Here is a 60,948-nt window from a genome sequence, read left to right as displayed (position 1 = left end):
TATGGATTATCAATTACAGATTTATAGTATATTTTTACTAGCCTGATAGGGTTGTACACAAATTAGTCCAGACCGAACCGGATCAGACTGGAGATTCCGATCCGGTCCTCGGTCCTTCGATTATCAGATTTCGGTCCATCAGTCGGTCCGGTCCAAACTCAGGAAATTTCGATCCGAACCGGTTGTACCGGAATTGAATTTCTATTATTTTAGTAAAAAAAAATTTATATGTTAAAAAAAATTATAAAGTAGAAAGTTATAAACTTTTAGGATTATTGTTATTAAAATTGATAATTTTTAATGTATATAATTTATAAATATATTTAAATAAAATAAAAAAGTTTTTTTTTTTTTGGAAAAAAAATTCTGAAGCAAGAGGTTCGGGACCGAACTGGATCAGAATTTTTCCAGTCTGATCCCGGTCCAAGATAATCCTGGATTCTAGTCCACCGGTCTAGCTGATTCCGGTGCACACCCCTAGCCTTTTATGCACGCTATGCGTGCGAAGTCGTTTATGAAGGTAAATTATTGCATACTTACATCTGGCTCTTTCTATATAAGTTTTATGTATATGCGTGTGAAATCGTTATTGGAATTAAATTAGTTGCGTAATTACATCTAGTATTATTCAATAGAAAAATTATTTACAAAATTTACCGAGGAAAAAAATATTCACAATGTAACAATATAATAACAAAGATAGTAAATGAAATCTCTGGTGTTTCAACTATAGAATTTGCCTTCATAGAACTTGGTTAACCACATGCACTCTTCAGCACAGTCGACCTGCAGCATGTAGCTAACAGTATAAGAATGATTAGGATTGAACTCTTGCATTGTTGGAGGTAAGATCCAAGCGAAGGTTTTGTATCCAGGTTTTGAGAATAATATTTCCATGACTTGTTTGCGTCCATTTGGCTGCTAGAAACGCAAATAATTGTGCATTTATTTTCAAGGGTGAGATATGGGTTTCAAAATTACGCAATGTATTCAAATGCAATGCGAGCTAGTTTGTAACATATGGAGAACCTATTGGATTATCAATTTTATGTCCGTAGATGGGCATCCCAAAATGAGTTGTGCAAGATCATGAAGCATTGTGATTTTTAAAGTACCACTTCTATCACATATTGTTAGTCGAACTAACAATCTGTTAATAAAATTAGATAAAAGTTTATCAGGTTAAATAAATAATGGTTGTTTGATGATCGTGATCATATGAGAGTGAAAATTATACCTTGGAGTGGTTATAATATTGGTAATATCGCAAGACTCACATGTGGGAACTCCTTAGAAAATGCTAACCTTTTTGAGACAATAATGACATGCTTCATATATGATATTGTCAACATGCTCAAGACGACACACATTGGCAATAACTCGACAATATTGTACATGCAAGACAATTGAAAGTTATTTATTTATGTATAGTGTTGTATTTCATGTTTTGATGATGCCAAATACTTAGGTTAATTTTACTATATAGTTTTATTTTGCGAAAAATATAAAAAACCAAAAATAATGTAATGTTCAAATTTGCATATATATCTTGTGGAAAAAATTAATTATTTAATTTAAGTCAAGATATTTAATTTATACACTTTGAATTTTTATCATATGGTATGTTTAATATTCTAGTAACTTAGAATCTTTGGATAAAAGATTCTTTAAGTTATTAGATATTTTGTGTTGTTGGAATTGTTTGAAAAACAGATGGAAAATAGCATGGAGGAAAGCGTGGAGATGATCCTTGAATATCTCCAACAAAATTCCATGGCGTGGCAAAAATTATGGAGCTGATTCCTTGAAGCTCTCCAACCAACTCGCCACTAACAGCTAGTCCAAGGAGGTTTATTTCCGTTGCAAAAAGAGTAAATGAAGTACAGCGAAAATCAGGCCATGATCCCCATTATTTGACTCACATCATTTGAGGAGAACATGGAGCACAACATGTCCAGATGAAGGAAGTACTTTAGCAGCTATTTAAGGAAGGAATTATTCAAAGAAAAGCTTGAGAACTTTCAAGCAAAAAAAGTCTATCATTATTTAGAAAGTTTTTCCTGTAATTTCTTCTTTATTCACCATACTCATTATTGTAATATTCATAGTGTGTGGGTAACATAAAATTGAGAGAATATCTTTGTATTCAAGATAAAGAGAGAGAGAAGAGAGAAGACTTCGAGTGAAGTTAAGAGAGAAAAGTCACGTGTTCAGGGGGAACAAGGTGACTAGGGAACAAGTTCTTAGAGGAACAAGTTCCTAGAGGAACATAGAAGGTCCAATATTAGGTTGTACAAAAGAGAGTCTTTTGGCCTAGTATATTAAAGAGAGTTGGAGTCAAAATCCCTCGTGGTCAAGGTTTTTCTTCCTATTGGGCCTAGGAAGTTTTCCTTGTGAAAATCTCGTGTGCTTGTCTCTTTCTAATTTTGAGTTTGTTTTAATTCCGCATTACAAATTGAAAATTTCTCCTCAACTACAATTCACCCCCCCTCCTTCTAGTAGTTGATCTAGTGTTCATACTAGAATAACAATTAGTATCATAGCCTAGTACCTCCAGGATCAGCTAACACTGAGGAGATTGTACCTGGAACAATGAACACAATAGGAGAAAAGCTTGATGAAGGGTATTCAACTCAACGCCCACCCATGTTTAATGGCATGCATTATCCATACTAGAAGAATCGTATGGAGATATTTATTAAAGCTGAAGATTACCAGAACTGTCTCCCATCCACAATGTTTTCCACCAGAACTGTCTCCCATCCACAATGTTTAATGCGCAGGAAGAAGATATCACACATTGAGGTGCATCAAGATGCAAACCTCCACACAATTCGGAGTTTAACTCCTACTGTTTACTCGCTTGCAAGCTTTTATAGGACATCTCCTCACACATATTACACATACTCCTCTTCACTACGCAAAACGGATTCGGATGCACTAATAACAAATACACTTTACTGTCCTCACACTTTACGAATGCAAAACGGATTTCGGTGTGAAGACAGTAAAGTGTGTTTGTTATTAGTGCATCCGAATCCGTTTTGCGTAGTGAAGAGGAGTACGTGTAATATGTGTGAGGACATGTCTTATAAAAGCTTGCAAGCGAGTAAACAGTAGAGTTAAACTCCGAATTGTGTGGAGGTTTGCATCTTAATGCCCCTCAATGTGTGATCTCTTCTTCCTTCGCACCAATGTAAACCATTTTAAACTTGTGTTCGTATTTATATGTTTACAATGAACATGTGAACATTTGAAGTGTGTAACCTTATGATAATAGTGTATTTTCTCAAAATATTGATTTGCCTAAGAACCTTTGGAGTGTGATTACTCCTTATTTTCAGCCACCATCATTAGTTCTGGATTGATTTGTATACCAGCGTAAGCTGATTTTTGTTCTATGAACCTGTCCTTGTAGGAGCAGACTCTTGTGCAGGAACTAGCAAGCTAAGGTAGGTGGGAAGCTCTACAGAAATGATATCTCTGCAATCATAACAGACCAAAGCTTGAACATGATCATGTTTTGAAACTTAAACTTTTCTTTTGGTTAAGAATGTTTTGATGTACATTATGATACTACTATGGGCCTGTAATAACTAAACTATATTTTGTATGATGTATGTTTTTCTTAACTCAGCTCGTAGAGTCAACTCAACCATATTAATGGGTTGACTCAAGTAGGTGACAACCTCCGTACCATTTTTATTGTGATTTGCTTTCACTAACGCTATTAAGTACAATTTTTAATCGATTTAAAAGAAAGCTAGAACGTGGGCTGTTACATTATTACATTATCATAAATCACCTACAATTACTATGGCAAGTCAAAATAACTAAACTATATTTTGTTAAATTTATAATTCACAACCATACTTCCCCATGTATTTGTACTGAAAGTTCATAGTAGCCTTAACACCATACGCTTAGTATTGTCATTATATAACTTTAATTACCATGCTCTCTATTATCTAGATATTTATTTTTCTTTCCCAATATCCATTTATATAATCTTACTCATCCAATAGAAGAAATTATGTTCCAAACTCTTTTACTTGACCCCTTTGCGGATATGATCTTTTATTACATAAGTATTGTAAATTATATCTCTCTAATTGATATTTCTCCAAACCACCACCAAGATTGGATCCTTTATTTCACTGATACGACATTCATATCTCAAATCCTACACATCCTCTGAACTCACAAACCTCTCGTAACAACTCCTTTAACTCATAAATTAATATTTGACCTTTGAAATTCACATCCAAATTTACTATTCGCTAATTCTATCTAATCTACGTCCACCACATAACATCTTCATTCTTAGTTAGAATCTCCCAACAATTACTTCATCCTTCAATTATGACATCACAAATATTCATTCTTATATAACCAAGCTCCATATTATTTTAGGAGATATCTTCGGGTGATACCATTCAGACTTGTTTATACGTCGTAAGTAAATCTTGGGATATTTATCTACTTCTAATAATATCCTCAAAGCGAAAATTGTATTTCTTAAACAAACAGAACTTCACGAGTACCCATCTCATAGCAAACTCATTCAAACTTAGATTCCAAACTCCATATAACATAATTCATCCATGATATTCTGTAAAGATATAACTTCTTTCACTAGACTTACATGTTTCCATACTTAAATCCGAAAATAATGTTCATTAAATTGACCCAAATTTGAGAGACTTTTTCCTATGAGAACTGTTTGGGCCCAAACATGAGCCCTTTGTAATCACACCTAGATCCGCCCCTCCAGCATGGAAGCCTCTCAGTGGGGCCCACCAGCCTCAAATTCCGTGCCTACATGGCAGGGAATTTCCTCACACTTTTCAACGCCTATAAATGCAGGGCAGATCCCCATTTATTAAGGTACGCAATCCTAGACAGCACACTTGGCAACCATTAATTAATATACATACTGACTTGATCGCCGGAGGGGCGATCCCGGATCCACCCCCGGGGTAGTCTAACCTTCGCTTTGTGCAGGTCTCCGAGCAAGCGGGCCTTCATCAACCCTAATCTCGATCATTCCCACCTAATACAAGTTTTTACCCGAAACAGGTTGGCGCCGTCTGTGGGGAATCGAACTAAAAGTCATGGCCATCACTCGGAGAAACCAAAGGAGCCAGAGGGCTCCCGCTCCCTCTGACCGCTCGAGAGCGCCATCTCCTGAAGTGGCGGACGAGACAGCCGGGGACCCCCGTCTCGCTCCAATGCTCTCGGCTCGAAATCAGCATGTCCTCGAGGAAATCAACCCTCGAGAGGCGGCGAGTGCTGTGAATCTTAGGATGCCTCGAGATAGGACTGCTCCAACTCCGGGAGGTCCTCAACTCCCCGAACACACCAGTCCTCATCCGGTCACCCAACAAGACCTTCAGCAACTAGCTGATCGTCTTAGCGACAACTTCGAACGGGGCCTCCGAGCTCTGATGCTCAATTTCCAGGTAGGAGGAGAAGGAACTTCAAACAGGACCCCTCCACCTCCAGGAACTCGACCAATCATAGGTCATCAAGCGGACAATCAAGATCAACCGCAGGTTATTGCCCTCGATCCCCCGGGATCATCACGGGTGTCTCGACGAGCAGCTCAGGCCGCCCCCGGGAAAAGGGATGCCCGACATGTCATCAACGAACGTTACAGGAGGATCGACAACCGCGACGCCAGGGATATCTTAAATGAAAAAAGGGGTCAGTCCAAGGCAAAAGACGCCAACCCCCACCCTAACCGGAGCAGAGGGAACCTCGAGAGAGGGAACCTGAGAAGGAACCTCGAGAGAGGGAACCTCGGGAGAAGGAACCTCAAGAGAGGGAACCTCGAGAGAAAGAGCCTCGAGGGCAGGAGAAACACGGAAAGGAACCTCAGGAGCATGAGCCTCGACAAGAGAAAGAGCCTCGCGCCGGTGGGCCATAGGCAACGGTCGTCGAGCTCCGAGTCCAGTCATGGATCAAGCCTTCAGATGGGGAACCTGGGATTCACCACGCCATTCAACGAGAATATTATGAGAGCGTTTACCCCTCGAAAGGTCAAGGTTCCCCCGATTGACCATTATGACGGGACAACTGACCCCATCGACCATCTAGCCGCCTTCAAAGCACAAATGAGCGTCCAGACCAGCAGTGAGGCCGCATGGTGCAAATTCTTTCCCACCACCTTGAAAGGCTTGGCCTAACTTGGTTCACCGAGCTGCCTTACGGGAGTATATCGAGCTTCACCGCCCTCGAAACGGCGTTCAAGCAGAACTTCATCGCGGGAAGGAGGCATCGGAAAACCAGCATTCATCTCATGTCGATCAGACAGCGGAGGAGGAGGACTTAGCAGAGTACATCAAGAGGTTCAACGCGGAGTCCCTCAAGGTATCTGACCTACAGGATAGCGTGGCCTTCACCGCTCTTATGTCAGGGCTATACCCTTCGAGTAGGTTCAAGCTGAAACTGGCCGAGAGTGAAGCCTCCTCGTTCTCAGAAGCCATGAACCTGGCCCAGAAATTTATACAAGCCTCCGATATCTGTAAAACTCATGAGGAGCCAAGCTCCGGGAAAAGAAAGCATGAATACACCCCACGGGCAGACAATCCCAGAGATACCCCTCGAAAAGAAAAGACAAGAAGCCTCGGTTGGAGAATCATTGGAACGACCCTCGATACAACCTGAACCAAAGGAAATCTACCTAGACATCAAAGGGAAGTACCCCTGCCGAAGCCTCACCCAATTCGAACATCTGTCAACAAGCAGACAAGAAACTTGGTGTGAATTCCATCACGATTGTGGCCACACCACAGAGAGTGTCGAGAGCTCAAAAGAGCCTTGGACAAATTAGCTGACGAAGGAAAGCTGAATCGATATCTCAAGGATCCTAAGGAAAGAAAAGTCGAACCCCGGGCGGAAAAACAAGCTCGAAGCGACGAGACGGCAGGATACATCAATGTCATTGCAGGTGGATTTGCTTCAGGAGGCTTAACCAGCCGCTCTCGAAGAAGCACCTCTACACCTTAAAACACGGAAGTGATGCAAACTCTACTGCCACATGCCCGACCATGACCTTCAAAGACAGTCGCCGGCCAATACAAACCCCGCATGACGACCCGCTGGTTGTCGAGATGAAGATTGCCAACCTTCGGGTAGGCCGTGTTTTGATTGATAGCGGAAGTTCCGCGGATATTATCACTATGGATTGTTTAAGAAAGCTGAAATACGAGGAAAAAGATCTTAGTCCCATCGATCAGCTGCTGGTGGGTTTTGGAGGTCAATCAGTTCATCCTCTAGGCTCGGTCAAGCTACCGACTCGGATGGGGGAAAAGAAGGCAGGACGAAATGTCATCGTCGATTACCTTGTGGTCGACACTAGTCTCCCTTATAATGTGATCATTGGATGACCCAGTATCAATTGCTTTTGCAATTCGAAGGGGACGATGGGAAAGTCGCTCAGTTATTCGGCGATCAGAAGTCTGCCCGTGAATGCTACGTCAATAGCCTGAAAAGCAAGACAGAAGGACCCACTCGAAAGAGGAAAAACCCCGAGCCAGAAGAACCCCTCCCTGTCATGGGGCTCTATGTGGCTGATAACCCAAAACGGTATGAGCGACCTCGCCCCGCAGATCGAGATGAAGAGGTGCACATAGACAAGGAGCAGGGTCGCACAGTTCGAATAGGGAAACAGGTCCCCGAAGAGACAGGGCCCGAATCCTAGAGGTCATAAAGGAATTTCAGGACGTCTTTGCTTATTCCGTCGATGAGATGCCTGGCATCGACCCCAGCCTCATGGTACATCGACTCAATATCCAGGAGGGGCATCGACCAGTCAAGCAGAAGCTCAGGCACCAGGGAGCCGAGAGAAGTGCAGCAGCCTCCGAGGAGGTCCAGAAATTTTGGCCGCAAGATTCATTCGAGAATGCCAATATACTGAATGGCTGGCCAACGTGGTCTTAGTCCGGAAGCAGAATGGAGCTTGGAGGATGTGTGTCGATTTCACAGACCTGAACAAGGCCTGTCCTAAAGACGACTTCCCCCTCCCTAAGATCGACAGGCTCGTCGATTCGACAGCCGGTCACGCATTATTTAGCTTCATGGATGCCAATGCAGGATACCATCAGATTCCCATGGCTGAGGAGGACCAAGTCCACACGGCCTTCACTACAAGTTCGGGGGTCTATTGCTATAAAGTCATGCCTTTCGGCCTCAAGAATGCTGGGGCCACCTATCAACGCTTTGTAAACAAGATGTTCGAGAAATAAATCGGTCGTAACGTCGAAGTATATGTCGACGATATGATCGTGAAAAGTAGGAAAGAAGAGGATCACGTATCTGACCTGAGGGAAACACTCTCAACTCTCCGCGCCCATAACATGAAATTAAATCCGAAGAAATGTGTCTTCGGCGTGAAAGGGGGAAATGCCTGGGTTTCCTTGTCGACGAACGAGGGATCGAGGCTAATCCCGATAAAATTCGGGCCATCATCGAAATGAAAAGCCCTCGAACTGTCAAGGAAGTCCAGCGCCTAACCGGTTGCATGGCGGCCTTGGGACGTTTTCTATCTAGGTCAGCAGACAAAAGCCTCCACTTTTTTCAAGCTTTAAAACAAGCAACGTTCGAATGGGGTAGTGCAGCAGAAGAAGCATTCCAACAACTCAAGAATCATCTCGCAAGCCTTCCCAAGCTAGTTTCACCTTTACCAGGAGAAACACTTTTCGTCTATCTCGCAGTATCGGACCACGCTGTAAGTGCGGTCCTCGTGGCCGAACGAGAGAAAACCCAGCACCGGTGTACTTCGTAAGTCACGCTTTTCGAGGCGCGGAATCGAAGTATCCCCCAATTGAGAAAATGATCTTCGCTCTAGTTCTAGCCACCCGAAAACTCAAGCCCTACTTCCAGGCTCACCCTGTCCGAGTACTTACAAGCCAGCCCATGCGGAAGGTAATGGAAGGGAAAAATCAGTCCAGCAGAATTACGGATTGGGTCACCCAATTATCGACTATGGTATCGAGTTCGACCCCCGGCGCGCCATCAAAGCCCAGGCCCTTGCCGACTTTATTGCAGAATGTCCCCTCGACCAGAGACTGTCGAAGAAGGATCTTGGAGTCTCTTTGTCGATGGGTCTTCATCAAAGGTGGGATGCGGGGCTGGACTCTTGATCCTTGACCCCCAGTCCAACAGGACCGAGTACACCGTCAAGTTCGACTTCACTGCTTCGAACAATGAGGCCGAATACGAAGCGCTACTCTTGGGCATTCAATTATGTAAAGCGGTCGGCGCTCGAGAACTCAAAACCCACTCCGATTCTCAATTGATAGTAGGGCAGGTAACTGGGGAATATGAGGCTAAGGAGGATAGCATGCGCATGTATTTGCGGAAAGTAAAAAGGAAATCGCCAGTTTATCTCAATCTCAATAACTCATACCTCGATCGGAGAACCAGCAAGCGACGCCTGTCAAGGCTAGCTAGTTCAGCAGAAGACCTCTCGCCTCGGCCTATAATGTGGGAAATTCTGAGGGCACCCAGTATCAACAAGGCAGTGAATACCCTCGATAGGAGCCCTACTTGGATGGACAACATCATAGCTTTTATTCGAGATGGCAACCTCCCTGACAATGAACTCGAGGCCGAGCGTATACGACGACGAGCAAGATGGTTTGTATATCACGAGGGCCAGTTGTACAAAAAATCGTTCACCCACCCGCTTCTTCGTTGTCTCACCCCCGGAGAAGGAGACTACATCCTTCGAGAGACACATAGAGGATCGTGTGGAAGTCATCAAGGAGCACGGACCATCACTGCGAAAGCATTGCGAGCAGGGTATTACTGGCCTACCATGAGGGAAGACGCCTCGACCATGGTCAGAAAATGCAAAGAATGCCAGATGCACGCTAACTTACCCCATCAAGCTGCAAGTACCCTCACTACTATCCAGGCCCCATTGCCCTTCGACATGTGGGGCATGGACCTCCTAGGACCATTTCCACCCGCATCCGGCAAGCGAAGGTTCCTTCTAGTAGCAGTGGATTATTTCACTAAATGGGTCGAAGCAGCACCTCTGGCTTCGATTACTGACAAGCAAGTTCAGCAATTCATCTGGCAGCACTTAATCACAAGGTTTGGAGTCCCTCGAGTACTCATATCAGACAACGGCCGCCAATTCAATAGCGGTCCTACACGCGACTATTGTTCTAGGTTCGGGATTGAGACCAGATTCTCTGCCGTTAGTCGACCACAGACTAATGGGCAGGCCGAGGCGGCCAACAAAGTGGTCCTAAAGGGGCTCAAAACAATGCTCGAAGGGGCCAAAGGTTCATGGATAGATGACCTCCCAGGAATTCTATGGTCCAGCAGAACCATCGTTCGAGAAGCAACCGGCCACTCACCCTTTAACCTGGTCTACGGCAGCGAGGCTGTTCTACCTGTCGAGTTGGGCATCCCTTCCCCCCGTATCACATTCTACGACCAAGAAAGCAATAACGAGCGGAAAAGGCTTTCCCTCGACCTCCTCCCAGAAACACGAGGGACATCCCTCCTTCGTGCTATTTCCTACAAACTTAAGCTCACCCGATTATTCAAGCCGCGTCAAGAAGCGGCCTTTTCAGTCAATGACTGGGTGCTCCGGAAATTTGAGTCCACGGGGCGACAACCTAGTCTGGGAAAGTTACAACCCAACTGGGAGGGACCATACCGTGTGACCTCGATAGTGCGCCCTGACACCTACCGACTCGAAGATCAAGAGGGCCGACCGCTACCTCGACCATGGAACGCAGATAATCTCCGAAGGTTCTATGTTTAAATTGGTTTGTCCCTCGAGTGTGGGGGCATACCACATGCTGATCATCTTGTAAAGGCACTGAAACATGTGTCCAGTTATTTTGTAAGGCACTAAAGTATGCCAATGTAAAAATCGCCTATTCTTAGGCATCATCAATAAAGTCGATCTTTTTAAGCAAAAACTAATATTCTCGAGTGGCCTAAGCAACCTCGATCGAAGTCCCTAATATTCTCGAGTTGCCTTGGGCTCATTGGCCCGTGAAGCAACCTCGATCGAAGTCTCTAATATTCTCGAGTTTCCTTGGGCTCATTGGCCCGTGAAGCAACCTCGATCGAAGTCCTAATATTCTCGAGTTGCCTTGGGCTCATTGGCCCGTGAAAGCAACCTCGATCGAAGTCTCTAATATTCTCGAGTTGCCTTGGGCTCATTGCCCCCTGAAGCAATCTCAATCGAAGTCCCTAATATTCTCGAGTTGCCTTGGGCTCATTGGCCCGTGAAGCAACCTCGATCGAAGTCTCTAATATTCTCGAGTTGCCTTGGGCTCATTGGCCCCTGAAGCAATCTCGATCGAAGTCCCTAATATTTTCGAGTTGCCTTGGGCTCATTGGCCCGTGAAGCAACCTCGATCGAAGTCTCTAATATTCTCGAGTTGCCTTAGGCTCATTGACCCCTGACGCAACCTCGATCGAAGTCTCTAATATTCTCGAGTTGCCTTGGGCTCATTGGCCCGTGAAGCAACCTCGATCGAAGTCTCTAATATTCTCGAGTTGCCTTGGGCTCATTGGCCCGTGAAAGCAACCTCGATCGAAGTCTCTAATATTCTCGAGTTGCCTTGGGCTCATTGGCCCCTGAAGCAATCTCGATCGAAGTCCCTAATATTCTCGAGTTGCCTTGGGCTCATTGGCCCGTGAAGCAACCTCGATCGAAGTCTCTAATATTCTCGAGTTGCCTTGGGCTCATTGGCCCTGAAGCAATCTCGATCGAAGTCCCTAATATTCTCGAGTTGCCTTGGGCTCATTGGCCCGTGAAGCAACCTCGATCGAAGTCTCTAATATTCTCGAGTTGCCTTAGGCTCATTGACCCCTGACGCAACCTCGATCGAAGTCTCTAATATTCTCGAGTTGCCTTGGGCTCATTGGCCCGTGAAGCAACCTCGATCGAAGTCTCTAATATTCTCGAGTTGGCTGGGCTCATTGGCCCCTGAAGCAACCTCGATCGAAGTCTCTAATATTCTCGAGTTGCCTTGGGCTCATTGGCCCTGAAGCAACCTCGATCGAAGTCCTATATTCTCGAGTTGTCTGGGGCTCATTGGCCCTGAAGCAACCTCGATCGAAGTCTCTAATATTCTCGAGTTGCCTTGGGCTCATTGGCCCTGAAGCAACCTCGATCGAAGTCTCTAATATTCTCGAGTTGCCTAGGGCTCATTGGCCCTGAAGCAACCTCGATCGAAGTCTCTAATATTCTCGAGTTGCCTTGGGCTCATTGGCCCTGAAGCAACCTCGATCGAAGTCTCTAATATTCTCGAGTTGCCTTGGGCTCATTGGCCCTGGCAACTCGAGTAAGGCTGTAAAATATTTATGTAAAACATCGACAATTTCTAGAAAAAGCAAGTAAAAACTCGAAGGACAAACCGATAAGAAACAGAAGTATTATTCCATTAATCATAAGTACAAGCCATCGAAGGCATTACAATGCAAGCCCAAAAGAAAAACTAGATCAAACAAGAAAGCCTAAGGGTACAATGTTAACCCTAGTAGGAGACATAAAAAGAAAAAGCCAAGGGAGAAGGAAGAGAAAAAGGAGGAAGGCTCGAAGCAGGCCACGGCTCATCCCTCGAGATTAGCCGGGTGAGGATTTTTCCTCACCCGACCCTTCTTCCTGAGAGAGTGCCTTGACACCCTCCTCTACCTCACTCCAAGAAAGGCTGGGGCAAGCTTCTCGAGAACCAGCCGACCTTGCGAAGCGCCTCGGCCTGGCCAATCTCGGAAGCCTGCAGGGAGGCGTCCTCGAGGAAGGTCCTTCCCTCCTCAGACTTTTTCCAGTCAAGGACGACGGCCTCCCGGCACTCTCGAGCTTTGGCGATGGCCTCCTCGGCGCTCTTCCGAGATCTCTCGACCTTCTCCTCGGCCCTCTTGCAGTCCTTGGCCGCGGCCCTCTGCCTCTTGCTAGCAGAGTCCCTCTGCTTGAGGGCGATGTCGCGCTCCTGCTCCAGCTCGGCCTTCTTCTCCTCGAAGGCCCTCAAAGAATTGGCCATCGACTCTCGAGCCTCGGAGAGATGCATCTCCGACAGGCGCAGCCGGTTGACGAGAGTATGCCTCTCGTCCCAGGACATTTCCCCCGAGGCCGTCCCAGGGGCCAGCCCAGGGGTAGACCTCCGAGCTAAGGACAGCACCCTAATCGACAGCTGGCAAGGAATAGAAGAAAAGAGTCAGAATTAAAACAAAAGGATGTTGAAATTAGAAGAAAAAGGTTTGCAAAAAGTGTCGTACCTCGGTTAAGGTGGCCTTGACGGCTTCGACCTCTTGCCCGCCAGGCGACAGGCACGCCTTCTCGTCCAGCTCCGTCACCAGATGCTCCGAAACCTTGTCGAAGCGGGCAGCCATCTCAGCCCTCGAGAGAGCCGAGAAGGGTAGTCTCATGGACTCCTCGAGGAAGGGTTTCTTCTTCCAGGACGCCGCGACAACGGCCACGCTCGAGGGAGCTAGAGCAGAGGGAGCAGGAGGATCCTTAGCCTTGATTGAAGTAGGTTCCTCGACTTCTCTCTATCGGCTCCACCTTAGGAGTCGAAAGGAGTACTTTTTCTCCCCCTCGAGGGACGGATCCACCTCCTTTTTTACCACGGGAGATCCCGTGGCGGCCCCCGAGGAGGAAGAAGACCCAAGGCCAGCCTTCGCCAGCCTTCGACGTTTGGCTGCCCGAAGTGCCTCGGCCGTTATCATTGGTGAAGACATCTTGACGCAAAGGCTTGAAAGGAGGAGAGAATCAAATCTTAGAGGGAGAGAGAGAAATGAGAATGGAATTGTGATACCCCTTAGGACTAATTGTCCGTACTTATAGGCGGTATTGGTTGCAAGTCCCAGAAAGTAGCATTAATTATCTCCATTTAATGGGCTCCCACGTGGCAGAGCCCAAAAAGGATGCGCATGATCCCCATGCATACACTAGCTGACTACCTTCAGCATTCAGCCACGAGAGCACTCAAGCATCGAGTGACATCCCACTTCGAGCAACACAAGTCAAAGACAAGCAAAAGAAAAGCAAAAGATGAGCGAAAATGAGCATTCATTTCTACAAAAGGCCGAATACATCCTAAAAACCACAAGGGTCTAGCTAAAAATGAATATTTATTTCTACCAAAAGATTTCTACCAAAAGAGATAAACTTAAGGTGCCTCGCAGGGCGTAACTAATGACGAAAGGTTAACATAAATCTAGTCAGAGCTGCTCGAAGAACCACTCTCGGAAGTCTCGGAGACCGCTTCGTCCTCCTCAGAGGAACTCTCGTTCGAGTCCGCTTGGGCATTCGAGCTCTCTGGGACCACCTCCTCTGGTGCCTCGAGCTCCGCAGAAGCCTGAGGGTTCCCAGCATGGTGGGACTCCTCACCCAGAGCCTCGGCAGCATTAGCAGCAACGTTCACCTCGAGCACAGGGCTGGCCTCCTGGCCCTCGTGAAAGGCCTCGTCGACGGAGATGTTGTACTCCGCTTCGACCGGAGACCAGCTAGCTCGAGGATACACCTTCCTAAAGGCAGCCTCGAGCCTCTCGACGCCTCCCGAGTGGCCACCTCCGATGCTTCCAGGCCCATGTCCGCCGCAAATTCGAGACCAGACCTCGAGTTCTTCCATTCCTCGATTATCTCATCCCGTTTACGCTGGACACTGTCCCTTTGGCTCGTTAAGTCCCTGACCCTGTTCTCAAGGGTGGTTTTCTCGACAGCCCAAGCGGCCCTCTCGTCCTCGAGAGTCTTGTTTAAGGCCTCGATCTCCTTAGCCTGCTCCTCGCACAGCCCCGACTTCTCCTTCAGACCCTCTCGAAGCTTGCGGTGGCCGGCGGTGTATCGATGACTCATCACCGTCATGCGGATCGAGTGCTGAAAAGAATGCACCAAGTTAGAAAAGAAAGGATAAGGACCAGAAGAATAAAAGACTAGTCCCAGGAGAAATTCCAACTTACATCAACCCAGGACGAGTGAAGTTGCTCGACTTCCTCCTCCTTCGACAGACCTCGAATCAGCGTCAGATCAGGCCTCGAAACAAGCCTCTTGGCCAACGAGTCGAAGAGGTCGGCCTTCTCAAGGGTCGACTTCTGAGTGAAGTCACGAAGGTCATCTTCGGCCTCCACCACCTTTCTTCTTAGCAAGGGGAGGTATTCCCCTTGAGCCAAGGAGTCTCCAGACTCCGTGGTCGCAGCCGATTTACCCTTGGACCTCGAAGCCTCCCTTGCAGCTCGAGGGGTGCTCCCTACCTCAACAACCCTTCTCTCGGCCTCCTCACGAGGCGCGATAATGGCAGACCTCGTCGGAGGCGGACCTTCAACCTCTTCGAAGGATCCTGAAAAAAGGAGGAGTGAGACAAAGCAAGCATACTAAACAAGATATAGCTTCTGCATCTTAAGCTGCATCTTAGCTTAAGTAAAAGTTACCTTTGGGGCTCGAGGGACTTTAATCTCGCCTTTCGACAGCTTCATCTTAAGCTGCTCTTGAACCCGTTGGTTGGCGGTTAGGCGCTTCTGCATCTCCTCGTCGTTCTTGGCGAGCTATGACTGCCAAAGCAAAGGAAACGATTAGTACATTAAAACAACTGGTAGGTCGAGGGCCTTAAGCATACAAAGTCCCTACCCGGAGGATAGGCCGGGCTTAAACCCATTGCCGACAAGAAGTGCTCATTGCTTAAGTCATCCACAGCAGGGTTCCAGTACTGAGGCACCTGTTTCTTGTCCCCTCTATCGAGGATGGTAAGACACTGGCAATAAATGGCTACCCGAGCCTCCTCCTTCGACATGGGAGGCACTGACCTGTTCATCCACAGATTGGGTCCCTCAACCAAAGGAACCACTGGGAAATCCCACGGCTCAGCTCGATACACGTATAAAAACTCAGTACGAAAGTGCTGCTGATTCGATGGCATAGTACCCACAACTTTGTAGGGAAAGCGGACCTGGAAGCTCCACCAGCCCTCTCCATTCGAACGAGGAGACATGACGACCAATTTCATCATATTCCTCCATAATACCAAGGAAGGCTGGGTACCCATCATTTTCCAGATAGCTAGGAAACCAACCATCGAGCCCACACTGTTGGGCATCAGTTGGCACAAGGCCAGCCCACAAGAATCCAAAACCTCGATTATAAAGGGATCTATGGGAAACCTCAGCCCCACCTCGAGATGGGCTTTGTACACCGCTATACAACCTGTGGGAGGAGTGCAGACCGTCTCTACAGGCTCCGGGATATAAAGAGCGTAGGGGTGTTTGATGAAGTATGAGCTTTCGAGAAAGCGTAGTTTTCCGACAAAAAGTCCATAAACGGCCCTCGATTGTGGAAGCGGGCTATTCCCTTGGGCAGGTTGTCCTCCTCGTCCTGCCGCTGGTGCTCGCGGTGAGGGAATTACTCTCGTTACTTACTTCCATCACCCGAACAACCTGGTTATCGAGGAGATCATCTAAGTAACTCCTAACGGCTCGGGATCGAGCAATTGTAACAAGGTGGGGAGGATTATCTAGCTCCCCCTCCCCACTAAGAGCACGGATAACCCGTCACTCGAATATGATAGGGCGACAGGGACCTGAGCGGGGTCCATGCACTCGAAAGCCACGGACACCATAGGGACCCCCCGATGAATACCCCGTCGAACAAAGGTTCTAGGAGGGGAGGAGGGGTCCCCGAGCTAGAAGAAGCTCTCCCCAGGTCCATCGATGGGGGACTCCATGAAGAGCGGTCCATAAGGACAATAAAGAGAAAAAGAAAGAGATCGTACCTTGTTTAAAGACACACCCTCGAAATCCGTCCGAGGAAAGGCTATCGATCTTCAGGGCTCTCGAGATCGTAAAGAAGGAAAGAAGGCAAGATTCTCAAAAGGATCAGCGCAACGCAAATGAGACAAAAATCAAAGTACCTGTCTTCACTTATATAGACCGCCTGAAAAGGACGGTTTATCTTCCGACAGACTCCAAAGCACCTCAAGACGCCACGTCAATGGGCCTCCCCAAAAGCCCAAGTGAGTGCTCAGCATCCTGGACTGGCACCACCTAGTTCCTCTGAAGCTTGGGTAGGGACCTAGCTCGACCCAACGTAAGCACGTTCGGAGTCTCTCACAACCCGTCCGCCGGAGCTCTAACTCCCTGGGCCAGTTGCGCCCAGACGGAGGAGCCTACCTTAGGCCCATCACCCTGATCGAGTGAGGGATATCTCGAACGGCTTCATCATCGAGATCGACGCCCGTCAAGCGCCACGGTGTCATACCCCTCCAGTGAACCAGGGACGCCTGGGTAATCTCGAGCGAGGCTACTTCCTCAGTGTTGTCCGGGGCTCATCAGCCCCACAAACACGAGCGAAGACTCAGAACTCCTTCAAGTTATACAAACCCGGTCGATAGCTTCGAACGAAGTCTGAACCTCCTCGAGTTGCCTGGGGCTTATCAGCCTCATAAAACCTTGAGCGAGGTCCTTAAGGTCCCTCGAGTTGCCTGGGGCTCATTGGCCCCTGGAGCAACCTCGAGCGAGAACCTTGAACCCCTCGAGTTGCCTGGGGCTTACCGGCCTCATGAAACCTCGAGCGAGGTCCATAAGGTCCCTCGAGTTGCCTAGGGCTCATTGGCCCCTGGAGTAACCTCGAGCGAGAACCATAAACCTCCTCGAGTTGCCTGGGGCCTACCGGCCTCATGAAACCTCGAGCGAGGTCCTTAAGGTCCCTCGAGTTGCCTAGGGCTCATTGGCCCCTGGAGCAACCTCGAGCGAGAACCATAAACTTCCTCGAGTTGCCTGGGGCTTACCGACCTCGTGTAACCTTGAGCGAGGTCCGTAAGGTCCCTCGAGCTGCCTGGGGCTCATTGGCCCCTGGAGCAACCTCGAGCGAGAACCTTGAACCCCCTCGAGTTGCCTGGGGCTTATCAACCTCGTAACCTTGAGCGAGGTCCTTAAGGTCCCTCGAGTTGCATAGGGCTCATTGGGTTCCGCGAAACACACGATGGCGACTGAGGCCCCACCATGTATTTCGCGTGGGGCTAATGTTTGGGCCCAAACATGGGCCCTCTGTAATCACGCCTAGATCCGCCCCTCCAGCATGGAAGCCTCTCAGTGGGGCCCACCAGCCTAAAATTCCGTGCCTACATGGCAGGGAATTTCCTCACACTTTTCAACGCCTATAAATGCAGGGCAGATCCCCATTTATTAAGGTACGCAATCCTAGACAGCACACTTGGCAACCATTAATTAATATACATACCGACTTGATCGTCGGAGGGGCGATCGCGGATCCACCCCGGGGTAGTCTAACCTTCGCTTTGTGCAGGTCTCCGAGCAAGCGGGCCTTCATCAACCCTAATCTCGATCATTCCCACCTAATACAAGTTTTTACCCGAAACAAGAACCTCTTCATAAAAATTTAAGTAGGAGTAAAGATCCTCCCCGTCATTAATAAAACTAGAAAATTCTGATTTATAATTTCACGAGTCCATATCTGTTCATAACTCCAAGTCATAATTTTCAAAGTTCATGATCATATATAATCAAAATCTCAAACAACAATAAAGAGTTTTTCATACTTTAAGAATTTCATATAAAACTTATATCAAAAATATTTTCACAATTGCCTTAAACCTGAAATTTTAACTCAACATCCTTGATCAAAATTCCTTTCTTTTTCTCTGAAACTTTCAAATATAAATATAGTTTAAATCGAAAGCGAGTTCATAAAGATATCGAGTCGACGTCCCGACTTAGTTCGTAAAGCGAAGTACTTGTTGTAAAACCACTTATATAGTTAGATATACTAAAGATCCTTTGACAAAGGAAAAAACAAGGTCGTTACTAATCTCCTAAGGTCAAACGAAACCTAACTAAATCACTGATTGCGTTGGAAGAAGCACGAGAAAAATCAAAGTATCGATATAGTACAGATTGTTGCTTCATATTCGCCGAAAAGTTGAGTTGGCAATTTGACAAGAACAACAAATATAGGGACAAAACGATTTTGTTTGGGGTTTTATTTGGCAAAATAATTTTTGGTTTTCACAATATATAATTTGGATCTTTTGAAAAGCTTTAATTCTCATAGCTACACTTTCATATAAAAGATCAACTTACTAAGCATAAGAAACTTATTATAAATTCGATGTGGAAACAAGTAGGTTTAATAATATCACACATCTATATTATTGAAGGATTCAACTAACTCCAATCAGTTCTTCATAAAAATATCACTCTGTAAAACTCATCACATATATAGCTTTCGCTCATAGCTTAAAACCAAATATGTAGTTAACAACTCTTGTAAACACACAAATAACACTTTGACTAATTTTGTATTTATATAAAAGGCTTATTAAGCTCAGCACATGAAATCACATAAAACACGAATATAGATTCAAAGATGGAAGGACATGTGTGTACCTTGAAACAATTCCCAATAATTCGACATTCTGGATAACCAACTATAGCTCGAACTTCATAATTTATCTCCATATACATACTCCAACAACGACCTCAAAACAATAACAACAATGATAACCATCCTCACAACAATTTAGATAAACAAATTGAATTACTCATACTTTCTAAGCTCTTCCATGAACTAACCACCACAACCCTTATATACAACCCATTATACTAATCCAACTCACAACATCAATTCTATCTCTAATTAACATCATTCTGATTTCAGAGAGTATTATCAAACAACATAATTTATAAAAATTAGTTTTTATAAACTTACTTAAGAGGCTTACTTCATATTAAAAGCTTCAATCCAATAAGAAAGATAAAATATTCAATCTTTAAGTTTAACAACTCTTATCATAACTTATTTGCTAATCAATAACAAAATTGAGACCAAGTTTATTTCTAAAATCAGAATATAAAATCCAATTGCACCACACTTGAATTGGAATCAAAGGAGATGAGGAATTAAGAAAAATTAGCTTATACCTTCATATGGAAAGGAATACCAACACAATGGCAGCAACAATGCAAACAAGTTAGCAATGACAACATGGGCAAACAAAGCCAACCACGGTAGCAGCGCAACACAAAGTACAGCAGCAGTGCTGAACTTCTGTAAGGCGTAACTCATAACTCCAAACTCCGAATTGAGCGATTTTTGTGCCCAAATTCATTAGCTCGAAATGATCTAAAACTTTGATTCAGAAACAAAGAGCAAAATTAGATTGCATGTTGTAGATAATTGAGGCAATAGATTGTCGGAAAAAAAACAGAGGAGAGAGAAATGAAGGTAGCAACACCAAACTTACAAAGACCATAACTCATAGCTCCGAACTCCAAATCAAGTGATTTTTGTGCCCAAACTCATTAGTTCGAAGTGATATACAAATTTGATTGAGAAAAAAGAGCAAAATTGGATTGCATGTTGTAGATAATTGGTGCAACAGATTGTCGGAATAAAAACAGAGGAGAGAAATGAAGGTAGCAACACTAAACTTTCAAAGACCATAACTCATAGCTCCGAACTCCAAATCAAGTGATTTTTGGGTCTAAGTTCAATTAATTTTTGAGATCTATAACTTTCATGCAATACGTTTGGGCAAATTTCGACTCCAAAATGCAGAAATTGAACATGCACAGTACGGGGTATAAAATCAGAGGAGAGAGAAAATTATTATTTGGGGTTTTTATTTTGGTTTTGGGGTTTCTCCCAATTCTCAAACACTTGGGTAATTAAACTGAAATATTTAAGAGAACAATTGATATATGGGAAAATACACTTTGGCACTTGATTGAGAAGTTATGAAGAAGAGAGTGATGCTTTAGCATATAGAGTAGATGACATGAGTGAGGAGAGATAAATTGTAATTTTAAAAAACTAATATGAACCCGGTGCACACTAATTAGTGTGCACCCGATCCATATCACGTGAGTTTAGGATAGTGTATGTTAAAATGATATAGTGTATGTTAAAATGATATAGCGTACCTATGTATAATATATATAGTAGATCTATTTTTGATATAGTGTATCTATTTTTGATATAGTGTATGTTTCTGTAATGCGTTTAAGTAAATATTATCCTATAGGATATAATGTACCTAGTTATGATAAAGTGTTCTTATAGGATATAGTGTACCTAGTTATGATATAGTGTACCTCTGTATGATATAGTGTACGTAGTTATGATATAGTGTATCTATTTTTGATATAGTGTACCTATGTATCATATAGTGTATCTATTTTGATATAGTGTATCTATTTTTGATATAGTGTATAAGTGAGTACTTCTTAACCGGTCACGTGTCTGGGCCTGGTCCATACTATTTTTAGTGTGAACCGGGTCCATGCAAGACGGATTGTTAAAAATGGATTTCTCTTTATTTCAAAGCTTAAAATCCTCAACTCAATATCTCTAATATATAAAATTCATACTAACTTATTTGTGCTTGGAACTTACTTTAGACGATAAATAATAATTCTCAAAGTAATTTCTTTACTAATATGAACATAGCTAACTTTGACTAAAACGTGTCTGAAAATATCAGCTATTATACTTATCAAATCTCATTTATAAAGTAGTTATTAAACCTGCTTAAAATATAGGTTATTACAGTAATGCTATAAATAGCAATTGTCTCATTAATATAAAGGTATTGAATTCTCACCTAACAAACTAGAGCATCTCTCTCTAGACTCTCTCTCTACCTCAACTGACTTGAGCGTCGGAGGAACGATCCCGGAGCAACCCCGGGGTAGTCTAACCTTGTCTTTCAGGTTTCAGCGTACGAATGATTAATTTGCGCGAACGTTCTTGGGGCTCACTCCTACTCAGCACACTTCAGCAATCCTTAATTTTTAGATAGAAACAATTTCTAAAATCTATTGCTGTTTGGTTTTTTTTTTTTTTTGATTGATAATTACGCTTGTGTGAGCTATTTTATATTTATTCTATTTTATTTTGCATCCGAGTTTATTTAATTTTGGTCCTATTTCATTAGGATGATCAATGGCTTCTTTTCTTTCGTTGTTTTCCTTTTGTGTTTTTTCAATTCAAGATCATTTTTTTTTTGTTCATATTTTGTTAGACAATAAGATACACCGATGCATGTGCACTTTACTACTGGTCTGCAATTTGCTAAGGCTAATATAAACAGTCCGGATATTATAATGCTTTGCAATGTCAAAGGAAATTCGGGGAGAATACTGTTTACTTTTGGGTTTGAGATCTAAAGATTTGAAATTTAATGTATATATTTTGCTGCAATGAAATTTAAGTGGTGAAATATTTTTTTCAACTCCATTTGAACTATTGTAATTTTCTTCAATTAATATACGTTAGAAGTTTTATTTGGATTTTATACCTTAAATTTTGAAAAAGAAAATTGTATTCTATACTACTGTAACATTACGCTACCCCCATCCAAAATCCGTAATACAAAATCCGCCCCAGCAGACACATTCACCAAAACCTTTTATCTAGCTTTTATGATCTTCTCTCATTCCTCATGCTGCTCTACACTAGATTTCTTACTGCACTATTAATACAATTTTCATTTTGTATAATATTTTTTAACATCCATGATTTTGTTTTTCATCCTTTTGTAATTCATTGTTTAAATGAATCTGTCAGCAAATGGTCGGATTTGTTGTGAATTAGTATATCAGTATTTTAGTGGTTGAAGCTTGATTTGTATGCATCACAGAAAATTCTAAGAGAAAATAAACAGCTTTCCAGCCATAGTATCAAACATATCTATATTAAAAGACTCATCTTCTTGATACACCACCTGTCAAATATAGAATCAAACAGAAGGAAATTGGACTCTTATGCTAATGCCAATCAAGGAATGTTCATCGTCATATCTATATTAAAAGGATTCATTTTCTTTTTCTTTGCCTCGATCAAAATTGAATATCTAAGTGTACAACTTGTAAGCCTATATCCTAGATGTTGTTCTATGTTCCTAAATGGAACAAGTCTAAAAATGAATACACGATTTAGATCTACACTCAAGTTACATAACTGTATTAAGAACTTCTCATCTTATGAATTTAACAACCTTTTCCTGTCCCACTAAATGAAAAGAATATCATCTCAGCATGTTTCGAAACAAAATTGTCAGCAGAACATATCAGCTATCTTCGACGCTTTGATTCTCTGCGCATATCTGACACGTAACTGTCCATGTTGGATTTCACCCACAGCTGTCTCTGAACAAGATCATCCTTAGTGGCTTCATCTATGAACAAGAGAAATAATCTTCTTATATGCAGATCATAAAAAATAAAAAAAATACGACACATAAAGGAACTAGACAGGCAAAACAGAGAGATGTCACTGAGCTGATAGAAGTTTTACTTCTATATGATGGACCAAGTTCTAGATTCAAATGAAGCGATAACCACACAAGACAATAGTTGCTTTTTGATGGGACCGTTACTTCATTGAGGTAAGAGGCATAACCCGTCCACTAAACACTTGACGCCCACAAATGAAGATGTTAAAACATGTGTCCCTTCACTCCAAAAGAATAGAACAGAGAACAATCCTCTCCACCTTCCTTTGAGAAAAACCTAGAAATTCTAATCCCTAACGATCAATCTTGTCCCTACAACATAACATTCACCAAACCCACGTATGGAGCCCATATAAAATGTTATGGGAAAGTTTGCTTTCCAAACAGAGGAAACTGGTCCATTTTTCTGAGAATGACCCACTTTTCTAAGATAATTTGGCAGCCTAACACCTCGTAGGTTTATTATAAAGGATAGATGATAAGCAAACAATCATTACCAAGATTTCTCCAGGCATCAGCACGTGCACCAAGTGATCTTCGTGTGAGGTATGAGGCATCTTCCCATGAATATGGAGCTTTCTTAACTTTGTATCTCCAAAACCAACACCCATGCCACAAAAGAAGCTGTGAGGAAAAATGATATGTTACAATAATGGAAGAATGAATTAGAACTTCAACTGGCAAAAGAGACAAGAGAACAGCAAACTTAGAAATCATTTTTCTCTGAATTCCATCAAGTTGGACAAGTTAAGCATGTATTTGACCTTGCTGAGAGTGTATGGTAAGAGGACAAAGCCGACGCCAACTAGACCCCATAAAGATGGCTTTTCAGCTCCATTAATCTGTAGATCAAGCTCTTTGCTGAGATCCTCTTGTACATTCCTGCAATTAAATCCACTCTTGTCATAGGTGTTCAGTATCAGATTCATAAGCCAGACAAGTACAACGAAATGAGGTAAGCAGCAATGAAATCCACTTACCTATCAATCTTGTTATTCTTTTTCTTATTAGATACTCCTCCTGAGCGTTCTAGCTCCAAAGCCCGCAGTCTATTTTTGTATGCAGGTGTCTTCTTAACCATCTCTACAGCCTTTTGGAACGGGAAATATAGGTCAGCAGCAACGAGTCAATAATCAAGTTTAGAAGTACTAAACATCAGCAGAATATAGAGATAGGTAGAGAGGCCACAGCCCGTTGGAGCATAGGGAACATTACAGCTCGTGATACAAATTGAAACAGGGTGGAAACTCAGTAAGAATGCTCAAAGCAAGTTGGCAGGAGAAAGCAAAGAACAAGACAAAATGGCATCACAACATTAGACACTCACAGATGAAAGTTCAAATATCATCAAACTAGTCAATTTCATACCTAAAGGACCATATCCGAGCTGAAAGAAAGAAAAGAAATGGATCACGACCACGTTCCCTCTGTCCAACTGTGAACACAATTTAGATCCTAATATCCTATACATGAGGGCATGATACACATCATGTTCTTTTCCCTCTACGTGCATGTTATTTTATCATGTTAATCTATATACTTGCATGTTCTTTTCATTCCACTTGCATGATTGATCAGCATAACTATTCATATAACATTTGCACATTCTTTTTATAATGCCTCTATAGAGCATACAAAAGAACATGTAGGTATAATGAAAAGAACTTACAACAAAGAGCGTGATAAGCATCATTCTCCTGACTGTAGGATCTAGGCATTGGACTCCAAATTCAATGTTGTTACATCACTAAATGTGTTTAAGGGTTAAACACGCTGGTGTACAGCAAACCAAACTAATCTCTTAGGTCAGGTGCCTAAAAAAAAAGACATATATTCTCGGGTGCAATAAGCATTGTAACACAGAGATGTGAATATCCTAAGTTGCATAAATTAACAGCATTTCTAAAAAATCTTACTTATAGGGCACATATCGCATACCACAGAGATGTGAGAGAAGCCTACATTCTACTAAACTATGTGATATGACTTTTTTATATTCAATATCTAGTACATGACATCACCACATTCACGTAGTGTGTAAGACATGAAACATCACAAAACTGAAAGCAGTAAAACCTACATCAAACAGGCATGCCAAAAGCACTCCTAAATTCTAATCAAGCTACTACAAACATGGTACATACCTGATTGTACCTTGTCCACTGATTTAGATATTGCAATCCAGATAGAATAAGAAGAAGACCAACTAGAACAGCACGAGGATCCTATCATTAAAAAGTAGCACAACATCCAATGAATGGTACAGCATAGCAATCTATCTTCTTTAAAATGACATCAGCATAAATTGTAACGATTCTCTGGTAGTTCTTACCGTCTTGTGACCATAGTAAGCTCGGTAGTATCTTGCCGTGTTATAGAAGACCTAGAACATCAAGGAGACACACACATCAGATTAGAAACAATGTTTAGGCAAATATTTCAGCATTTAGGCAATTTCTTAACAGCCTCACCATCACTCATCAAGTCCAAGGAATTGCATGGGATTGCAATGCGAAATTCAAGAAAAGCAATGGGTAGAAAATGAGACCCAACTTTTATCAATTATGCAGAGAACTAGAGAGGTACACAGCCAAGACTTGTGCTAAAACATATAGGATATAAAACGATCAGACATGAACGAGCAAAGTCATTCACATCTGTATTATGTGCTTTCATTCATTACATGACATACCTTTTATCGTTGACATGCAAAGACACAACCAGATTATCATGAGTAATGAGCAGAAAATGAGATAAACACCTTTTACCAATTATGCAGAGAGATATTCAAAAAAGAATTTTGCTAAAACATATAGGTTATGAAACAATCAGTGAGTGGACAAAAAACATTCACATGTGTTTTGTGCGCTTTCATAAGTGATTAATGAATTAGCTTTTATCATTGACACAAATAAGCCTGAGTTGAAGCATCTAACTTTTCTTCGCAATAAATGCTTTAAGAAGAAGAGTGGCATATTAATTACCTCCTCTGGATGCTCTATGGCATAATCATACTGTGAACGTGTTTCAGCATCCTTCAAGATCTGCAGACAAAAGATGGCAAGCATCAGAAGTCAGTGAACTACATTGGTGCTTAGATGTCATAGATATCCTTAACAGACTCATCTCTCATCTTAGGCTGATTCCAGCTCTCAATGACAACAGATTGTACAATAAAGATAGTCAAATACAGATAGCTACTAATCGGTCTTGAGCACCAAAAAAGGGACAGAATACTGCCTTAAAGCTAAGAGTACTCTCACATGCTTCCTGCCTCCTAAATAGAATGTCTGTGTCACAATTATAGCTCATCCCAAAATAATGACACTTTTCTTCACACTCATAGCATGACTCATTCATTAAACAAAATACCATTCTGACAAGTTCCCATTCTTTTATTCTAAACTTTAATAGATTCAATTTGTTGAAGAAAGAAATCTCATTTGCAGAAAATGTGTAATATCTCAAAGCCATTTAGTCCACTATCTTCACTATTTCAAGCATATCAACATACAATGCCTAGTATTGACCTCAACATACAAGGAAATCAATTGTTCCCTGTAAGAGAGGAAAAGTGATCGGACTGCTAATTGCCTTTTCATCAGCAAAATCTAGATCAGAAATCTGTTGTATGCAGACCATGAAAAAGATTGCTTGCATATTCCACAAGTGTCAACCCTTACCCCAATTGCCCTTCCCACTAGCAGTAGGAGTACCTCCAAGTAGTCTCAAGTAGTCCAAGTAATCACAAGCTTTAAACCCATGTCATTCTAAAAGAAATATGCACCACAAGCATCATTCTCTATTCCTTTTAAAGGGTCGTCTGTTCACCTTATAAAGATACATTTCAGGGCTAATCAAGTCTAATGCTAGTCCAATTAGGTGTAAACATAAGGTGAAATTGGGTTAATCAAGTCCAGTCAAGTCTAATAAGTTCAGGTGAAAAGAAGACACCCTTATTCCCTATAATAACATTCAATTCAAACACCTATCTACTTAATATTTCATCAATCAGACACCCGCGCAAATCTTCTCTCATCCACAAACAACAGCAAAGCATTAACCAAGTGTTCGTTTTGTCACCCAAAGATTACAATAACCCAAAAAGTTTACTTTGCTCCTGGTACAGATTATACGCTAAACCTTCCTCCCTGATTTAACATTTTTAGTCCCAATAATTCCACTCATAGAACTATCTATAATAGTATGAAATTAACGCACTACTTGCATCACAGATTTCACAATCAGAGATATTTGACCCTCAAATTCCCACCAAATTAAGCTAAATCAAGTAACCAAAATCACTAATCATACCTCGTATGCATTTGCAATCTTTACAAACAATTTCTTTGATTCAGGGTCCGGATTTTTGTCAGGATGACTACAAATTAAATTAAAAAGAGATCAAATTTCAGAAAGTTCGATATCATATCAAATTCAAACAATTAAAGGCTACTATTATTTACTTATTCTATTACTCACTGTTTCAATGAGAGCTTGTAATATGCTTTCTTGATTTCCGAATTATTCGCATTTTGAGAAACCCTAAAAAATAAAAATACCAAAAAATCAGATATGATCTTCAATTGACAAGAAAAGGTAGTAAAAAAAAAGAGAAAATTACCCAAGCAGATCATAGCAATCGTCTTCATCACAGTAGATTGAGATAGACGGACGGATGAGAAGAAGTACAGAGAGAACAAATATGAATGCGTAACACCGGATCACTGCCGGCGACGCCATTTTAATTTCCTCTCTTTCTCTCTCTCTCCCTTCTTTCTCTGAATAAAAGCAAAAAACGGTTGTAAGAAAAATATCGGAATTTTCAACTTGTTTGCTTCTTTTTCTTTTCCGGCTGCAAGTTCAGTTTGATTACTGCGAAGTAAGCCCAGTTAGGAAAACTGGGCCTCGAAATTTTTAAGCTCGTTATTAGTTCACTTATGGACTGTTAGCAATATAGAAGTTTAATGGACCTAGTATATAATAACTTACTATGTATCGGGTATCGTATATTATATTCACTTTTGTCTTATATAGTCCGTTTATGTTGATTTAGTTATTTTTGTATGATATAGTCATCTTTTGGAGAATCATATTTTGGTATGAGATATTCAACTTTTTATATAGTTGATTTTTGTATGATATAGTCGTTTTCTATGGTACAATCAATATTTGTGTGATATAGTCAGTTAGATTCACAATAAGTTATTCTGACCTCGTCCATCGAATACTTAGGTCTCGTCCTTTTGACTGAACTCGACGGAACTAGGCTGAACTGAATTGAAATGAACTAAAATGAAATGAAATAATAATAATAAAATAATAATAATAATAATAATAATAATAATAATAATAATAATAATAATAATAATAATAATGAAAATAATAATGATAATAAATTCTCCTGAATATGATTATATAATAATAATAATAATTATTATTATTATCATCATCATCATTATTATTATTATTATTATTATTATTATTATTATTATTATTATTATTATTGAATTGAACTGAACTGAACTGAAAAAAAATCCAATATAACATGACCTTAGTCTATGGAAGTCGCCTGGTGGGGAAATTGGATCGGGATAGGTCAAGCTTTAAATTTGGGTTAAAAATAAGTTGCGTGATGGTCGATGCTGGAAATATTGGTTAAGCCATCAAATTCTATAGGGTGGTATATTTTGTACATAAAAAAGTTATATAAGAGAGATGGTTACAAGTTTTAATTTTTTTATAAATAAAAAAGTTTCTTGCAAAAAATTGGTTCTTAATAATTTTTCCTTCTTGTTTCTATCTATGAGGCATATAATAATGATATTAAACATTTTTAATAAAATTTATGGAAAGACAAAAAATAGAACAATGAAAATCTTATGATGTGAATGAAGATAAAGCTTAAAATGATATGAAAAATGAAAAAAGAAAAAAGCTGAAATGAGAAAGAAATAAAGAATGAAGTAATACATTTAGAGATCGTTACAGGGACAAAACATGGAATGTGATGGTTGTGTGCTCACTCAACATGTTGGTTACTCACATCAATTTGGGTGTAACACCCCGACAATTCTCTATTTTATAAAATACCTTTTTCCCGTAAAACATAGAGAATTACCAAAAATATTATTGTCTGTGTGATAATGTATCGGTTTATTCAATTCAGAACTTTGCAGCAGAATAAATAAAGAACTTTGAATACAATATTAGACTTAGTCGATTGCAAAGTTTATGTATCGTATTTTTATATAGCTTTTAGTTGCATTTAGGTTGCATTCTAGGAACATTTAGGTGTATTTTAGTTCATAATTGCACGCTTTTACTTAATTTGCGAAATATTACTCCTCTTGTGCGTTTTTGGTATTCCTTGATGAATTTCAGATATCGAGAACATAATTGGAGCATTATTGGGCAAGCTTAAGTACTTAGGATAAAATGGAAGCAAACTACATTGATAAGGATCATTTTGGATGTATTTGAGTGCAAATTGGAGCTCAATTGGAGTTGAAATTCATTGATATAATTGCGGAAATTGAGTCATGCTCACTCTTTTATCAATAACTTCTGACTCGATGCTGATATTAGGCTGATTCGAAAGGCATTGGAAAGTAGGCTTGAAGAGCTTTCCAACGATAGGCTCCACGGCCCAAGGCGAGATATATTCTAAGAGATATGGGCATTGCAAGTTGGCCCAGTTTTGCTGAAATCTCCTGGGCACGCGGACTGCACGATTTCGGACTCTTAATGATTTAATTAGATCTTCCTTATCTTGTAATTGGGGAGGCCACGAGTATTAGGGGAAAAGATTGATTTTTGAGGATTTTAGAGAGATAACGTGAGTTTAGTCTTCTCTTGGCGGCTTCACGTTTTCAACGTTTTCTCCATTATTTTCCTCAAGTCTTTGTTTTCGACATTCAAGTTTGTAATCTCATCAATTAATTCAAGTATTATTTTCTGTTCTCTATTCTATTATTATTATTGTTAATCATGCTTTCTTTTGATCTTTATTTTGTTTGTTCAATCATCATGTGTGAGTAGTTTCTTATTCTAGGGTTAGGTTGAACCTAACATGAATTGATGCTTGTTTAATTCCCAATTCCCAGACTTTGATTAATTTATGATTCATTTATTTTAGGGTTGGTTTTAATTATCAATTTATGACTAGAAATAGTATATATTGAATGTGATTATTTTTACAACGAAAGTTGAATCTTAATCGAATCTAGAACCCTAATTTAAGATAAAGGAAATCATCACGAAAGTAGTTGATGGAATTTATTAGGATGTTATGTCTAAAGTCCTTAATTTGCATGACTCCATGAAAATAGGCATGATTGCATTGTTAGGGAAGCTATTGATTGATCGAAAGAAATCCTTAGTATTATTAGGACGCGTCTATCCTATGAGTTATTTATTAGTTAATTAAGGGAAAAGAGATTATTTGTGGCATTAATTCGTGTTAGTGGGGATACTTAAACCTAGATGTCTTTAGTCTTTGATTCACTCTTGATAATTTCATTTGCTTTAGTTACTTAGATTAGTTCATCATCACTTATTTGGATTATTGCTTAGTATTAATTAGAGTCAATTTAACTACTTTGAATCAGTTAGTCTCTTGGGATTCGACCCTTACTTGCCCGACTACATTAGTTAGGAGGAATAGTTAGGTTATTTTTGTTAGGTACGCGACACGCCTTTCAAAAGTCAACTCCAAAACAAAACCAAAGTCAAACCAACATAAAAGTCAAACCATTAACACATCCACTAAAAGTACTTAAGTATTAAAGAAGTTTAAACACAAGCTCTCCAAACGATTTCCCGAAACCCAATGATGCATAATCTTCAAACCTGAAATGGTTGATGCTTTATTGATTCTAAACGACTACTCACTAAATGGGTCATCGGATCAATAAGGCACAACCATGACGATCGACACAAATAAAATCACATAATCAACAAAATTGAATACTTACATATAACTAAAGCATATAACCTAACATGATATTAATAAGCATTAAATCAGAGATAAATAATGGTATAGCAAAATATCAGACTCACTATACTAAACTTGACTCCACAAGACTAATAGATTAATTATAAATAAATTGAATACTCAATGGATAGAGTTGTCCAAACCAAACCATGTCTTCAATATAGAAGACGAAGTACGGGCGCGACTCCGTACTCCTTGACCAACGATATCGAGGTACTAATTAAATAAAATAGGACACAGTGATCAATACTGTCCCATGAAAAGCCATGGGCTACCGCCATGTAATCCAATTCATACTAATCCAACACTTCAGACGTGCAAAAGTCTAAAGCTTATTGTTATTAGCTTTTCACTTTAAGTATCAACAATTTATTTGTTGTTGAGACTCACAAAAATAAGACAACCAACATAAATATCATGGATGCACAAAAATTTCAATTTTTATCTTAGGATTAAATGACGTGATCAAACAACTCAATTAATCCAAGAATAATCATATCCATTAATTATAACGTTAATAACCATCCAACATTTATTTGTTGACTTATGTAACAACCCGAATTCTCCCGACCAACTTACAGAGGATTAAGCACAGCGAAAGAGACTCTAGTCGAGATAACCCGGATTATTACCATCACACTCACCGAACTACATCGGAGAGTGTGGAACTCAATTCCCAACTCTATTCAAAGTAATTAACTATTACAACTACGTCCTAATTCTCATACTTTATTCTCATAAATTTTTATAGAAAATTCGGTAGAGTTTCCTTTGAAAATAGGACAACTCTAAAGTGAGAAATAGTTTAAACCTGTTACAGTTTCAATAAATAAAACTAGTTGCATATGTACGCGATGCGTGCGTCGACAATCTTATGTAGTTATGTACAAATGGACATGTTTTTTTTATCTAAAATTATTTTGATAGTGATAGATCATTTAGCTTCTTTTGTAGATGTTATTATCTTTTTAAATTAAAGGTGAATGATTTTTAACTGTTCAATACCATCACTGTAAAATTTGGTAGATATAATAATTTTCTTTTCAGCGACTTTAGTATAGTTCTTTAACAATTATAGATGTTAATAAACCATATTGTTTGAACTTTGTAAATATGAAATATTATGTTATCATGATATGTTGCCAACTTTTTTTGATTGAAGATTCTAATTGATTTCGTGAATTGATTGTGTCAACCTAGTTTGTTTTTAATGGTATTACATATTCCATTTTTGACCTATTCATATGGCAAGTTTCATTGATCTCATTTTTTGATTTTTATATAAAAAAAATATTATTTAATTATTAGAGGTACTTTAGTCACTTCAAAAGAAGACACCACACCTCCTCCCTTGGCTTATATAATAGAGATGTTTCTAAAATCCCAAAAACCTTAAAGCTTTCGCGGAGCAACATCCAACAGAGAATCAGAAGCGCTAACTACTATTGAGTATAAAGATTTAAAACAAAAGATTGATAACTAACTATTACAAAGTCAAGCGTCCTCACATTTGAAATCAAATATAACACTACACCATCTCGTATCAGCTTCAACTCGAAAAAGATTAACCCACGGCTTCAACATGAAATGTTTAAGGAAACTGCCACCCACCAAGTGATATGCCACATAAATGACAAAACAACATACACACATCAACAAAGCTGAGTACTAAATCCGTAAATAAGAGTAACACATGCTTTGGTGGCTTTTACTTGAAAACGACTCTCAATCAACATAAGTTCAACAATCACATCCATCATATCATGCTTAGCAGCAATAATCTTGTTGAACATATTATATTTCTATGCAATTCCTCATTTCACAATACATCATTAATCACATAGTAACAAACACCATATAGTGACTCCTAACAATGACATGTTCCATATTCGCATTTAGTCAACCTTTCAACTTACCACGATTCCATAATAGGAATTTGAGGTCACCAACTTTGATATAAACAATATTCTTCATTACCTTTAGTCGATTTCTTAACGAAAATTCACACTTATGCTTTCATACTCTATCAATAACTTATATTTTATATAAACAACCCCTTATCAGGCAATACATATCATAACAGTTTTCACTATAAAGATTTCTTATCGGGAATCCACATAACAAGATATGATTCCTTATCGCGAATCCAACATTAGTATCACTTACCATGGTATGCCTCATTATCAGGAAAACAATATCGATATTCATATTTATATACTGAATAAAAATTTATTACTTACCTGATATGATTCCTTATTGGGAATCCAATATTGAAACAACTTACCACGATACGATTCCTTATCGGGAATCCAATATCGATATAACTTTCACAATTGAGATAACTTTCTTTTAACCAGGGGAAAGAGACGCGACGGAGGAGACAAAGCTTACATTCCAAGTGGGGTCGTCACCCAACCATTCGCTTTAGTTTTGGCCAATAACCGCGACTAGTCTGGAGTACATTTTTCCGCTGATTTCATCAGCCATCCACAATTTTTACATTACCTGATATACCGCCCAATTTCGCCCTATAGAGCAATGGGCAGGTTCCCTGTGCCCCCCCAAGGTTCACTATCCATGGGGCACTGTTCGTGTCACCTCATCCGTCGATCAAAGGCTACTTTCCCCTTTTTGATTCCTTTCAATTATAATTCATAACTCAATCAGAGGATTCATATAACTCATCCAATAATATTAGTAATTCTTATCATCTTTTGAACAGCCAACCACACTAACAGACTTTACTATAGAGAGCTATATACTCATTGATCATAATACCTTCAAACATATTTTGAACTCACTACACTTATGCATTTATGTTCAACTCAATGATAATCACAATGACAAAAGTCTCTTAGTTAGAATAACCAACGAGAGTTACTAAACCACTTACACTTAACTCATACTCTTGCTTATGAATAGTTTATATTCTTTTACAAGCTTTATGATTATCAATCTCCATTTACCTTAGCAATGATAATAATCGTTATCAAACAACCACTACAATTACAATGGTCTCTTTCTTCGAATTAACTAAGGAGAGTTAACATAAACTCCACAACTCGAGGTTCACCGGTCAAAGGTTGATCAAAGAGAACTTTTAATGCACGCGAAAACTTGACTAGGGTTCACATATAATGCAAACTAGACCTAGGGAACTTTTATAGTCCGAAGACATAGTAGTCCCAAGACTTAATTTTTATAGTCCAAAAACTTGACTAGGGTTTACATATAATTCAAAGTAGACATAGGGAATTTTATTGTGATAAGACTCAATTGTTATACCGAGACTTGACTTTTGTAGTTCGTAAACTTAATTTTATAGTCTAAGGACTTTCTTGGGGTTCACATATAATGCAAAATAGACCTAGGAAATGGTCTTTTATAGTCATAAGACTTAACTTTTATAATCCTGATACTTGACTTCATAGTCCACATACTTTACTAGGGTTCACATATAATGCAAAGTAGACCTAGGGAACTTTTTTAGTTCAAAGGCTCAACTTTTATAGTCCGAATACTTGACCAGGGTTTTTTTTAGCGATTCAAAGTTCTTATTGAAAACAAAAAAAAATTTGGTGAGGAGTTACAACCTAGCCACAAAAGTACAAAAAGCTCAAACTCCCAAACAACAAGTGTGAGAGATCAAAACACAAGCAACAACCTACTGCACTAACATTATTCTCTCACTTTCATCACAATTACAAGCAACTTGAAAAATCACTTGTTTAATCAGCTGAGAAGGAGGACATAGTGACTTGGCAAAGATGACATTGTTTCTCTGACACCATATTGTATGTATGGCTTCAGAAAACAATTTCACATAGATTTTAGCCCTAATACTCTTGTTATGGGCCTTCGCACACACCAATCTGCACTCCATATCAAATCAGCTTGCATTTCTGGTAATACCAATAGACTGCAAAAGACTTGACCAAACTTCAGCAGAGTAGCTGCACTCAAAGAAAAAATGCTGGATGGATTCATTACAATTAGTGCATAGACAACATTGCAATTGACAAGCAATGTTCCATCTACTAATCCTGTCAGTTGTAGGTAGCCTATTTTGAACAGCTAACCACAAAATGAATTTGCTTTTAGGACTGGCTCCATTATTACAGATCAGTCTCCTCCACTCAACTTTCTGCATCTCCCCTTGAATTAGCTTGTAGGTTTTTTTTATAATGAATTTGCCCTGATGCATAACATTCTCCCAACTCCCTACCTGATCAAGAAGCTCTCTAGTCTTTAGAATTTTCCTCAGATTCCAAGACACATTGTTGTTAATTACAACATTACAAACATCATGTCTCCTCATATAGTAAGCAGCAATCCATCTCACCCAAAGCTTATCAGGTTTAAAAGAGATAGCCCAAAGGAGCTTTAACAAAGCAGCTTTGTTCTAGTTAGCCATGTTAATCAAATTCCACCCTCCTGCCACCTTAGGTCTGCAAAGAGTTTGCCATGCAATAGGAGCTTTCCTGGAATTCATAACCTGACCAGTCCATCATAGAAACTTTCTACATACTCCTTCAACAACTTTAATGATCTTCTTTGACAGAGGGAATATATGAGCCCAGAAATTCTGCATACTGCTCAATACACTTCTAATCAGCTGCAACCTGCCAGCATAGCGTAGATGCTTAGTCATCTAACTCTAAGCTCGAGCTGTAATTTTTTCAACTAACACCTTACATTGAGAAGTGTTAAGTTTCTTTGAAGCAAGAGGAACTCCAATGTATTTGAAGGGTAAACTCCCAATAGGAAGATGAACAACATCTGCAATCTCTTGACCCTCTTCATCTGTCACACCAGCTAGGACTGCTAGGTATATGTTACTTTTCTCAACACTAGCCACTAATCCAGATGCCTCAGAGAACTTCTTAAAAGCATTCATAATCTTACCAACAGAGCTAACATCAGCCCTAGCAAACATCAATAGATCATCAGCAAACATGAGATGATTTAGATTAATTGTCTCACATTTAGGATGATAATTGAAGTTAGGATCATCTTTTAACTCCTTAAAACATCTACTAAGGTACTCCATGCTGAGAGCAAATAAAAAAGTAGACAGGGGGTCTCCTTGTCTTAATCCCTTCTTAGCTTCAAAAGGAATAGAAGGAACACCATTTATGAGAATTAAGTAGGAAACACTTCTCACACAAGCCATAATCCAACCTACAAAAATGGTAGGGAACCCAAGTTCAAGCAACATTTTCTCCAGGAATGGCCACTCTACTGAGTCATAGGCCTTCTATATATCCACCTTAATAACACATCCAGGAGATATATGTTTTCTGGAGTAACACATAATTAGCTCTGTAGCTAACAGAATATTATCAGCAATATATCTATCTGGGATAAACCCAGCTTGAGATTCATCCACCACCTCCTGAATAACTACTTGACCAGGGTTTACACATAATGCAAATTAGGCCTAGATAATTATTTTATATAGTCCTAAGACTCAACTTTTATAGTCTGAGAAATTAACTAGGGTTTACACATAATGAAAACTAGACCTAAGGAATGGTTGGTTCTAAATGGACCTAAGATTTGGATTGAATTAGACTTAGACTTAAATTAGAATGGACTATAGACTTGGACTGGATTTCATATAAAGATGCAAGTGGGCCTAGATTTTGATATTAACTAGATTTACATGGCCTTGAGATCGACTCTAATGCTAGTGAACGTTTGGATACAAATTTAGACGGGCCTAGGATGAATGCAAAATGGATTATAATGCATATGGGCATAAAACGAATGCAAATGGATTGAATTGTATGAAGGTGTTTGAACTGGATTGGAATTTTCGAAATTCATTTTTTGAAAGGAACGTCTTGTTTTGATCTTTTGTTAGGAAAAGTTGATGGATTAATTTTGAAAATATTTTCGTAAAAATCTTCTATGACGATGATTAGTAAATATTTTTGAAAAAGTTAAAAACAAAAGAGGGTGAAGGATTGATTTTGAAAGATGCAAATTTTGAGAGTGATTGAATATGATGGGTAGGATTGACATGGAAGATTAGCTGGACAATATGGAGAAGGTAGACATGCTTGACATTCTAACTCTACCATGACCACTTTTTTAGATGCACTTTTTAGGACAGAATTGACCTTACATGAAAGTTTGGATTTTATGCTTGAATTAGGTGAGACCCTAGTTGGACCACGTTTTTATGTGAATGCAGACATATCGAATATAGGACCGACCACCATGACGACTAAATCGACGAAAAGCATGCGATGCACAAACTATGTGCCACGTAGCAGATAGTGGTGCGTATGATGTGGGAGTGGTGCGTCAGGCACACTAACATGTTTTTCGGGGATTAGGCAAGATTTTGGCCAATTGATAATTTTTTTATTGCTTGTTAGACGCGAATTTGGGAACCACGCATAATAATGACAATTTGACAAGATAATAACAGGCAAAATTACAATCACAAGCAAATGTCATTTAACATGGATGCAAAAGTACCAACCTAATAAAGTTCAGTTCTATGTTTGAAACCATGGTCATGTTTAGGTTAAGTCTAAAAAGATTCATCACTAAGAGATTGATCCCACGCTTCATAACTCTACTAAAAGAGGTGGCCACATGTAAGACACATCCAGTTCTCAAGTCAGGAACAAGAGAACAGCGCCATGGTTAGGTAGGTTTTTTTTTTTTTTTATGATTAAGATCCAACACTATATACTAGAAAATCCTTACCTTCGGGACGCTTATTGCTCGACGCCTCGGCATAAGTACGGCACGGGTTTAATTTATCCCGCAGTATCTCAACGCTTTTAAGCGTCGAGAAGGTTGCCTACGCGTTAAAGCGTCCTCATTACACGTGAAATAGGAATATTAGCTCACTGTATACTCCCGCTCGAAATTTTAGAGCAAATAAATTAAAAAATAAAAAAATCCCCCCACCCCCCACTACTTACTATCACTCAACTGCATAAGGAGCAACCTGGGTAGTTAATGGTGAAACCCTATCTAATCAATTATATTCTTCTCAATTCGCTCACCAATTTCTCGCCATAATCTTCGTCTTTGATCATCAGGTATGCCTTCTTCTCTTCATTCCTATTTTTTTCGTTCCAATTGTTCGAACTTCTATTGAAGTTTTCATCTCCTACCTATCAACAGTCTTGAAGTAATTGGAAAGCTGCAAGAATTTGAGTTGTACAACGGAATTCTCTGAAATTTCAATAAAAGTGTTCTTGTTTGCCATCGTCTTCTGCATCAGGTAATTTATGCCTTCTGTAAATTGTCTCGAATTGTTGTTTTTTTTGATGAATTTTGTAAATGTCAATCTGTTTTTTCGAATTACAATTGAATTCTTTGTCTTCAACCTCCCATCAATTTAGACTTCATAATTCATAAATTCTAACGGTTTTTCGATCTTGCCTTTTTTTTTTCTTCAATCTCAAAGATGTGATTTTTGATGGAATTATTGTAAATTGAATAATTAAAAGGCCTCTCATTATACAATATACAAATGTCGACTAACTGAAATTTTCATAATTTAGTGCAATAAGTTGATTTCCTTTACATGTCTGAATACCTGATGTATATGCAGTATCTGTAATGAATTGGAAGTGTTGATTTTTCGATGAATATGGAGAAAACTATTTATGTTGAAAGTTTCGTTGTGGTTAAGGTACGCCATAAGCAGGAAACACAGAGAAGGAAACTAGATTGACACCAATTAGCTTTACAAACTTCTACATGTTTGTGTCTTTTTTTAGACTTCAGTCACTAGAATAATAAAATTTTTTTTCTTCGGCAAAAGTGTAATAAACTATTCCTGCCTACATTATGGATTCATAGTATTCTTAGCTGTCGTTATGTAATTCTCTTATGTTGATTATAGGAGGGCTTTTGGTACCATCATGCAGAGCCAAATTATTTAATGGTGGTTTACTGGATTCCTGAAACTATTTCTACAATTCCTGCAAATGCTACACATCGCTTAGGAGTTGGTGCTATTGTCTTAACCTAGAGAACAGAGAGGTAATAGTTTGTTCTCCTTGATCAGTTCATTTCCATAAATCCGTTGCGGCGCTTTCTCTAACATAAACAAATGATGGTCTATATGATGTGGAAATGCTTTTGAAGAATCATTAAATTGTTATTCCTTTCCTTGTACAACGGTATTAGTAGGGCTATCTAGATTGTATGTCAAAAGACTGCTTCCTCGATTCCCCTCTCCCACTTTTTATTTCCTCAGGTTTTCAATGATCTTACTACATTTCTGTCTGTTAACACAAGTTTTCACCATACTAGAGCTTATGAGGACTGTAAACATGACCCTTATTCGTACTTTTGGATCTTTGGGATGTGTAATTGGCCCCAGTGGGCAGCCCTTTATTGTTCTTATGTAGTAATAGCTTATGCTACTAGTGATCCATAGGTCTACTTCCCTTTTCTCCTTTAGGGTGCCCTTCCCCATCTTCTGCCATGTGAATTTATGTGTGTAGCTATCTAGATTGTATGTCAAAATACTGCTTCCTCGATTCCCCTCTCCCACTTTTTATTTCCTCAGGTCTTCAATGATCTTACTACATTTTTGTATGGTCTGTTTGATACAGGCTTTTGTAATTATCTAGTTGTACTCCTTGAATCAACTCTTATATAAAATAAATAAGTTTTGATACTGTTTATCATTTCCAATTCTCTTGAAAATGTGTGTTTTTATACTCTTTAAGATTTTCATCAGTAAACTATCAAAATTGTTATGATGCCTCTGTTACTTTTTATAATTTTCTCACGTGGAACCCATCAATCCCAAAGTTTATGATTCGAAAAGCAAAGAACAATTTTTTTCTGGTACGCTTTCAAACATAAATTATCGTAGAACTATTTCTGGACAATAACCATGCAAGCTTCCAAAAGATAGAGTCTGACAGACTGACACTATCTGACTCTAGTAGCCAAGGCTGAGTTACATAAGTTTTCATATATAGTAATATAACTGCCTAAGCCTTAAACTACTCCAGCACGAATTGTGTTGCTGAAGTGTGGACATATAGGGTAAATACGCAGAAGAAATCAAATAGATAGGGAACGTACATAACAATTCATGTTAATCTAGATATGTTAGGCACTGAGTTCAATTTCTACAATTTCTTGGATTTTTGGTTACTTAAGTATTCAATTCCTAGCAAATAATGTTATTTAGGATCGCAAATAGTTACTACATGACAGTGGTAAGTCAAAATCTGATTATGCTTATGGGTGAGATGAATGTCAGGCGATGGATTATGTTGAATTATAATTATAGCCCACAAGCCAACAAAATGAGTCCATCTAACAGACATAATTTGACATCGAGTTTCTAGTTTCTACCATATGCCATGTATTAGTTAGAAGTCATATAAGCAAGAGTATTTCGTTTAGGTCATGTTTTATGTGAACTATTTGAAGATATATGTTCATATTTTTTTTTCTTCTTAATATGGTTCTTATTTGTTATCGTATATATTTTTTTTTGTAGACATGGATTCTAGTTGGATAGATTTACCAAAAGGCCATCCCGCTTATTATAATGGTTGCATGAAATTCTTAGAGCTTGCTAAAGAGACTCTTGTTGAAGGAAAAACTCGATGCCCATGTAATAATTGCAAGTTAAACAAATGGTTTAAGTTGGAAAAAGTAGGAGGCCATATTTTATTGTACGGTTTTTATAAGAACTACAAAAATTGGATTTTTCATTGTAGTCATCAAGTGGGTAACAACTTAGGGCTCCATAGTGATCAAGCAAAGGGAGTAGGTCGAGATGATATTGATGGGTTACTAAATGCAGCTTTTGGGTTGGTAGTCCACAATCCACTAACGAACCCCCGTTATTAAATGAGTTAGATTCTGATGACGAAGATATAAATGAGATGCATGAAGAGGTAAATTTTCAATTCGAGGTAGATGATGAATATGTATCAATTAACACCGACACAGAAGAGACAAAGTACAATAGACTCAAGGAAGCTTCTAAAGAGAGTCTATATGAGGGGTGTACTACTTTTTCAAAGCTATCGTTTCTATTGCACTTATTTCACCTTAAGTGTATGTTCCACTGGTCTACTGAGTCATTTAATAAATTGCTTGAACTTCTATTAGACGCATTTCCTTATATTATGGAGTTCCCATCGTCTTATTACGAAAGCATGAAGATAATTAAAGATTTGGGTTTAGGTTATGAGAAAATCCATGCATGTCCAAATGATTGCATGTTATATTGGGGGATTTTGCAGACAAAAGTGAGTGTCATATTTGCCACACACCAAGATGGCAAAATGTGAAAGGCAAGCAAGGTGATACAAGTGAGAAAGGTAAAGAAACATGTATGAAGGGGGTGCCAGCTAAAGTAATGCGGTATTTTCCTCTCATCCCTAGACTAAAGAGGCTTTACATGTCATCTAATACTGCAAGAGACATGAGATGGCATTTTGACCGCAAGGACGATAAAATTTCACCACCCGGCAGATGGAGAGGCTTGGAAAAAATTTGATGATAGATATGAGAATTTGCTAAAGATCCTCGTAGTGTTAGATTGGTCTAGCAAGTGATGGTTTTAATCCATATCGTCATCAACACTAATTACAGTACATGGCCAGTGATTCTGATTCCTTATAATTTGCCTCCTTGGCTTTGTATGAAGTCATCCTCATTTATTTTGTCCTTGATTATTCCTGGAAAATATGGTCCCGGTATTGATATTGATGTTTATTTGCAACCACTAATCCATGAGTTAAAATTGTTGTGGGAAGGTGTAGATGCCTTTGATGTTTATAGTGGAAAAAACTTTAAACTACGAGCATCCTTACATTCCACTATAAATGACTTTCCTGCATATGCTATGTTGTCGGGTTGGAGTACAAAAGGTTATAAAGCTTGCCCTACTTGTGCCAATTCTACTTGTTCATATTATTTTGGTGGTAAAATTGTCTACCCCGGTTCTCAAAATGGTTACCGATTGATCATCCTTACCGTTCTCAAGCTAATTTATTTGATGGGAAAGAGGAATATGGCCTTGCTCCGGTTCATGCTAGTGGGACAGAAATTTTGAAGCAGCAAGAAGAAGTTAATTATGTTTATGGGAAATCAAAAACGGTTCCTAAAAAAAGAGGGAGAGAAGAAGTTGAGGATGATGAAATTGATAATGATAATGATAAGGTTCTTTGGAAAAAGAAAAGTATATTATTTGACTTGGAATACTGGGAACATAATCTTCTTAGACACAATTTAGATGTTATGCACATTGAGAAGAATGTGTGTGATAATCTCTTAGGAACTCTTTTAGAAACCGACAAGAGTAGAGATGATAAGAAAGCTAGGGAGGCTCTAAACAAATAAATATAAAATCTCATCTTTGGCTTCAAACGCATCCTAATCGTGTTAAAGAGTATATGCCTCCAGCTTCATACAACATGGATAAAGAAGAAAAGAACGTTTTTTAAGAGTCTTGAAAAAGCTCAGAGTTCCTGATGGTTATGGATCAAATTTGCAAAGATGTGTGAACATGAAGGAGCGTAAACTTATTAATATGAAAAGCCACGACAATCATATCCTCATGCAAGAAATCCTTCCTGTTGCTTTAAGAGCATCAAATGCCACAAAAGTTATTGATTTGCTTGAGGAGTTGTCGTACTTTTTTAAGAAGATTTGTTCAACCACCATTGATAAAGGAGAGTTAGATACCATTCAGTCAAAGCTTTTGTTGACCCTTTGTAAGATGGAGAAAGATTCCTCCTAACATTTTTCACAATTATGGTTCATCTACTAATTCATTTAGTGGATGAGGTTAAACTCGGCGGACCTGTTCATTACAGATGGATGTATCCTATTGAAAGGTCATTATTTCTAATTCCAATTTTCTTTTAATTTGTTATTTTTTTTATATATAAAAATCCATCGTCAAATCTTCTCTTATCTCTTTCATACTCACAATCTTCATATATATTAAGGTACTTGGCCTTTTTGAAATCTCATGTTAGCAATAAAGCACAACCTGAAGGGTTCCTTTTATGGGAGACAATTACATTTTGCTCGAGATATTTAGAAAGTGTTGAGACCATGTTCAACAAACCGAAGAAATGATGACGGGGTTCCACACATCAATAACTATCTATACAACTCAGGTTGTCGCGTAATTGGAAAGAGAGAAAATGTTCGTCTTGATGACAAAAGTTTAAAGCAAGCACATCGCTATGTTTTACTTCATTCGGATGAGATGAAACAAGTGTTTGAGTAAGTACCATTATTGGTTATCTAGTGAATGTATTAATTATAACTTTAAAATAATTTTTTTTTTCAAATTCTTAAGTGATTTCCTCAAGTAAAGCGGCAAGAGCATCGAGTGGGCGAAATTGCGGCAATGAATATAATGAAAATCAATGGAGACTTAACGAATTCTCCGATTGGTTGCAAAACCAGGTTATATGCTTTAAAATTTCGGGTTGCCTTAATTATTTTATATATCAATCAAAGTTTAATTAATATTTTATCTGGAATTATAGATCCATAACCTAGATGATAACACAGTAGAAGGAAAGCTGAGAAAAGCGTTGGCCGGTGGTTTAAGCAATCGCGGTAAAAGGATGAAAAGCGTCATTATTAATGGATATAAATTTGATACCGTGGATCGTGAACGATTTCGGAAGACACAAAATTCTGGAGTGATGGTTGAAGCCGATGGCCAAGAGTATTATGGAAAACTGAAAGAAATTTTCGAACTTGATTACTATGGTTCATTTAGGGTTGTAATGTTTCGTTGTGACTGGGTTGACATTCGTAGGGGTTTTAAAAATACCCAGTGGCAGAGTTACTGTCAACTTCTCGAAGTTGATGCACACTGGTCGAAATTTGCATGATGATCCATTTGTTTTCTCTTCTCAAGCAAAACAAGTTTTTTATGTCGAGGATGAGATACAAAAAGGATGGCTGCACGTAATTAAGACTAAGCCCAGGGACTTGTTTGATATACCCGAGGATGATGAGATTCTAGAATAGAAGGGTTTTGGGTTTTTAGAATTTTATCATTGTTCATTTGTGGATTTATGTTTTGATTATGGATTCGAGTTCTTAACTTTTATTTAATGGTACTACTTTGTCTACTCCACATTTATCTTTCTTATTATTCCTCTGTTTGCATTTCCCTCTTGATTTCACTCTATATCTACTTAAAAATTATGTAAATGAATGTGATATGTTGTGGATTATTTTGATTGGGTGAAAGCTTTGCTGAGGATATTGATTATTGATGCCGTATTGTATCGATTCATAGTATATGCCATTTAATTAGGCTACAGGGCAATGTGTTATTATGAGATGCTAAAGAACTGGAAAGCTGATATTTCTGGAATCGAGCTTGAACCCATATGGATATACCTGATCATTTTTAATGCGACGATTGAATTTTGTTGCTTTGATTGTGGAATCATGGGAGTTCTCGTGTATGCTGGTGAAATATGAACTGTGATCCTGTCATCTATCGATAATGCAGCAAGTACAATGCACCAAGTCGCCTTCTTAATCTACTAGACTTAGCTTTTGTGGCATCCAGATTTTACATGGTAGCTATAATGAAGTGCATAGTTTTATAGATTGGTCATACCCGCCTTCTTAATCTACTAGACCTAGCTTTTATGGCATCCAGATTTTACATGGTAGCTATAACGAAGTGTATAGATTTATAGATTGGTCATATTTATTACTCGTGATTTGGCTTGTTCTTTTACCATCTTTTATATTGCATTGTTTACAGAAGGTTTGATTTTACTAATTCTCTCTTTACTTTTTTCCTTCCAGAAAAATAAAGTTATATTCAGCTTGACACCAGAAATCATACATCAGGTATCCACTTATTTTTAGCTCTTAATGATTTACCTGGATTTGACATGAGACTTTGGCGATTGAGTTTGAGTATCTTATTTTTTTCCAGTTTCTTGTACAGAGAGATCAATACTGTCAAAACAGTAGGAACTGCTGTATTCGAAGAAGTTAGTTGAGTGCCTTAAATTCCAGTTAAATAATGCCTTATGCTGGTATGTGGTATTAGTCCATTGGTAAAGTGCATACAACATAATTATAGCTGTATTTCATGTCTTCGTAACAAACATTTTTGATTGTTGTGCTATAGTTGTTAATTAGTGTTTTCATCCTTTAGCTAAGCATCAGGGTTTATGAGCTCCATGTCTTTGGCGCTGGCTGATATCATTTAGAAAGGGTTGCTTTCCCTTCTACCCTCCCCCCTCCCATATATGCCAGACATATGAAGAAGAGGCTTTATGGAGGTCATATTAGTTTTTCTTTGCTTTTTACTTCACAACAATAGTGCCCTTGGCAACTCATTGTTTGTCCCACTTCAATGGTTGCTAGTTGACCTTTTAGAGGCTGTACTGGCGATTAAGGTTGTATATTTGAGAACTAGTCACTCAGAAATTGACCTTTATTATTCACCACTTTCCTGCAGAATGTAGTGAAATGAAGATATAGAAGGGTGAAGGTGCTTTCTTTGTCATTTGAGAGGGATGCTGATGTCTTGATAGCCATGAAAACGTTTCTTCGAACTAGGTAGCTGTGACTGGGAGTAGGATTTGTTAAACTTGGGTAGTATTTGAAACTAGCTAGATCTTGCCATTAGACTGTCCCTAGCTTGTATGTTGGAGGTTCCAGTGCTTAGATGCAAGGCTGCTTCCATTTTTTCATAGGTTAATACCTATTGTGTTGCATTGAGGTCAAGGGCTTCTTGCTGATAAGGTTTGAGAGTACTTTTGCTTCATCTTTTGTTGAATTTATGTTTTGCTTTTGCAAGGTTTGATGGTTAGGGTACCTTTTTATTATTTTTTTTACCATTTTATTCGGAAACAAGGGAATATGAAATGGCAATTGATGTGGGGATAGTCTTTGCTACGATCCTAACATGTTAAAAGAATCGACCCGTATTATTGTGCTCATCACGCTTTTCTTGCTTTGATGAATTTGATCATTTCTTGTTGTGCAGAACTCACTCTAAGATTTTATTGTTCTTATGCCTTGTGTCCATGGTTTCTAAGTACAAGTCTATATATGATGCTTTTTCTTTATGGGTAGATATGCAACAATGTTTCTGGGGATAAATTTTCTGTTTATTTTGTTGGAATGGAAAGCTAAATAATGCTCAAATCATCCAAAAGAGAATATTGTGGTGAAGGTGTATAAAATTTCCAGGACAGAATAGAATCTGATGTTAAAATGTATAGATGTTTTGCTGATGCATAGAGAGCTATCTTGAAAATGTCTTCAAGGTAATGCAGAGAGAGCTATCTTGAAAATCTCTCCTCATTTGTACTGTCTTTCCCTATCTCAACCTTTGGATCTGTCCCTTATTTTAAGCATATATTTGAGCATCTGTTTGCTGCTGTGATTTAAATGAGGGGTTTAGAGTGTTGTTACGGATGCATATCATTCATTTATGGGGATTTACCACACCAAATGTAACAAGGAGCAAATTGAGAAGGAAAATTTGAAATTAGACAAGCTAAAGGATACTGAAGCAATGATAATCAATAATGTAGATGTAAATTGTAATTTTGCTTCATTTTAAATATTATAGTAGTTTTCATAAGGGCTTGATCATTATCGTTTTTTGTCTTGCATGATATATTAGACTTATCGAGGGAGAGAACGAGGGACTACATGCAGATGACCAGCCCAGTTCATTGTCTTCGCAGTCACCAGGTGCTGCTGCACACAGCTCTCCTTCGACGAAAATGCATCACAACCAAACAAAAAACAAATCCTCCAATCACAGCCAGATGAGGTTCCTTCTAATGTTAGATTTGGACCATTTTGCCCAACAAGTGTCACCACAACGAAGGTCATGTCTCCATGTTTGAATACAGAAAGTGCAACAACTAGCAAACCATTAACTATATGGAAAAACCCACCTTGTATTACATCAAAATCAGTCAAAATCCCTCATCTTTCTTCTGGTCATATCTCACCTCTTGGTTCATATACTGTTACATCAAAACCGCTCAAAACCCCCACCGGTTATTCCGGTCATATCCCATCTCTCAACACATCTACTATTACATCCAAACCGCTCAAAATCCCTCATCCTTCTTCTAGTCATATCCCACTACTCAACCCTTCTACTAATAAATCAAAACCGCTCAAAACCCCTCATCCTTCTTCTAGTCATATCCCATCTCTCAACACATCTACTATTACATCCAAACCGCTCAAAATCCCTCATCCTTCTTCTAGTCATATCCCACCACTCAACCCTTCTACTAATACTTCCAAACCGCTCAAAATCCCTCATCCTTCTTCTACTCATATCCCACCACTCAACCCTTCTACTATTACATCAAAACAGCTCAAAATCCCTCATCCTTCTTCTACTCATATCCCACCACTCAACCCTTCTACTATTACATCAAAACAACTCAAAATCCCTAATCCTTCTTCTACTCATATCCCACCACTAAACCCTTCTACTATTACATCAAAATCGCTCAAAACCCCACATCCTTCTTCTGGTCATATCCCACCACTCAACCCTTCTACTAATACATCAAAGTTGCTCAAAATCCCACATCCTTCTTCTGGTCATATCCGAGCATCTCTCAACCCATCTACTAGTACCCCGCTCAAAATCCCTTCTATTTCCTTTGATCTTATCCCACCTAGTACGTCGCCTTCTAGTCATAATTCCCCTACTATCTCACCTCTTAACCCAGCAGAATTCCGTAAGCAAACAAAGCAAAAAGAGGGTGAAGAATCATTAATGAAGTCAAGAACATCAACATCTGTACGGTCAACATCATATCCAGATTGGCCTTCAACTGTTCAATTTGATAAGAAGGAAGAGGTTATGACAAAGGGTAATGTCTTTCCGTGATGGTCTACTAGGATTTCGACTTATATTGGTATCTATTATATCTATTTATGCTATTTTAATATGTTTTTATGCAACATCATCCCATTGTTTATCTCTATGCAGATGCTAAAGGTAACATCGCATTGGTGAGTGGTCCTATTCCAACAATCAGTGTGTGGAGTAACAACAACGTTAAATAGTGTGTTGAATTCAACGAGTTTTACCAACTGCTTAGGAAAGGTGGAGATATCTTGGTCAGAGTCATTGGTAGCATTGCAAAGGTAGAGACCTAATGTCCGGTTGGAGAAGTGAATTGGCATAACATCGATAAGAATCTGAAAGCTATGTTGGTAGAGGAGGTCAAAGAAAGTATATATCTGATTCTTCTTCTTACTCATTTTCGCGCATTTGTTGGTACCGATCACAGCATCTGCGTATAACAATGGGACCTGCATGTGCTGCGTGATCTGCAAATCAAAGACAGTGATAAGTTGTAGAATGTGATGGTTATAATGGCTAATGGGTCAGATACCTTCAACCTAAGCTAAATTTTGACAAAGTTAGCACACACCACGTCTTGACCCATTTTCAGATCGAAAATATGCAATCAAGTTCAACGGGAGAACGGTCTAAATTTCTAATTAATGTGAACATAAACAGAGTTGTCTACTTTGGCAGAAGTTCTATACATGGTTATCCTAACCCTCCACATACACCACCTAACTACATATTAGGATCCAAGAGTCCCAAACAATTTCAGGGAATCGACACAGCACTCTCAAAGTAGCAAGTGCCTTCCCCAATCCCCATAGCCCTAGATATGACAGATTGAGAACAGGAAAATTCAACTTGGAAATTTACAGTTTAAAAGTTAGATTTGGAACAAAACTTCTAGATTTAGCATTTGGAGCATCAAGTGAAAGAGGAATGCCATAATCTTAAGCTGTAGTCTGTACACGACCTCTCCTCATACATGTTAAATGTATCACATATCTGTACTGAATTTGTGACCTGTATTGTACACAAACTTATGTAACACTCACTTGAGCATTAGGTTGTGAGTTACACTAGACATTTTTTAATGGAAAAATTGACAATAAAGGTCTGAACTTTGGGTGATAATTTTTAAAAGGTCTAAACTATTGATTAACCTGTGTAGGTTCCAACTTTAGGGGGTCTTAACTTTTAGCGGGCCTTAGTGACTTAAAACTGGCTTAATAGGTCATCACTTGTAAAACTTGGGTCACATCAGAAGGGTTAATTGAGGAGGGATGTAGGAGCTAGGTGAGATTTTAAAAAAAAATCTTCAGTTTTAAGTCGTCGAGGCCCGCTAAAAGTTCAGACCCCCTAAAGTTGGGACCTACACAGGTTAATCAATAGTTCGAACCTTTTAAAAATTATCACCCAAAGTTCAGACCTCTATTGTCAATTTTTCCTTTTTTAATTTGTAGATAAAGTATTACATGACAGCTTATGGGAATAATATTTTTGTCCTTCACCCTCCTTTGGTATACATGCGCCATCCCTTTGTGTAAAAACACAGAAATACAATCTACAATCACTGTACATAATTGAATTCCACTGTCCTTCACATAAACCAGGAGAGACAGTTAGCATTCCCAAATGCTACACAATATAATTTCCAAAGGGAAGAACTATTAGAAGCCTTAACATGTGAGTGTAGAACTAAACCATAGCCTACAACTAAAGTTAATGGAATTTGATTATGAGACATTCCAAGAACATTACATTAGAAAAAGATGAATGAGAAACAAAACGAAATGGAGAGAAGGGGTGACAACTTCAGGAAAACAATGACCACTCATCTCTGTTAGCTATTTAATCAATGATCTGGACGCATATCTTCAGCAAGCACTCCATTAAGCATATTTGGTAAATTATGCTGAGGTGGTTCCAACATCATCAATCTATATTTAACCTAAACATAAAAATGCAGTACAACTGCTTCTTACTCATCTCTTATAAATTCAATTCATTTGCTCTTTCTATTTATTTTGTAATAATTGAATGAAATTGTAATGTGTTCATTCCTTTGATTTGGGGATATAAATCATGTTAGGGGAACAATTTCTTTTGTCAATTTTGTTTGTTCTTATATGATTTTTAGATCTTACGACTGGGTCGAAATTATGGTGTCAATAGTACTTTTAACTGGTTACATTCTACCCACATGAATCTAGACGTCCTAAAGCATATGATAAAACAGATCCAAACTAGGATATTCTGGTGTTTAGTTGCTCAGATTTATAAGCACAAACTTAGCACCTAGTTTACATCCAATTGAGTACAATATGTCTTGTTGTTGCAACAGAATAAAGACCTAAAAGCAATTTAAAACAAGACAAATCAAGCAGTAGCATATAAAACAAAATAGAATTATATGATTAACTCCATCTGTTCTTCTTATACTTGCTACTATACTGTTTTAATATTTAATTGTTCTGACTTATCAATCATAAGCTCTTGCTAATCTTGAAATAACATACTTCAATGTTTATGATTCTGATCCTTACTATTTTGGCTCAGTAATGAGATACCTTCGCTACTAAGTCTAATACTTTGTGCGACTTGTATGATATATTAAGTTCGGGAATCCTGACAATGCCTTCATAATAGTTCTGTTGCTGCCTTCAGAATAACAATACTTTTTTTATTCTCTTTCTTTGGATCTGCTTGTAAACGCTAGGCTCACCCACAATACTATTTTCTTAAAGGAACGCTTTGTAATTCCTGATGGTCCTGAATACGAGAAACAAATCCTCAAGCGTGCTAACAGAAGTTGGAGGCATTTTAAACACGAGCTCAAGTCACATTACTACAAACTAGATGACATGACTCTCGATGAGATGTGTAATTTGCAGCCACCATACGGAATTACTAGTAATCAATGGATAAAGTTGGTTAAGCACTAGCATTCAGAGCTAGGGAAAGTAAGTTACTTAATAATATTAATTTCTATGGAGTCATTAGTTTACAAATAGCATCATTCAAAAAAGCTGACAAGTGATGACATAATTAATTTTATCTTATGGTAATTGGTTTGAGCCCCCGAAATTGTCACATTGAACTTAAGCAAGATTTCGGTTATTAGAGCCCCGTATCCAACAACAAAACCATTTTCAATACAATGACTAATATGTTGAATCATTAAGGAGGGAAAGTTTATGTGTTTATGAGATGCTAAACAATGAATATAAATCAAGTCCAACATGCTTACTTGAGCACGTTTAGAAAGACGAGGTAATAAGCTTTCTTTAGAATGTGGAATAAAATTTTGTGGTAGGGAGAAAGAATATTGTGATTAAGAAATGTTTTTCCCTTTTGACCACCATATTTCACAATCAATTGATCAAAAGAGATATCCGAAAAAGGATAGGAACCTCTTTGCTTCTTAAAATAAACATCGGTTCCAGGAACACCAAGCAATTTACCCAAAGTTTTAGCATTAAAATCAAGCTGGGTTCCTTTTACTAGAGTAGAACAATTCCCTTATTCATCAATGGAAAAGTTTTCACAAAATTCGTCCATTAGTTTGGGAATTAAACTATTTCCATAGCAATTCACAAAAAGATGCTCCCAACCTTGAAACTTGATCATATTGAGCAATTGACGAAAATTTTCCCTTTTACACCAAGAAACATCAATGAAAAGACCATAAACATACCTAGATGCCGTGGTATTCTTTCGAGAAATTCTTGTTGTTCCTCTCTCAGGAACATCTGATTCCCCCTCACTTGTTGCATGTTGTTCTTCTACTTCCATTTCCACGGTTTCCTCAATTGTTTTCCTTTTTCTTAGGATGCTTGTTGATGAATTTGGAGAGATATCCATGGGAGTAGGTGATTCAATGTTAATGGAGGAAGGAGAGGGTTTTTCGGATTTGTGGGAGGAGAGAGAGTGAGAAGTATTTTTGGGATTCATGTTTTGTGGAGGGGTTTTCGGGTTTTATGAAAAGTAAAACAAAGTTAATTTTGATTTTAGGAAGGCTAGGAAATAAAAGAAAAGAAATTAAGAAAACCGTGTATAGTACACGTTTTTAGAAAAAAATCTTCCAACTAATTTAAAAAAATATCTTACAACTAACTTGAGAGATATGAGGAAAAAAATCAGATTTTTAGGAGAAAAAATCTAAAAAGAATATTTTTGGATTTTTGAATTTTGAAAGAAAATCTAAACTTAATACGCTGTGAACAGCGTTTGGGAACAATGAATGGAAACAAGGAAATTTTGCTACTTTGGAACACCATTAATTCTTTTAATCCTTTGTCATCACTTAAGGCATAGAATTGTCTTAGAACAATAAGGGAATATTATTGGACATTGGTGAGCAATTTTCCGACATTTTTACTTATACACATGAAATAATCATATAAGGATTGTGATGTATTTAAGCAAATAAAAACATCGAATATGCACATCCAAACATAATGCCAAAAAATCAACACAAAGGGGAAAATATTGTAGCAATCATTTCAACTTGATCAAGCCAAGTTCAAGTCTCAATTATTCAAACCTATCTCTATTTAAGGGTTTTGTCAAAATATCTGCAATTTGACGTTCAGTCTCACAGAATTCCATTTTAATACCCTTTTCAACATTATCTTTCAGAAAGTGATGCCTAATATGGATGCGTTTGACTCTTGAATGATGCACAGGATCTTTAGAAATACTAATGGCACTAGTATTATCACAATAGATGGGAACACATTCAAAGTAAATTCTATAGTCACGTAGTTGTTGTTTTATCCATAACATTTGGGAACAACATGCTGCAGCTGCAACATATTCAGCCTCAGCTGTAGATAAAGCAACTGTGTTTTGCTTCTTGGTGCTCCAAAAAACTAAACTATGACTAAGGAACTGAACCATACCTGATGTACTCTTCCGATTGACCAGATCTCCTGCATAATCAGCATCCGCAAATCCTTTTAATTCAAAGGTATCACTTCTCAAATAGAATAGGCTTAAATCATCTGTTCCCTTGAGGTATCTTAGGATTCTCTTCACATCTGTGAGATGAGATTCCTTTGGATTGACTTGAAACCTTGCACATAACCCTACACTGAAAGCAATATTAGGACAACTTGCAGTTTGATATAGTAATGAGCCAATCATACCTCGATACTTGGTTTGGTCCACACTTGTTCCTATAGAATCTTCATCCAATCTGGTTGAAGTTCCCATAGGTGTATGATTCACTTTGGATGCCTCCAAACCATACTTTTTCAATAGTTCCTTTATGTACTTTTGTTGATGGATGTAAATTTACTCATGAGATTAGAAAAATCCTTGCACAAAGATTCATTAGTGGCACCAAATATAATATCATCAACATATATTTGAACAACTAATAAATGTTTTCCTTTTGATTTTAAAAACAAGGTTCGATCCAATTTTCCTCTTTTAAACTCATTTTCAAGAAGGAACTTAGAAAGTCTTTCATACCATGCTCTTGGAGCTTGCTTTAACCCATAAAGAGCTTTGTCAAGCTTAAAGACATGATTAGGAAATTCTTTATTTCAAAACCTGGAGGTTGTTCTACAAATACCTCCTCATTAAGATAACCATTTAGAAAAGCACATTTTACATCCATTTGATACAATTTAAACCCATGAAGAGCAAAATGCTATGAAATTCTAATTGCTTCCAATCTTGCAACTGGAGCAAAAGTTTCTTCATAATCAATGCCTTCCTGTTGATTGTATCCTTTCACAACTAACCTGGCCTTGTTTCTTATATAGTTCCGAACTCATCTAATTTGTTTCAAACACCCACTTTAAACCAATAACCTTGTTTGTTTAGGTTTAGGTTCAAGGTGCCAAACTTTGTTTCTTTCAAATTGATGAAGTTCATCCTGCATCTGATCCAATCAGCATCAGTGAGAGCTTCTTCATGTTCCTAGGTTCCAACATAGAAAGAAAAGCATGAAAAGCACAAAATTTTTCAATTGAGATCTCGTTTGAGTTCCCTTTTTATGTCACTGATTATTGAGTTCCACAGGATGGGAACGATGAGTTTTCCAAGGCTTTGGTTGGAAATCCTGGATGGAAACTTGGTTTCCTTGATCATCTTACTTCCTGTTCTTGGGAACCAGGTTCAACAATAGTGGATTCATTCACTTGTGTATCACTAGTTCTTCTTCTTCCTCATTGGGAACAGGAACAGGATGTTGTTCCCTTGGCTTTGTTCCCTGACTTCGTCTTCCAAAGTCTCATCAATAAGACTTGATCTTTTGCAATCCTATTTCGAAGTCATCTCAACCTGTGTGCTTGCATCAAATTTATCTGTTTCATCAAAAATAACATGCACACTTTCTTCTACACACATAGACCTTTTATTATAACTCTATAAGCTTGCTACTAGAAGATATCCTAAGAATACACTTCTTCACTTCTAGCATCAAATTTTCCAAATTTTGTTTCCCATTATTATGAACAAAACATTTACATCCAAATGTTCTGAAATATGTAATATTGGGCTTTTTACCAAAATAGCTCATAAGGAGTTTTATTTAATAAAGGTCTTACCATGGCTCGATTTATAATATGACAAGCAGTATTCACAGCTTCTGCCCAAAAGTTTTAGGAAGACCACTAGCTATCAACATAGTCCTAGCCATTTCTTCTATGTTCTATTCTTCCTTTCAACAACACCATTTTGTTGAGGTGTTCTAGGGGCGAGAAATTGTGATCTAACCATTGTCTCTACTAAAGTCATCGAATTAAATTCAAATTCTTTCCATGGTCGGATCTAAGGTGTAGAATTTTGACCACTCAAATTTTGAACTTTCTTTGCAAAGACAAGGAACTCATCATAAGTCTCGTCCTTGCTAGAAAGAAAAATAACCCAAGTAAATCTAGAGAAGTCATCTACAATACAACACATATTTCTTTCCACTCCTACTTTGTATCCTCATAGGTCCACATAAATCCATATGAATTAATCTAAAGGTCTTGTGGTACTTACCACATTTTGGACTTGAAAGAGGACCTAACATGCTTACCTTTGCGCATGCATCACAAACATGATCTAAATGAAACTTGATGAGGTAAACCTAAAACTAGTTCTTTAGAACGAGTTTGTCAAGCAAGAAAAGCTAGCATGACCTAGACGCTTGCCATAAAATGAATCATCATCAATAACACTAAGGCATGTAATTTTTTTGGGAACAAGGTTGAGATCCACAACATATGTGTTCCCTTTCCTTGTTCCTTCCAAAATGATATCCTTTGTGCTATTGTTGACAATTAAACATTTTTCACTATTAAACTTCACACAGTTCCCTTTATCACAGAATTGGGAAATACTTAACAAGTTATGCTTTAATCCATCAACTAGAAAACATTATCTATGGAATGTGACGATGACTTACCAACTTTCCCATGGCAACTATGTTACCTTTCTTGTTGTCACCAAAAGTCACACTTCCACCATTATAGGCTGAGAGTGAGAGAAATCTTGATTTATCTCCAGTCATATGCTTAGAACAACCACTGTCTAGGTACCATGTGTTGTTCCCCCTCACTCCAACCTGCAAGAAAACTAATTGTTAGAGTTAGGAACCCAATCTTTCTTGGGTTCCTTTCCTTCAGGAACAATAGATTTCTTTTTCCAAAATTAATCTACTTGTTTCCAAGTTCTCATTAATGCGACCAAGTCTTTTAGGACAAGAGTTCCTAAAATGACCAGTGTTCCCACAAAACATACAAACTTTATCACTTGGTAAATCAACTCTCTTTTTAGGTTTTTCAAATTTCTTTTTGTGATTAAAACCAAGACCTTCGTTCGTTTTGTTTGAGGGTTCTTAATCCAGTTTGGTAAGGTAGCATTTTCTTTTCATTTCTCATTTGGTGCAGTTCCCCTACAAGTTCATTATTTTCAATTTCCAAAAATGAAACATGATTTTTCAATTCGTTTATTTCAGATTTGAAACTTTGCAAGGGAACTGACTTAATGTCAAAGAACTTACTTCAGGAACAAACTCTTTTATTGTGATAACTCAAGCTTAACAAGTAGTTCTCATTTTTAAGATTTTCGAAATCCTCTTTTAATTTAAGATTTTTGTCAAACAACTCGAAAAATCTTTTCTCAATATCAATTCGAACACTTTTAAGCCAAGAGGTATGTTCCTTTGCAACACTTAAAGCATGTTGACATTGTTTTAGTTTAATAGTTCATCTTTGCAATCTTTTACAGCCAACAATAAACTCAAATAATTTTTCTTTACTTAAAGAATTAAGACGAGTTTTGATTGTGTCTAGACTTGCCTCAAGAGATTCAATCTCTTCATCAGATTCGGAATTGTCAAGAGCCATAAGACAGAAGTTTGCAGTCTCCTCATTTGGTTGAGGATCATCTTCTTCTTCGGAGTCAGAGTCTCCCCATGCAGCAACCATAGCTTTCTTCATGTCAGATCGAGTATAGGAGTTTTGTATTCCTTGTTCCTATCTCTGCTTCGTTCCCTTCCTTTGCCTTTTTCTTGTTCCCATTGGGGACAATCCTTGATGAATGCTCAGAACTGCCACACTTATGACAAACAAGTTTGTTAGAATATTTCTTATTCTTACCTTTGTAATCTCCATTCTTCATGTTCCTAAACATTCTTTTGAATTTTCGGACCATGAGAGCGGATTCTTCTTCATCAGTTTCTGAGTCTTCACTTTCATCAGCTTTTAAGGCAATCGATTTTTGCTTGGACATGTCTCCATTCTCATTGTCCAATTGCAACTCATGAGTCATAAGGGAACCAGCAAGTTGTTCCAAATTGAACTTAGTAAAGTCCTTAGTTTCCTGTAAGGCAGTTACCTTAGCCATCCATCGATCCCTAGGAAGGCTCCTTAGGACCTTTCGTACCTGTTCCTCAGATGTAATCACTTTCCAAGAGATGTTAGCTCATTAATAATATTAGTAAAGCGTGTAAACATGTCTTGGATAGACTCTTTTGATTTCATTTGAAAAAGTTCATATTGGTTCATCAAAAGATCTATTTTTGATCTCTTAACTTCACTCGTACCTTCATGAGTGACTTCAAGAAGATCCCAAATTTGTTTTGCGGTTTTCATCCCATGACACGATTTGTTTCATGAGGTCCAAGACCACAATGAAGCAGTTTTATAGCAAGAGCATTAATTTCCATCTTTTCGAAATCTGCTTTATCAAAATCATATATATATTTAGGAATTACCTCATTCTTGTCATTAGTGGTAGTGACTTCAAAATCACCTACCTCTATGACTCTCCATACCTGGTAATTGTCGGCTTTGATAAAGATCTCCATTCTGTTCTTCCAGTAGGTGTAGAACTTACCATTGAACATTGGTGGCCTCTGCGTAGAGTACCCTTCTTCCAGTTTCTCTTTAGTATTCATATTTTTCAAGATCTTGAACTCAACATGGTTTCCTGATTTTTAGAGTTCCAGCTCTGATACCAATTGTTGTATAATATGAGCACTATAATAGGGGGGTGAATTATAGTGAGAGAATAAGCTATACTTTTTGCGGAATTAAAAGTAAACTTGGGAACAAACAATGGGAATACGAGAGATTTAGCAAGGAAAAACTTCCTAGGCCTAGTAGGAAGAAACAACCTCGACCACAAGGGATTTTAGACAACTTTCCACTATAATAGGCCAAAACAACTCTGATTACAACCTATTACTTTTCTCTCGATTCTCAACTTAAGTCACTCAACTAAAGTTCCCAATGACAGTTCCCACAACTGACGTTCCTCTCAAACTTCACTCGAAGTTCCTTTCTTTTTCTCTTTCTCTTGCTTCACTCAAAGCTTCTCACGCTTACAAGAGTTCACTCAAACCCTTTTCTCAAAAATACACATTGTAAAACAATGGAAGGGTAATAAACTCGATTAATGTAAGTATGAATTCTCATAAGGAAAAGGCACTGACTCTTTTAGATAACTTAGACAAATTAGCTAAGTCAGACACACTTTGTTCTAATGAATTAGGCGCCTATTTATAGACAATTAAGACAAGACATGTTCTCCACTAATTAAACCATTATCACATGATCTCCATGATTTTAATTAATTAATTAAATAAATTAAATATTATATGTCAAGTAAATAACCCACTAATCCACTACTTCACTTCATAAGGGAAGCGGTAACATATTACGTGGTTTCACAAAACTTGAAGAATAATTAAACTCATTTAATTAAATTAAATACTTGAAGGATAATTAACTAAGCCACTAAATCCACTAACTACAAAAACGTGTAGCAGTATCTTTTTAGGCGTGTAGTCCAATTTTTAGGAAATTAAATAATTTATTTACTTTAGCTAGTTTTTAGGAAAAATATCTTTTTAAAATATCTTTAATAAAATCGAAAAACAGTTTTATATCTTAAAACCGAAATCATTTAAAAACCGGAAAGATATTATTTTTGAAAACAAAATCTTTTAAATAAAATACGAAAGATAAAAGATAAAAAGATAAGATTTGAAAATCGGTTAGATTAAAATCAGAAAATCTTTTTAAAATCTTTTTCCTAACAAACTTAAACTAAATTCCTAAAATAGTGGATCTTAGTTAAAACAACCCTAAAAACTCTAACAAATATATTGGGCGCATATTTGAGTTAGGCGCACAACTTTAGAGACTCTTAGGTGTTCCTAAATCAGTTTTAAGTCTTGTTCCCTAACCTTGTTCCTATAGTGCCAAGTCTGTTCCTATTATGGGAACAGAACCAAGTTCCTTTGAGAATTCACCACGAACTTAATTAAGCTTTTACTCAACCTTAACATGAAGATAATAAATACACCCTAATGTATTCTAATCTTCATTCCATGCTTGATTCTTCATCACTCAAATATCTTTACTTTGATCTTGATTAATTCTCCGTTTTAATCTTCAATCAAGTATTCTCTTAGCTCGAGCATGAATTACCTTGCAACAACATAAATAAAATATACTATGTCTTTTATGGTTAGGTCATCTTCAAAACTCAAGGGTTAACAGAAATATTTATAAAATTCAAAAAATTGTGCGGGATTACAGTGGGCTACAAATTGAGTGCACATGATACAAACATAAGGAGGTGAAGCTTAGGAGACACTAGTAGAGAAACGACGATTTGCGCCCCCTGATGTGCATCGCACTGAAACGGAAATGATGCAAAAACCCTAACTGCGTCGCACACCACATAGTGTACGACGCAAACATCAACAAACATTTCAGGTATACGAGCAATATGCGTCGCACCCTCTGCGTGTGCGACACATATTGCCTTTGTGTGTCGCATGTTTCTGTGGTGCGACGCATATTGTTGCGTTGTAGTGTGGAGAAACGGAGGCCAATTTGCGTCGTACTAAGGGCTGTGTGCGACGCACAAAGGCAATATGCGTCGGACCCTCTAACCCGTCCGACGCAAATCATCAGGCCCACCTATTAGAATTTTCCCAACGGCTTGTTTTTTTGAGCCTTAACACAATACAAACTACTGCTGCTCTCTCTCTCTCCTGCGACACACCCTAAGTTACCCTCGTGCACACTCGCCGACGCTCCCTAACTCTCGCCGGTGTACCCTTACTCTCGCCGGCGACTTCCGCTTCTGGCGTACCTGCACTCTCACACACACACACACACTCTCTTTCCCCCTCTCTCTCATTCTCGATCGTCACTCTCGTCGGTGCCCTCTTCGGCGGTGCCATCTTCGTCACTCTCGCCGGCTCGCTACACCGGTTCTCTCTCTCTCATTCTCGGTCGTCACTCTCGCCGGTGCCCTCTTCAGTGGTGCCATCTTCCTCACTCTCGCGACTCGCTGCACCGGTTCTCTCTCTCTCATTCTCGGTCGTCACTCTCGCCGGTGCCCTCTTCAGTGGTGCCATCTTCCTCACTCTCGCGACTCGCTGCACCGGTTCTCTCTTTCTCATTCTCGCCGCCGGTTCTCCCTTCATTTATTCTCATCTTCGACATTCTTCTCGGCGCTCAGTTCACGTCGCCGGTTCCGACTTGCCGCATAATCACCGGTGCTATCTCCCATTCTCGCCGGCATTGTATATATTTTTCTGTTGTTTTTAAAATTTTTGTGTTAATTAACATTAATAATCATGCATTCTCTCACTTTGCCACTCGTTTACATTGTATTTCAGTTGCGGTTTGACGATTTTCCAATCTCACGTCGGAGTGTTTGTCTTCGCTGCTCCTTTAGAGCAGAGGTATGTATTACATTTTTTGTTATTTTCTGATTTACGTTAATTTAATGAATTATTGTTTGGTTAAATGATTAGGAATGTATATATGTGAATTGTTTGGTTATTATGTGATTGGGAAAGTATAAGTTGAATCATAACCAAACCTATATAGACATACCTTAATGGGGTGGGGAGGGAAATCTAAGGATTGGGTTGGTTTGTGTTGTTTTATTGCAATGTGCATCATTTGCCTAGATACCCGTTTGAGGCTTACTAATTAGGAGTAAGTCTTGAATAGTCCCCGGTTTGGGACTGTCTTTGAGTTTCTTATCTCACTTAGGATGTGAATGAATGTTTGGTTTTTGATTCTAAGAAAGATCCCAATCATTTCCCTAAGCGTTCTCTGGGTACATATGTTGATAGTTTAACTACTATATTCATCGTGTACTTGGAGAACTATAGGGAAGTGCTGCAGTATTTTTCTTAGAATTGAAAACCAAATGTTCATTCACTAGTGAGATGAGAAACTCAAGGATGGGTTAGGTTGGAGTGATAAGGACCCAAATGGTCATGACTGCATTTGATAAACCACTTTGAATGATGTGATCGATTCTGTTCTTGTTTGGTGTCTCTAGTGTATGAATATGGATCGAAACTGGATGTATGGTAATCGAATTTCGACGATATTTCTACA

The 60,948-nt window shown here is 38.7% G+C and overlaps 2 protein-coding genes across 3 annotated transcripts; both read right to left on the bottom strand.

The window, feature by feature from the left end:
• Window positions 1–555: 555 nt before the first annotated feature.
• LOC130589796 (uncharacterized) lies at window positions 556–20,699 on the bottom strand. Of its 2 annotated transcripts, none has more exons than XR_008967460.1 (4): window positions 20,229–20,698; window positions 19,906–20,113; window positions 19,372–19,463; window positions 556–918 (listed from the first exon to the last, which is right to left on the bottom strand). XR_008967460.1 is itself a non-coding variant. In XM_057391381.1 (4 exons), exons 2-4 carry the CDS (start codon window positions 20,048–20,050, stop codon window positions 724–726), a joined length of 435 nt encoding a protein of 144 aa, XP_057247364.1. In that variant the 5' UTR covers window positions 20,051–20,113; window positions 20,229–20,699; the 3' UTR covers window positions 556–723. The 2 variants fall into 2 exon arrangements, 1 of the variants encoding a protein (XP_057247364.1); XM_057391381.1 differs by having other exon boundaries at window positions 556–921; window positions 20,229–20,699.
• Window positions 20,700–22,753: 2,054 nt separating this feature from the next.
• LOC104882956 (chaperone protein dnaJ 50) lies at window positions 22,754–28,071 on the bottom strand. Its single transcript, XM_010667393.4, has 10 exons — window positions 27,844–28,071; window positions 27,702–27,764; window positions 27,534–27,600; window positions 26,204–26,263; window positions 25,552–25,602; window positions 25,364–25,444; window positions 24,200–24,309; window positions 23,984–24,101; window positions 23,717–23,843; window positions 22,754–23,162 (listed from the first exon to the last, which is right to left on the bottom strand). Exons 1-10 carry the CDS (start codon window positions 27,960–27,962, stop codon window positions 23,059–23,061), a joined length of 900 nt encoding a protein of 299 aa, XP_010665695.1. The 5' UTR covers window positions 27,963–28,071; the 3' UTR covers window positions 22,754–23,058.
• Between the last annotated feature and the right edge of the window lie 32,877 nt (window positions 28,072–60,948).

The sequence above is a fragment of the Beta vulgaris genome, chromosome 8, assembly GCF_026745355.1.
Source record: "Beta vulgaris subsp. vulgaris cultivar EL10 chromosome 8, EL10.2, whole genome shotgun sequence".
Lineage (NCBI taxonomy): Eukaryota > Viridiplantae > Streptophyta > Magnoliopsida > Caryophyllales > Amaranthaceae > Beta > Beta vulgaris.
The sequence above is the reverse complement of the archived record's forward strand: the minus strand, read 5'-3'. Positions and strand labels throughout refer to the sequence as shown.

What these genes read in the sequence shown, in the direction of transcription:
- LOC130589796 (XM_057391381.1), bottom strand. Translation starts at nt 20,050, where the DNA reads ATGAGTTACGCCTTACAGAAGTTCAGCACTGCTGCTGTACTTTGTGTT. An exon ending in GTATTCCTTTCCATATGAAG is followed by an intron (nt 19,464 to 19,905) that starts GTATAAGCTAAT and finishes TATTGTTTTGAG; the next exon opens with GTCGTTGTTGGAGTATGTAT. An exon ending in TTATTGGGAATTGTTTCAAG is followed by an intron (nt 922 to 19,371) that starts GTACACACATGT and finishes TTGCGTTTCTAG; the next exon opens with CAGCCAAATGGACGCAAACA.
- LOC104882956 (XM_010667393.4), bottom strand. Translation starts at nt 27,962, where the DNA reads ATGGCGTCGCCGGCAGTGATCCGGTGTTACGCATTCATATTTGTTCTC. An exon ending in GATTGCTATGATCTGCTTGG is followed by an intron (nt 27,765 to 27,843) that starts GTAATTTTCTCT and finishes TTTATTTTTTAG; the next exon opens with GGTTTCTCAAAATGCGAATA. An exon ending in TACAAGCTCTCATTGAAACA is followed by an intron (nt 27,601 to 27,701) that starts GTGAGTAATAGA and finishes TTTAATTTGTAG; the next exon opens with TCATCCTGACAAAAATCCGG.